This window comes from Amblyomma maculatum, chromosome 6 (genome assembly GCF_055883805.1).
Source record: "Amblyomma maculatum isolate TAMU_Amacu chromosome 6, ASM5588380v1, whole genome shotgun sequence".
Classification (NCBI taxonomy): domain Eukaryota; kingdom Metazoa; phylum Arthropoda; class Arachnida; order Ixodida; family Ixodidae; genus Amblyomma; species Amblyomma maculatum.
The window spans coordinates 39,059,136-39,119,774 of record NC_139349.1 but is presented as its reverse complement, the minus strand read 5'-3'; the positions used below and the strand labels follow the sequence as shown (position 1 = coordinate 39,119,774).

General features: G+C 45.6%; 2 protein-coding genes across 4 annotated transcripts; one reads left to right on the top strand and one right to left on the bottom strand.

The window, feature by feature from the left end:
• The first annotated feature begins 6,622 nt into the window (after positions 1 to 6,622).
• LOC146185579 (uncharacterized) lies at positions 6,623 to 9,761 on the top strand. Its single transcript, XM_084607864.1, has 2 exons — positions 6,623 to 6,945; positions 9,324 to 9,761. The coding sequence occupies exons 1-2, from the start codon at positions 6,623 to 6,625 to the stop codon at positions 9,541 to 9,543; spliced, it is 543 nt and encodes a 180-aa protein (XP_084463990.1). The 3' UTR covers positions 9,544 to 9,761.
• A 9,732-nt stretch (positions 9,762 to 19,493) lies between these two features.
• On the bottom strand, positions 19,494 to 49,079 carry LOC146185578 (uncharacterized). 3 transcript variants are annotated; one of them, XM_084606506.1, is made up of 5 exons: positions 49,001 to 49,079; positions 46,363 to 47,911; positions 42,030 to 42,198; positions 41,345 to 41,543; positions 19,494 to 33,203 (listed from the first exon to the last, which is right to left on the bottom strand). In XM_084606506.1, the coding sequence occupies exons 2-5, from the start codon at positions 47,806 to 47,808 to the stop codon at positions 33,005 to 33,007; spliced, it is 2,013 nt and encodes a 670-aa protein (XP_084462632.1). In that variant the 5' UTR covers positions 47,809 to 47,911; positions 49,001 to 49,079; the 3' UTR covers positions 19,494 to 33,004. The 3 variants fall into 3 exon arrangements, with proteins under 3 accessions (XP_084462632.1, XP_084462634.1, XP_084462633.1); XM_084606508.1 differs by having other exon boundaries at positions 46,363 to 47,907; positions 49,001 to 49,063; XM_084606507.1 differs by having other exon boundaries at positions 48,910 to 49,019.
• Between the last annotated feature and the right edge of the window lie 11,560 nt (positions 49,080 to 60,639).

Below are 60,639 nucleotides of genomic sequence, written 5' to 3'. Positions count from 1 at the left end.
TACGCCGCTCCTAGTGAGACCGTGCACTAATTTGAGTGGAAAATTAGGTGGGATCCTGCTAAGCGCTCATTTGTGCTGTGAACTTGAGATACGAACGTACACAAAAGCAAACTTCTTTCTTGAGTGTGAATCAAGCGCTTACTTTAATATTACTTGCACGTTGTTATAAAGAGGAAGAAGAGCGCAGGCGATGCGTGTACACGCGCACACGCGCACACATAAAAATAAAAGACATACAGTACGTCTTTTTGATGTTACGTCTGCGTTCTACATATCGTTCTTCAGAATAAAACACCGGATGTATTTAAGACACGGGTATCGATGCCACTCTGCCAATAGGTGTCCAAACATCGCATTGAATGACCAATTCGGCGGAGGTTTATCCAGTGATGTCTTGCATAAAGCCAAGTTTCTAGTGTAAAAACGACTTCATCCACTTCGCCTCCGACAATCTGATGCTAATAGTATAGTGGTGCGCAGTACACAGCTGGAGAAAAAGAAACCTTCCTCTACCGGCTAATCAACCGTCGACAACGGACACCAACCATAAGGCATCGAGGCCAGTGGCACTCACCAAACTTTAACAACGAGTGGGTCTGACACTGCAGAGTTCACGCAAGAGTTCGGGGCTATTTTATCCACGACAACTACGGTGAATTTGGAAGCCCCAGTCCATCCCTGAAATAACATAGAAAGCAAAGCAAAATCTAAATTTCTCAACACCCGTCCTGTACCGTGTGCACTCCGTTCAGCAGTTTAAGTAAATACTTATCTTCAAAACGACTGAATCTCGGAGAGATCCCATCAATTTGATTACGCTTCTTTTTTTACTGGTCTTGGTGCGCAAGAAAACGGGAGCGCACATATTTGTGGTGACTATTGCAATACGACAAAAACGGCGAAAAAGAAACAGCTTAACACTGCTCGCCGTAAAAAATGTGTTCTGCTGCCTGCAGGATGAAAGTGTTCGACCCACTGTGACACAAACCTGTTAAGAAAACGGCAGCAGACCTCTTGACAGTGAACACAGTCTAAACGCACCTGAACAAGTTCAAGTATCAGTTTAGAGTATCCGAACAGTATACTTTGGTCACAAGGGACAGCTGAGCCCAAGCAATACTTGAGGCACTCGCACCAACAAATGAGCAAGCCCTAGAGTCATCTCTGGCATGCTGCTTGACTTTTATGGTCGTTTTCTTGAAGAAAGGTTGAAAGTAGAAGTAATGCATAAACTTTCGCAGACTGAATGATGGGAAGCAGAAGTGTGTGTTAAAGCACCAAAAATCTTTACATAAGTTAAAGCAATTTCTTATTGTTAGGCGTACACTACAATGAAACTAAAGAGCTCCTGATGTCATGCGATGCGTCTGTTTCCGGGGCGGGTGCCGGCATCGCACAAGCACACAGTTCCCGGCAGGAACCATTTATCCATTTTTAATCATGCACTTCTGATACAGCAGAGAGTACCAGAAGTGCATGCGTTAACTTGAAGAATTAGTACACAAGACTACCAACTGGACCAGAAAGCAGAGCGAAATTTTGCTCAACTTGATTCGGAAGGACTAGTTGTGGAAGTATGTAGCCGTGGATTCGCTTATGAAGTACACTGCAGGACGCAACCTCTGTTAGGCATCCATGGGCCACAAAGTCCGGCGCCGCCGATACTTTCTACTAACTGAATGGTGTCTGAACTTTTAGCTATGAGCAGTATTTAAATACGAACAAATTGACTGAATGCAGATGCATTCAGTAGATTGGTCCTGTTCAGACAGAATCGAGAAACTGCCCATTCCTGAAGACATCTTCAAGTTCTAGGCAGATACTTCCAAAAACTGCCTCTGATAGCTAGAAGGTTTTGCGTAGCAATCGGACGAGCTATAGTAGAGCATTCAAACTACAACTTCAGTAACTGTTGTAGAAAAACAGCAAGATTTGCTATTCATGAATGACTCAGAATCTATGGTTGGAAATGTTTATGCAGGCAATATAATAGGATCAGGTTAAATCACTATACCACAAGATCACCATGACATTGTGGCCATGAAGCTTGGGCACGAAGTTACCCGTGGCGGCAAGGCATCTATAAAGTCATCGAGGAAACAGATTATGGAGCCATGCCAGCTCTCACGGGATAACCATCGTAGACCCAGCCGTCGACATCGTGACACGCGCTACGTGTGGGCTGTGCTGGCCCTCTAAAAAATGTTTGATTATGGCTGATGGTCACTGATGGTCTTGATGGTTACTGATATGTTACACTCGCTAGTGGCAACTTTTGGCGGGATATCGTTAAAGGTGCGGCACGTTCCTCAGAAAATACGGCGTTGTCGTTGTCGTCGGCGTTGTGAGAGAAAAACCAAGGGTATGACCCTGACATGTGGGTGTTAGTCCGCTGGTGAAATGGTCATCGTGTATTGACTGGCCGTCTGGTTGTGTGGCGTCCCTTGACCACATGAAACGACATCACGTTTTGAGATTGAAGGGTGAGATCGGATGGCAGCCTTCGAGGATCATTGGACGCCGTGTTAGATACGCTACCCCTAGGCCAAGCAGGTACGTTCGATGAAGCAGGAACGGCTTCGTTAAAGCGGGTGTTTCCATCTACGTCGGGTGATCTTTCGCAAACGACTGTACGCTGATAAGAATGTGCGGGATAATAGAGGCACAAATTAGGGATATACGAGTAGCAAAGTGCATGTACTCATGTACTCAAAACAGGACTGGCAAGACAAACCTCCATACGGGAGCCTTTGACACTATCGCGCCATACCCTTCAAGGTAGAGATTAAGTGTCGCCCCAATTTTGGGTTTCCAAACGGGTGATGCGACAACGGGACGGCTCTACGCAATCTAGCAAATAACAGGCGTCAGCCGCCATAGAACGGCCATGTTTGACCTAGAAACGCCGTAACTCTTAGCCGGGTAGAATTTGAACCGCATTCTGTTACTGAGCAAAGCCTACCCAGTAACCACCAGTCAGTTGCAGCGATGATTACAATGGTCTGACAATTTCTTCTTGGGGTCACATCAGTGCCTCGTACCGTAGTGATCAGTGTGCTGTGTACTAGTGCAGTGCACTGGGAAGATCGTGTCGGGTCATTTGAATCAAATAATCGAAGTGCGATCACTTTCAAGAAGCAAAACTACAAGTATTGGCGACGCTTGTGTGGGGCATTGAGCAACCCGAGCAAACTGGCAATGTCCACGCATCACAGAAAGTCAGTAACAAGATATATAAGAGTGTTACGCATACCTGAGCGGATAAGGCGATCGATCGCCGCATAGTAGTACAGAAACCTTGTCAGAAAAGGTGTGGGCGTTGTATCTGAGATCTTTGTGAACGTTAAAATCATCGATAGCAGGAAGATGCCGACTGGTTCACGCCTATAGGTGTACGCAAATAGCAATAATGTTTGAATAAACAGTGAATGCGACGTCCAATACCAGCTTTAATGACTCAAAGATGTTTTCCCTCAACCTGCACACTGAGTTAACGCACCTCTCTTCGGTTAATTGGCAATTTTTCTGCTTGAATCAACTAATTAATCATTTTTCGTCTTTTAAACAAGCCAAAAAGATGCCCATTTCATCGAATTTATTTTTTGCTTTCTTTCAGAAACCCGTAGCAAGTGAACAACGCACCTGGCGAGGAGGCGGAGAAAGACCTCGGCGTAACTCTCAATAGCCAGGACTTACCATGGCCAACTATTGTTATAATTCTTCTATTTGTTTTTTCGGAGTCATCCATTGCCTCGTAAATGCTCTGTAAAGCATTATTTTACTAGTGGCCTAAATACATTGGCTTCTTTTCAAGGCCTATTATTTGTTGGTACTCCCGATCCTTGGTTATCTCAGGCGCCGTATCTAAAGTTCCTTGGCCTACGTTGGCAATATCGTGCTTCTTGAAGAAACTCGAGCACCTGCAACGACGGCCTTCAGCGCTTATAGGTTTACTTCCTCCTAGCCGCGACCCAAGCCACCAGGAAGTTCCATTTTGAAGAAAAGTCGTGAAAAGTTAGCAGTTATTCGTTTCTTGTGCATGTTCGTGTTATTTTTGTCGCATAAAAGTTACTCTGAAGTGACCGCACCAGACGGTTGCTTTCTCCTAATACAAAAGGAAGCGTTGTGCGTCAGCGATAACAGTTTATTCCGAGACAATACCGCTGCTCAGCTCTGGATGTGCCCAGCTCGAAATGCCATAAAAAAATGTTCGTCACGTAGCGGTTGCGTCACTGGACTCAGACGGTGGATACTGGCAAGACCGCAGGAAACAAGGAAAAAACATACGTTCATTTTCAAACCAAACGGAAATACACTGACTGTTATGCACAGTTCTTCAATTGTTCTTAGTTGCGGAATCTTATCATAAATTCAAAGATAGCCGCTTTAACGTTGTTTTCGTGTCATCTTCAGTTGGAAGAGCTAATACTGTTCTAAATGCGGGTCTATCAGGTTCGTGCAGCGCCTACCCAAACTGTTATTTGCGGAAGATCTCTTATAATCGCCAGAAAGTCGATTAAGTGTCTTGCCGCACTATAGAGCAAGCTGGCAATGTATTATGCTAATAGGTGGTCGCTCAGGGTGTGGCAAGGCACCATGTATACCCCAGTCCCTTCCTCCCGAATAGAATGGCACGATGTTGAACTACAACGTAGATTTAATTGGGTCAGTTCGCGAATGTCGATTTCTACATGAATGTGGGTTCCACGTGTTCACTATATAGCGTGTGTGTAGCGTTTTAAGATAAACAAGATGTAAAATTCGGATATCTTTTAACCAAGTTTATTTCTAATATTTTCTTGCGCGAGCATTTCCTTTCCTGTCATTAAATACGGGTAAGAAAAAGCAGAGAAAATGAAGATGCATTATTGCCGTGAATGCAGGTAGGCGAAGGAGGCTTCTGTGAAGCAGGTACAGAATAAAATGTTACATGTTGTTGAAGCTAGCTGTTCTGTTTCATGACATTTAAGCTCTCCCGACACACTTTAGCGTGGATGAAAAGTCGGTGGCCTAAAGTGGAGCTCGAGCTTATCTCTTCCGTCACGGAATGCCGTACTATAATGACGTCATAACATGTCTGCGGTGGCACCCTTGCCGCAGTGTCATATATCCATGTCCTCATATAAGAACTCATCTAATTATACTGGGTTGACACTGATAACTGAGTGCACAAGGGTTTCCCCACGCATTGTTACTGGGCTTTTTTGCGCACAAAGATAATCCTCGGTGTCTCTTAATTACTAAATAGAAATGAACAGCATATATTTCTAGCGAAGTATATAGGACATGGAAACCTCTGCAGTCATAATAGGCAGTTGCGTCATTTGTCCTATTATGTGTGCGTTTGGCGTCCAGCGTGACCTAGTGGTAGCGTCGATTAAACGTTTTTGTACGTAGCTTTAAGTACTGCTTGCCTTTGTTCGAGTAGTGTAACGAAGTTTTCTCAGTTTTCTTTCCACGTCATACGCCGCATATAGACACAGAGGCGACGACGTCATATCGAGCAACGAGCGCCAAACGATGTGTCTGACTTACTCATGTAATGGAAATGTCCTTGCTGCTTCTGTGGCATTGGTGTCATTTCTCGGGCTTATCGGACTCCTGACCTAACGTAAGTGTGACCCGCTGAAATAGGTGATGGGCATTAGATTTCATGATTCCTATTTTTCTGGTTGAACGCTGAGATGTGTTCTGGGAAGCTAGATTCTTGCTGACTGCAGCGGCGATTCATTGCCAGCAAGCATGTCAAACCAGGGGCTGTAGGGTGTACTGCTTGACGCTATAACTTACATCGGACTAAGCCAATCATAGTACGGCGTCAATGTTTTGTTAGCTGCTACTGTTGCCAGAACCACTTGTTGTTGCTGCCCTAAAACAAATGGTGCTTATACCCCAGAGGAGATTGGCCATGACCAGGCGGTGATTACAATTTCTTAGATTGCATACTGCAGAAATGAGATTTTAGAAATTTGAGCAAATCAAGTTCAGTGGCAGGGATGGTTCAGGATGGTACTGGGCATTAGTGAGTTTAATTTGTAAGATTAAGGAGCGAAAAATCAAACATAGCTAGAAGCAACAAGAAGAGAGTGTCGAAAATAACGGACGAAGAATTATAACAATCCTGGTACGTTGCAAAACCTTTTGATTCTAGACCGAAATTTTTCATGGCAAAGCAAACATTTCCATCGGTACGTGCCAGCATAGAAGAGCCAAGAGACAGAATAACCGCAGAAGACAAGCGCAAACTAAGTCTTTGTAAGGGCATTTCTAACAGCCACAGCAGTGTTGCGCATTAAGGTTTTCGTCTTTTTTAGGTGAGAAATAAATCGATGTTTTGGGTCATTCCTGGGCTAGTGAGCTTGAACACGGCAAAAAAAAATAATAATAATATTGCGTTCCAAGAAGGAACCAGGAATACATAACATCGAAACACCTCTTTATTTTATTTTATTTTTTCGATTATAAATGGTTTTCCCAGACAGAATCATGTGCGTCTGCCTAAATGGGACACGAGCTCACACGCGCTGGCAAAGACAAAGATGCATCGAACGCAACGCACAGCGCTTGAGAGATCCGTCAAAGCCTAGCTTCAAGAACCGGCAGTGCGCGGAACAGTGGGTATATGGAGGTCCAGATGAGCCGTTACGTGAGTTGCCAGACCGTCACGGTCAACTGCGATCCAAGGGCCGCCGGCGACTGCATTCCGGAGGAACTGTTAGAGTGCTGCCAGAAGTTGATCCAAACACGCGAATATCACGGAGAAAGCGGTTCCGAGGAAGTGCCCGTGTGCCTGGCACACAGGCGTCGCAACGGTTGCTCGGACGCTGAAGCCAGTGCAGCATCAAACAGCGGCGGCTGCAGGCGTTTCAAGTTCATCAGCTTCCTGAGCCGCCTGCATGGCCAGCCCAAGCCAAAGCAGTCTCCGGAAAAGGCCCGACCATCCCGGTATGTCTCGTGGACTAGATGTGCAGAAATCAACGGCAGTCCAGGAACATATCGCTCAAGCTCACCGAATTTAGAAAGCATGCATGCGTTTTCGTGCTACTGAGCAATAGCTAGAGTATTGAGCACAAGCAGAACAGTTCGAGATGTATACTGCTTTGCGAGACGTTAAACTGTGGAATACGTTAAAATAATCTTTCCGCTATGGAAGGTATTCAAATGGCATCACGGGCGCCCTTTTATGGTGCTGAGCACAACTTCAGCAGTGCAAGCCGGAACAGATACCGATAAGCGAATTAGATATACCTGCAGCCTTTCATTGTGCTTCATGCACCACAAAATGCTCTATGATATGCGCATACTCGATCCTATAGCGTTACTTATAAAGCACAGTGCGGCTTCGATATAAAAAAACCTTACGATCCATCCATCTCAAATCTATAATCTAAAAGCGTATGATGACATAAACGGTCTTGCTAAGCGAAACACGGAATTAACTTTTGAATCGATAGCTTCACTACGCGAGGTAAAGCCAAGTTCACCGTGTGCTTCCGACGACCTTCAAACAGCTTAGAGGTCAAGTTGGAACTTCATACCGCTGTCGCACGGGCACTTCGGATCGTAATCAAGTCGATCGAAATCGAGCTCGATGCGGATCCGGCGTTGCTAAACGGCGAGTTCAGTCGCGATCACCCACGATCCTGCACTACCGCCTCGACCGTGATCGAACTGCCGTTGCCACCCTCGTTCGCAGATATTAATTAAATAGAGCAATTAAAAGTAAAGATTACTCAAAATATTATCTAACAGGTACAATTTTAAAATGAATAGCTTTGTGTTAAAACTTTTGTGATATGCACTGCAAAGCCATGTTCAAACTCCCGACACCACGTGCGTGCCTGCGTGCGCGATGGATGACACAGCTGCTATACACTCGTCCACGAAGCTGTGGTCAGATAAAGGAGACCAAAGTTTTAACCAAGCTTATATATATATATATATATATATATATATATATATATATATATATATCCCAGGCGGCTGTGTGAACCTTGAACCACATGTGAGCGGTTTGTTTAGAACATGTAAACTGATATATATATTACAAACAAATCCTGGTGCTCTTTGCGCGTGCAGCGCCACCTCGTGTAGCGATCTAACTTGTCGATCGGAAATGAGCGCGTTCTTGTAGCATGGTGCATCTCAACCGAGCTTGAAACTCCAATCACGATCGTTAACGATCACGATCCGTAGTGCCCGTATGACAGCAGATAAGTCAAACCACTTTGGCTAGCTATGATCCCACCAAAGGCCAAGGTCAAAAGTAAAAGTAAAAGTCAAGATCAATTTGAAGGTCAAGGTCAAGGTCAAAGGTCAACTGATTTGGGAAGTAGCCTAACGCGTGAGCAGCTGCGTGGCGAGACACATGATCGCTGACATCAATCTCGAGTATATGTAGAGGTGCTCCGCGCGCCTCGGCCGGAGCTATCTCTTCCTACTAGGTTTAACCGAAACTAAACCACAGCAAATGGATTTGCACGGCTTCTGATGGAATTTAAATATAGAAATGACCTTTTGTAGAGACAGTACTAAGACCTCTTAGAAATCGTCTTTTGCTCCATGAGGCTTGGCCCAGGGAAGAGGACCATATAAGAAGTAAAAATAAGAAGCGATGCCAGACCGTGAACTTTGATTTTGTCTTCTACTCGTGCTTATCAGCTCTCAAAATTTGGAGGTAGTTTTCACTTGGAGCACGATTCACTTTACCGCAGCAGTGAGTATAAAGCTCGATGTGAAAAACGGTCTTAGCGCTTCCAATGTTGCCAGGAGTGATTGCGTCCAATCGCGCGATAATGTTCGCTCACAGCAGTTTACATCTCCTTAAAGGTGCACTTCGGTACCACAATTCGTAACTTTTGCCGTGTGAGGCTGCTACCTCAGCGTTTTCTCGCAAGGTGGTTATATGACATTTCTCCTTTTAAACTGTGCTTAAAATTTAGACCAGGGCAGAATTCTATATTTGTTCATAACATCACGTCACTTCATTACTACCCTGGTTGAAGAAATTCACAGCTCGTGAAATAACCGAGGCGCTTCTGCTTATATATTTTTGAAGTATAAATCAGAATGCCTTTAATTCGGCTGGTGAGTAGTGTTCACGAATACTATTTTTGGCGTCTCATATCATACTTCTGTACCCTCTGCCTTTGTGTTCGGATCTCCCTTTGCATCAACCACTGCTTAGACATTGCGGTCGCGGCAGTGAAAGACAAGATGACGAGTCTTCTGCTTCACATTGGGTCGGTGTTTAGATGAGAAATTGAAAGAACGCGATAACAACACTTAGACGTGCATTAGAAATGTCATTGCTGGGCACGCAGGTGGTCCGTCCGCGCTCGACAACGCTTCCACAAGTTGGCGTCATGGGTACATGCGCTTCGACTGGCGCTTCGTCGTCCGGGCGAGGCGACGCCCACACCCAAGGAGGAATACAAAAGTCCCGCTTCTGCTGAGGCCGAGCAGTCGCCCTTTGTGGAGTCTCCGAGCGAGGAAGACTCGGACTCGTGGCCGCAGGACTGCTTCCAGGATGTCCCTCTGTAAAAGGACCGTCGCTGCAATGCCAGCCTCATTGCGCAAGGACGGCCATACCGTCCTTCTCCCCACAAAAGGAACCGACAAAGTGGCAAAGACCGACATCTACCGGGACTGACCTTTGAGGGGACTTGCATGTGAATAGCAGACACAACGATGTTTCGTGTGCGGTCAACTGTTCACTTGGAAACCTTACTGTTCTTGTTAAAGCTGCTCGTTTCACACTGGGTGTTGCATACAAGACTCATACTTCCTTCATGCGTGCTGTGGTGGCCGTCCTCCATTTTCTGAACTCGCCTCACCATGTCTAATCGAACCAAATAAAAGGCTGAAGGATTTTCATTCAGAAGGAAAAGAGTTCACGAAGAGGGTAATAGCGCGATAAGTGGCTGCCTCTGCAAAGAAAGGTTTAGAGATATACACTAAACACGATATAAGGTGCGAATGGTTGAGCCGAATGGCGCATCAATAAACCAGGCCAGAGGTCGTGCGCTGCACCAAATCATACTGTCGCACACTACACAGAACCCTCGTTGGACTCCATGCATTCTAAGTAGAAAAATAATGTCTCGCTCACCTGTGACCTCGCTATAGAATTGAATGTTTAGTTTGGTTTGTTTTATAGGGCTTAACGTCCCAAAGCGACTCAGGCTATGAGAGAGGCGTAGTGGAGGACTCCGCAAATTTCGACCAACTGGGGTTCTTTAACGTGCACTGACATAGCACAGCCTCCATCGAAAAGCGGCCGCCGAGGCCAGGATTCGAACCCGCGTCCTTGGGAACAGTAGTAGAGCGCCGTAACCACTGCGCCACCCCGGCGGGGTAGAATTGCCTGTGAAGACGACAGCAGTCACACTAAATTGCAACAGTGATTGCTCTACTGAAATGGGCAATTCACGTCTGCTGTGACACGACACAGATCGGGAAGCAAACACCGACATGGACTGGGCTTACAACGCGGCATGAACGTGTTTTCCATTCTAGAGTTAAGGTAACCGGGCAGTTATTTTTGGCCTAGCACAGGAATATCGCAACGGTGCGTCAAAGGATGTAGCGAAAGATAGCCGCCGATATGATAAAGCATGAACCCCGTACAACCTACATGTAACGTTGTTCCCTAAATGGTCAAGTCTACCGGGGAAGTGTAGCTAGCGAATGCACGTTTTGCCTCTCTGGTTGACGTCACTTCCTTGGTCGTGTAAAGCGTCGAAATGTTACACCTTGAGAGGCACGCAGACCTGATTTTCGCTCAAGGTTACGTATATGGTTTCAGTAATTCCTGCGTTAAAAACGAAAACCGATAAAAGAAAACAAGAAAAATCGGCAGTTATTGTTTTCCACAGTGATCACACTTCCTCTTAATCGAACTGACATCACATTCACGAAGGAGCACGAACGAATGGTTACGACCCAAATCACTAGCTGAACTATGTCCCGTCTATTGCAAACAAAGTCCTGCAGATGGTGCCGCACTTGTAGAACCGAACGAAACATGGCGGGTCATTTTTCTAAGGACCATCAGGTTTTAGTGTGCCGCTGAGAGGTGATGGCGATAACACAGCGACAAAGTCAAATACATCGACCATCTAGCAAGATAAACTACGTCAAAGCTTGTGTGGCACGTTATACTATACCGAGATAATAAAGCTGAAATTGCATGGAAAGAGGTAAGAAGAGCTAAGGCAGAGTTGCTCATTATCACCGCTGTTATTCAAATCATTTAAAACACAATCATGAATAGAAGGTTACCAGAAAGTAAGCGATTAAGGTTGTGATCACTAATACAAACTAGGCGGAATGGTTGTAGAGCATAAGTTGCCGTGTTAAATGCTTGTGGACGATATTCTACTATTTTCTGATAGCCAGGAAGATTTACAGGCTCTAGGTTAAGCTTGTGCAGGAGGTAAGGTTTGACACCATTTAACGAGCCCACTGATCAGGTGCTTACAATACAAGGCGAAGAGAAACCCAGGCAGGCTGAATATAAATGTTCTGAAGTATGGGCTAATGAAGGACAAATATACATGTAATTGAAGCAACAACATGAAAGAACGTGGACTAGACACGCGCTTGTCATGTGTTGCGCAACACATTACAAGCGCTTGTGTTGTTATGTGTTCCTTCTTCCACATTCTTCTGCGTTGTTGTTTCTTCAATTATCCCAGACAAAAGTCCTGATGCGCATGTAAATGCATGAAAATGTTATTAGGGCGAAGAGATCAGGCAATAATGAAACTTCGAGCATTATAGCGGTACAACAGATATAAGTACTGAGACTGAGAGGTATTTAAAAAAGAATCATTGTGCAAGGGTTTATTTTTGGAAACCCGGTTTTGTGTCTAAGGGCAATAGTTCAGTCGAGGCTAGGAATAAATTAAAAATGCTGTTGGAAGATTAGCGCTAGGGGTCTGCAGCAAACCCACAATATCGAGTCAACGGGACGTGGACATAAGCATCGTCCGAAGCACGGGAAGTTCATAGTAAAATTTAGCGGATATGTCCCGCTGACTTGGAGCCAAAGGCTATAAAATAGGAGGCAGGCGACGGAATAAACAGGATGCGTATTGCTGACACTACATTAACCAAGCCCCACAGACAATTGTTTGTTGTGGAATTAATCGACGGAATAAACAGGATGCGTATTGCTGACACTACATTAACCGAGCCCCACAGACAATTGTTTGTTGTGGAATTAATCGAACAGTTAAGGTTATTTAGGTGATTTTCAATATATACACTTTGGGTAATAAACGGCATATATTTACAAATTTGAAACACACCTTCCGAAATCCTCATTCGCATACATGCGATGAGGAAAGCTTCACATGCATATTTTTTCCCAGCTCCAAATAAATATCGCTATATAGAAAGAGAAACCGTGCGACTAGCGCACTCGGCCACCACGATCGTGCTACCACAGTTCATCAATGACTCTGGTGCTGCTCTCAATTGTGGTTTGAGCGAAAGAAATCAGCTGTGGCTATGACTTAAACGTCCCGTTCAGAGGTAGGCCGGTACATGTTGGCGATGGCTTCTTCGCCCGCTTCAGCCACTCCGTGCGCGTGACGGAACAAGTGCAGCGAGCATGGCGGTGAAGTCTACCAAGCTGGAAGGATAAAAGATACGTCGTTGTAAACGAAACATGCCAACAAAGTGGCGTTTTATGGCTTGGCTGAAACAATGCCCAACATATAGGCCATACGGCCATACCATTTGACTGTGCCCTCATGTTCCGACCGAAACGGATCCGGTTCGCTCATGCAGGCCACGGGTGAGAGCAGCACGATCGTAGTGCGCGAATGAGCTCATCTCGCGGTTCTTTTTGTATTTCTCTAGCTTTCTTTGGAGATGTGAATATTTCTTTATTGCGTATATACAAAAATGCTCTTCAACTTCGAAAATCCCATTTATTGTCTAAATTCAGTATTTTGTAATTTAGGCAAATGACCTTAACTGACTACTCAATAGCAACCCCTTTAAAAAAATTTTTTTTTACATATTTCATTATGCCCTAAGGCAAAAAACAACGTTATTAAAAATGCGATTCATGCAACGTTTCGCTGGAGCGTGTTTGCTATAGCATGCTATATAATTGTGGTACCCCCCCCCCCCCCCCCCCCATCCTCCATGCAAAGAAATGACAGAGACATTATTGCCACTTTCTGAATCACTTATTTTGTAAAAACAAGTTCCTTTTAAGTGACCTAGACCACATGAGATGTCCTGTAGCTGCCGACATTTCCTTGGGGCTCAGTAGGAACATCATAGCCTTGTGGCAAAGAAGTGGACATGTCAGCTCCCAATGGTATCCTCACCCCCCAACCCCATCCTCCATGTAAAAAAATGACAGAGACATTATTGCCACATTCTGAATCACTTATTTTGCAAAAACAAGTTCCTTTGAAGTGACCTAGACCACATGAGATGTCCTGTAGCTGCCGACATTTCCTTGGGGCTCAGTAGGAGCATCATAGCCTTGTGGTAAAGAAGTGGACATGTCGTCTCTCAGTGGTATCCTCGAGACTTTTCGAGGCGGCAAGGCTTCAACCGGATGGTGAAAGGGTCCGCTGTGTTCGATTTTCATCTCACACGTTCATATGAAAGGAGCTCCTCGAGTTGGTAGCTCGATTATGGTGGCTAGCTCGATCCTTCCAACTCGACCATGCCATATCTGGTCTCGTGATGTCTCACATCCCGCCGACCCGTCTCACTTCCGGCGACTTCCACGAACGAAACAGAAATGAGCGCCGGCGCGCCACCATTCCCAATGCATTGAAGAAAGTGTGGCCGAAGTGACGTCAAAATTTAGGGTTAGCCAAGTCAGGCCATTAGCAACGGCATCGCTGTTGCTATGAAAACTCGGGCCACTAGCAACAGCGTTGCTATGGGCCCGAGGTACGTGAGCGTCGCGGAGAAAGAAAATGAAGAGGGTAAAGGAGAAGGAGAGATTGCAGCATCCGGTCGGCTTCAAAAAAGTGACGTCAGGGCCTCTCCTAAGTTGTTTCCACCAAGGAGGTTATATAGAACTCCTTGGTTTCCACGACCTACTGTTGTTTCCTTCCTCCGTGCTATATATGTTCGGCCATATCGCCTGTCAGCTACCACCTGACAAAGGCATGCTCGTGATTATTAAAGGCTGTGTGCTTGAAACAGCGGGTACAAGGGTCCCGGTGTTTGTCACCTGCCAATTACAATATGCCAGAGGCCTTGGCTCGAATTCGAGGGTACGTGAGGCTTGAAACCGTCGACGCCACTGGACAGTTTTTGCCGGAAAGGAGTTTCCGACGCTCTGGCATCGAAAGCTGGCAAGATGCATGGTCATTATTTTTCATGTCTGCAAGTGGTCAAACGGTCGACGCCGCCGAAGTATATATATTTTTTTCGACATGGTGGTACTAACGCTCTCACGTTAAAAAATGACTATGTTGCGCGCAGTGGCTGTCTGTAATATGCAACTGGTTTCCATTGTCTTCCTACAGTATTTTGTATTTTTGTCACTTGTTCAAGTTAATTTGCACACACAGTATATGAAGAACGCCTGAGGAAAGTGGTGAGGTGTGCAAAGGATTTAAATACATGTACAAGAGTGGTGACTCAGAGTGTCAGGAAAAGCTAACCAGCAAATGAAGACGCCAGTGCTCCGACAGTGTTTTTAGGCGGTGGTGATGAAAATGTTTAATTCGAGCCACAACAGTTTATATAAAGGGACGGCTGATCGGTTCCCTAGTCAGGACACTGTTAGTGAAAGCCGCTGTTCGTGTTTTTTCGACAATTTTTTCTCACTGTTCATCGTCCGAGTTGGACATGGACCCCTCCCAGCCCTCCCCCGTTGCTGATTTGTTACGCCAATACTGTTATTTTCTGACAAGCCTATACCATGTGGTATAAGTTTGTCTTCTCGCCACAAAAGTTTCACTGCGCCAAAAAGGAGTCGGGCTCACTGGCATGAAGCTTAGCTGGATTATTAAAAGACATAATTTGTTGCCTTCCAAGGTGGCACTCTTCTGATTTATTAGAACCCTTAGAAGGCATCGGGAATGTCTGCTTTTCAAGATGCAAACGAATAATTATCTTCAAAAATGTCAACGGAGAAGATAAGTCTAAATTAGATGACATAGAAGGATTCCCGGGAAGGAAAGCTCGGACCAAAGCGTCTGCGCGCAGTTTCCTTCAACTCCCTGGTGACCTGACACCTTTATCAGCTCCTCCCGTGCAGCTGACATCCTACATTGATTCAAATTTTTGCAGGTTAGCGGCGTGATTCTGCCGCGCATGAAGTTTTTACAAGCCGCCTGGGAATCTGTCACAATGTATTTCGATGCGGAGTACGTCGCGGCTAGGGCTATCACCTCTTCCATAGCCAGTGTTTCCCCATTGCGAACTGAATTAAAGCCCGTCGAATACCTACATATGGTGCACAACTGAGATTGTTGATATTCCCTCTACAGGACCCGCAGCATCCACGAAGAAGGCTAGCTCCTTCTTCTCTTGAATAGCACTCGTTCATCTTTTTGCTCCTCGCCACTAGTCTAGCATGATGATACTTCGGGTGCATGTTTTGGGAAGCGGAAGCGTAAGGAATATTCTTTCATTTTTTGGGTATATCTTGTCTCCCAGCCACTTGTCGCGGGGAGCCACTTGCCTGCGGTGGTGCAGTGGTAAGGCGTCCGACTACTGTGCCGGAGTTCCCGGGTTCGATCCCGACCGCCGGCGGCTGCGTTTCGATGGAGGCGAAACGAAGAGGCATACGGCTGCTGTGCGATGTTGTTGTTGTAACTGAAGGAAGAGAAAAAGAAATGCACGGGCCTGCTACTGGCTCTGTAGCTGAGCCACCTCCACTGCCTCGTGCAGACAGAAGAGAAAATAGAGAAGAAAAAGAAAAGAGAAAGACATGCGCCTCAACAGACTTCATCCACCACCAAAGCGGTAGCGGGGGAGGTGGTGAGGAAGGCTGTTCCATCATATTTTATCTGTTGTACACCGTCATTGCACCCGCCACCGCTTAGATGGTGGACGACGGCTATTGCGGCGCGCGTCTTTCTCTCTTCTTTTTCTTTCTTATCTGCTTTCTCTCTTCTGTCCGCACGAGGCAGCGGAGGTGGCTCAGCTACAGAGCCAGTAGCAGGCCCGTGCATTTTCTTTTCCTTCTTCCGACAGCCACAACAACAACGGTAGCGGGTGCAATGACGGCTTAGAACAGATAAAAATTCGGTGGCAGGCTAGGCCCCGCCGTAAGCGGCAGTCCCTTACCAGTCCTAGCCCCGTAGGGCCAGGAACAGCCACCATCCACCCCTCCCCCTGTGCGATGTCAGCGCACGTTAAAGATCCCCAGGTGGTCGAAGTTACTCCGAAGCCCTCCACTACGGCTCATCTTTCTCTCTATCCAGTTTTCCTCCCACCTTTCTCCCCTGCCTTGCGGCGCGGTTCAGGTGTTCACAGGTGTTCACAGGTGACAATACTACGTACTTCCAGGTGATAAAGGCCTGTATTAGTGTAAGGGTATCCTCTTCTTGCAACACACGAAAACGCAAATGACTTAACTGGTTTAGGGAACAATTCTCAGTTGATACCAGTTGGATACGATTAAATTTCAGTTAGATATCCAACTAAAATTCAACTGGAATCCATCAACTGGGAACTGTTCCTTAAACCAGTTGGACCGGTTACGATTTTCGCCTTGACAGATGACTTGCTCGCACACTTTTCGGAGCTTGGTGATCGCTGCTGCGTTTCAAGTCCTTGATGTTGGTAAGCAGCCCCGAAACCAGTATCCACCTCGGGGATAGGTGTGTCGTAGACCGATATTTCCAGCGGTGCAGTACTGTCGTCTTCCTTCGCAGGTCGAGGAGCTCTGACTTGTCCTGGGAACAGCGCAGTCCGCACTCTTCCCGCATATCTCTGAATTGTAGTGGCAGCCCTTTGAAGGGCCTTCTCCATCTGTCCCAGGTGCCCTCCGTTGTCCATATGAGTATGTTACCCGCGTAAAGGGAGTGGCGGATTCCTCTTAAGCTCTTCCAGCAGGTGCATGTGGGCTACGTCGAAGAACAGTGGAGGAAGGACCGCTCCCTGAGGCGTCCCCTTTGTGTCCATTGGTAGCGACTGGACCTCGTGTCACCAGTCTTTATGTGTGCTTGCCTATTTTGTAAGAAAGCCTTAATGTAATAAAGTTACACTTTCCACAGTGAGTAGCACAGTAATTTTCTCTATGCTTGGAGTATTTCACCTTGTCGAGTGTCCCCTTAAAGGCCCACTGTCCACCCTCCGGTCGAAAATTTCTTCCCCGGTGACTGAGACTTCGCCCCCAGAACGCAAGACCGCGAAATGTTTTTGAAAAGAGCAACTAATAACGCAGTTACCGCCACCGCAATCACCCGATTCTGTCGCGTTTCTCTCCTCCAGTTCTCTCGCAAAGGTTTTTCACTCTTCTTCCGGTCGTCTAGCCTCCGCAAGACAAATTCCCCTTCCTCCTCCGCGTTTGGCGGGAGGTGGAGCGTGGCACTCCGCGTGCGTGAAAAAAACAAAGAAAAAAAAAACGGGCGAGGGAGCGCGCGCCGCTGAATTCAGTCTGGCCGTGGCGAGGGAAAAGCGCGCAGCGAGCGGTAGACACCCACAGTCCTCCCTCATTTATTTATTTATCATTCCTCAAAGGTCCACGGAGGACATTACATAAGGGGTGAGCTGACAAAATAATATTAATGTGGATACAGATGATCTCCCTCAGACCCTCACAACGTCATCCTTGCGGCTCGTAGAGAACGTGGAAGCTGGTTTCCCGACGAGGAGGATGAGAGAGCTTTGATTAGTATTTTTTCTGCTTTGCGATGCGCGACAGACTATCTCCGGTACCTGATCGAAACGCTTAAAAGGTCCTACCCTGGACAGTGGCCCTTTAAGATCCAGAGCAGTATATGGTCCTAGTTGTTGCGTTTGCACGGGGAATGATGACCTCCATCTTCATCTGTAACAGCACGTCATGGGCTGACAAGTGTGCCCTAATCCCGAACATCGTGTAAGGCATACTTTTATCTTCTATTACGACGAAAGCCGCGTTTGTACCGTCTTCTCTATCAGCTTCCCTGCGCACGCCGGAAGCGAGATTAGCCTCAGGTTATTCGTGTTTACCTCCTTTCAGACTTGGGAATAAAGTTGACATCTTCAAACTCCCTATGAGAGTATACCCACCACCACATAAATCCCCAACAAGACAAGAAATCGTCTAGAGGAAACTACAGACCAACTCCTTCCCCAACCCTGTGGTTTCCGCACACATATTTCTCGACAGCATGAGCTCATCCTGCACCAGGTGTGGGGAAAAAGCCGGTCTTAACCATATCCTAGGGGATTGCTTTTACGAGAGCCTTAAGGCTCTTGTAGAAGCTCCCTCACTACAGTCCAGGGCATAGAAGCGCCCTCACTAGAGTCCAAGGAGTGCTGCTCAACGCGAACACCCGTAAACCGCGCTGAAGAAGTCGCCGCAAGCCACCAGCTGACGGCAACTTTGGCTCTTCCACTATGAAGGCTCGGTAGCTCTACTTCCGACAATAAAGTTCCCTCTCTCTCTCTCTGCCGTCTTCCCCGCTTTGGGTAATTGCTCTTTTCCAGCATTCGTTGATGTAATTTGTGAGATGTTTAAGCACTTGCCGATTAAGATTGATAAATAATACCATTGTCACGTACCTATAGTTCCCTGGTGGCACTGATAACAAATGACACGTGGCAAAGGAATCAAGCAGGGTATTACGTTTCGCGCCAAACAGCAGGTGTAACAAGAAGGCAGCCATTACAGTTGTTTTGAGATAGAAAAACATCTGTGATGAAAACTCAGCAAAAATGATGCAACAAGAACTCACTACTGACGACTACCGGGCAGAATAAGCTTTGTTTTTGTTCGCTTGTCATGCTGCTTCAGTGCTGCTTTTTATGTAGACAATTCTGTTTGGATTGAACAGCCTTACTACCGAGCCAGTGTAGCACACATCACAATATGTTGGACTCTCAGAGAAGCCTCTGCTATATGGAAAAATATCAGATGGTAGAGCACCTGTTTAAAAAAAGATCTGTCCTGCTTCCCAACATGCACCAATCACATTTTAATAAGGTAGTGTCGAAGCTGCATTGCATCTCTGTCATGGTCATCTTCAAAGAAGATGACAACTGTCAGTGAATGAGTGCCTAAATACATGGTGAAACAAGAAAATGTGAATGTTTTGTTTCTGTGGGTAGAGCTGCCATCTAGTGCCGCCAGCTCTTCTAAGGTGCACTCGTCTTTCCTTCACGAGGGGACATCATAGATGCACCATGAAATCATAAAAATTGTTTCTAAATATTTTTCAGATGTATTCCTATAAAGCACCATCTCACTCCGGACACAGAAGTGGCCACTGGAGTGCACGTCGCTCAGGAGTTAGATGTGCATGGAGCCGACTGGTACAATGATGCAACAGAGCTATACACAGTGGTTCGAAGGTATACACGTGGACTTTATTCCATAGAAGCCTACAAATCTGTCGCATCCATCTATGTAAACGTCTGCAAAACATCGCCACAGCACGACACGGAAACACACTACCGCAGAGGCAAACGGGGTAAACACAACTCTGTAAGTTCTCGATCGCCCAAGAAAACAAGGGCACCATCTAGGCTTCACGCATCCAAACAAGAGCTACACACTGACCCCACCGGTCGTAACATTAACGACCACAAACATCTCGTGTAATCTCGCAAACAGAACATTCACAACGGCTGTGAAACACAGCATACACTGCTGATCACTCGGGCAGGAGGAAGCCCCCTGCGTTTTCACGGCAGTCCTCAGTAGAATGCGGTAAACACTGCCTCTTTGAGAAATGCCGCCTCCAGTACAGCCTCAGCGCTTTCATTTTTTGTTCAAATATAAAGTGAAATCCTGTGAATAGGCATAATGGACTATTATGAGTAAACAATGATGAAGAGAACCTTGTTTGTTTTTCACTTACAGGATTGTTTTTTTTCCCGAATCAGCAAGCGACTCCCACATTTTCCACAGCTGTCAGTAGTATTTTTCCCATTTCATGGCTCTAATGCTTAAAATCGTTCTCTGCACTTTCCCAAAAATGTGGGATCGTAGCACATGCTTTTCTGCACAGGCTATAAAATGCCACCCCCTGCTATGAGTAATCAGCAGCGATTTCCTACGAACTTCCGTTTCAGCTCAAATTCATTGGCACGCCCACAAACAACAAACCCTTCTGCATGTTTCCCAAGACCAAAAGCGATGCGTCCAAAACGGCTTCACGACAATGTGTCAAAGGCACCGCTCTCCACTCCTCCTCGCCAACTTTGAGCTTGCAAGAAATTGTAATGCACAAAATATACGCACATATTGCACATGACTCGGCATTGCGACATGACCGCAACACCTCCTGTGGTGAGCAGGGGTGCTCATTTCCTGAAATGTGATAGGTCACATTCTGGCACGATGAAAAAGCCCATGCAATGCCATGTACACTGAACATGACATAATAAAACAGTTAAAATAGTTATAATGCTTGCTGCCTGCTGTTACAGTGCTTTATAACAGCCTTGATGGGCACTGGAAGCAGTGGAAAGGCTCTGCAAGAAAATGATTTACAGTAACTCAGAAGCCATTAAAGTATATTCCAATTTTGGTGCATTTCCTCTCTAACCGTAACTTGCAGTTGGCTAAAGCATAAAAATATGCTATTCCTGTTTCAATCTGAATTGCATGTGTGCTACTGACATGGAACCTTTCTTACAATTATATATATTTGTGTAAAGGTGGAAGAAAAAAAATTACAGCTGTCGGATGTAATTCACTGGTCCATCTAAGCCTTGCAGAATGTTAAGGCTAGGATAATGACCACCCCTCTGAACACACCACTGGCAAGCATCGTCTCACAAAGATGGTGTACACCAGAGCAAAAAACTGCATCGGCATGATTATTCATGGTGACAAGATTAAAATGAGCAAATAAATAGATATACTGTACACAATTGTACAGACAAAAAGCACAAGGACTACAAAGCTAGTCAAGAAGAAGCATGGTAAGAACTTCTCATCACTCATAACACAGACAGAACAAAAAAAAAAGAAAGCCTGAGGCATAAGAAAAATTCTCACTAACTCCATTATTAGCAGTAATGTAGCACTAAGCAGAACGCCCCCTACAAATATGTTGTGCTGCTCATTCTCTTAAGGCGAAAATGTCGAGCAATAACAGCAAACTGCACACAGAGCAAAAAAGGAGACGTGATACCACACAACATCCAAAACTCCCTCCTAATGGTCGTAGCATCAGCATACCTCATTCCTGCTTTTCAGAACCCACAGGCAAGGAATATCCAAAGGCTCTTGCATTCACACAGTCCAAAAATTGCAGAACTAACCCAGTCAAAGCGGAAATGAGCGACGGTAATTTGCTTCGGTGTCTCAGCAGTTACGGAGGATCAGGAAGCAAAGAAAAGTAATGCAAGTAATGCAGGCTTCACCGGCAACTCAGCTACATATGGTTTTACACCAAAGCAGTCACACTCAACACCCTCCTGGCACTGCCGAGACATGCCGAGGTTTGTGTCCACTGACAAGCATGGCAAAAAGATCACGCTAGTTTCAATATGGAGCCACAACCGAGAGCTGGTTAATGCAGTGACAAAACTTCACAAAAACAAATAATATCCTACTCAAGAAAGGCAAGCTTTGCTGCTAAATGACATGCACAATGTTAGAGACACAGCTGCAACATCCAAATAATGCATCACTGAAAGCAGCACACCAATCAGCACACACGCTTTGCCTGCTTCTCCCACAATTATGGAACATCTTAATTTAGATCAATGGCAGCACCTACATTTCTTATAAAGCTGCCATTTCATCATTGTGCCACCTAATGCACTACACCCTGCAAGTGCCTTAAAAGGCTACTCCAGGGCTTTCTGAAGTAAAAGCTTCACTATGCTATGTAAAGTCAAGGTGGGCGAGAGTTTGACCTTCAAGTTCGACCTAGTGTCCCCGATCCCTTGGTGTTCACCGAAAAATATTCAGCACCTTTTTTTCCCCCAATACCTACCTCCCTGCCCTCACCACAATAAAGAAGTCTGACAGATACTGCACCTTTCCTTTCTTATAAACCAGTACAATTTAAAAGAAAAAATATGAAAACCTGACTGTGACCTGCTTACGTGAAGGAGTCCACCATTCCATGGTGCTCACCTAAAAGTATAAGGTGCTTTCTTTTTCCCAAAACCTGTCTTAAAGAAAAATTATTTTTAAAATATGCGGACTGAAAAGGGGGTGTTACAGGGGCTGTCCCTGCAAAGCATACAGCTTCAAGACATGCTTAAGCCCCCTGCATTTTATTTTTTTTTTTGCATCCATATATTCTACTGAACCTTTAAAGGCAGGTTCTCCATAGTTCTCCTTTGTGCCAAGTTTCATAGCCGGAAGTGTTTCCTTTCAGCACAAATTATTTTTAAACTTTTCCTGTTTTGTGGCCTCTACCAAGACAGCTGCTCTGGGGAACCTTGCATGGGTGGTATCGTAAGCTGCATGCCCATCAATATTCACATAAATTTTTTTTTTTTTGGCTCTACAACATGGTTTTCATAAAAACTGCAATGTTGCATGAAAATTAAGCAGAACTGATGTTCTCATATAAACTGAAGACACAAAATGTTTGAATACCCTTTGGAGTTGACCCTTAGCTTTTTATGTGATAGCAGGACACATTTGGCTTGGTCTGATTTGGTTTAGAAGGTCCAACATCCCAGTGTGATAATTCAGGCTATGAGAGGCGCAACAGCGGAGGGCTCCAGAAATGTCAACCACCTGTGCTAGCAATAGAAAAATGTGACACTTTGAATGCTGAATATTACTGAACTATCAAACGAACCTTTAAGTATATTTCTATCCGATAGGTCCGCTTGGTGTTTGCGAGTTCCTAGACGTGCGGGTGTACATTTTGACGCGGGTCTTTTGGTGAGGCAAAAAAATCATTCTACATTTTAGCCTTTCTCGTCCTTTACCTCCTTCATATTACTTCTTCACACAGTTTCCAATTCTAGTGGAAGTTTTCTGATACACCAAAAAACTGAGTTACAAATTCATACTGCGTTTGAGGCCTTTCAACGAAGTTATTGGTACCAATGCGTAACCATTTTCCCTACAAGACCAATGGTTAAAATGGCTTGAAAGTGATGTCATCCACTTTCTAAAGCTATTCAGGGCACAATTTCCCTATTTGTATACAAGTGGGACATATATGCAGCTTTTGACATAGGTTAAAGAAATGTTGGCACCAAATTCTGGTTGTATATTTCCTTTTCTGTAAAGATGCATTAGACATCAATACGCATAAATCACCAGGAGGTATTTGCATTCAACTGCAAAATAATTTGGAATAGAGTTTCTTCACTGGTGCTGTTTCAGTTCTTAAAGAGCAAAATGACGGCTGCGATGCAAAAGGTCAGCATGTCAGCAAAGAGAAGAAACTAAAACAAAACCATTATGCTGCAATCAATACCCAAATAAATAGAGCAGTATTAATCATCTGCAACAGCCTTTCACTTTATCAAAGCAAGCTCACATGCAGATGCAGGTGCGAACTCTTGCTTCATTATGTAGCCATGTTTCAATCCGTAAAAAGTGTTGCGAGCTTAATGCTAACAGCAGACTGGCTAAGTTACAGGACAGGGGACACTTGCAATTACAATCCATGCACCACGAACCACTGCCTAATATTACTACTGTGTTGGCAATGCCCGATCCAACATAGGACCAGTACATTGCCAGCATAGCAGTACCAACATTGAGCCAATGGTTTATGTGGCCTGGGCCCTGCATCTTTCCATAAGGAGGGCAATGCAGCCGACAGGTCGACATACAGGGACGCTACAAATGACACACAATCACCTTCCATTGCACAACTGGCCAGAGTCTGAAAAATGCGGTTGTGTGGATGCACAAAGCGTTCTCCCAGTTGACACAAGGACACATGCTTAGACGCTAGCACGAAAACAACACCACAGTATTGAGCTGCACATGCGTGGCTAGAGCTTCGTCACTCAGCAGTGACGATACACCAGTCATGAAAAGTGTTAGTGGCCTCCCCAAACAACGTGGCTTGTGGTGAACATCCCTGCTGCACAACAGGAAACTGCAGACAAAGGTGCACAGGAGGACAACAGCAAAGCCCCAAACCTTGTTAACGTACTCCAACCAGATCCTGCTCCCTCCTTACAAGCATGAGCTCTTAGTGGCTGCTCTGTATGAGGACCAAAACAAAAATATAAGCAAAACATCTGACCATTAAAAGGCAAGGCAAAAAATACAGCGCTGGAATTCGATAAAACGTCTTGGCACTCTTGTTTGACACCAAGGAATTCCCATAGAAAGGACAATTTTTAATGCCCCAGCTTAATACTGATACAGCTTTTACAAGTACAGTGGAACTTCGTTGAAACGTTCCGGTTCATATGCTCAAAATTACGAGCAGTAAAAAATGTTCCATAGAGTTATGCTATTTTTCTCCTGGTTATTACACTGTTGGATAACCTGATCTCCTGGTTACTACGCTTCAAATTTCGATAACTTGCGGTCCTAAAATATGTTTTATGATCGACCTGCAATGTGATAACAAGCAATCGCAATATGAAAAACAATGTGGCGGCGCTCACCCGGCACAGCTGCCTTCCTGTAGTGGCGAGGTACAAACGGGCGAAGCATCGAAAGAAGTAAACGAGCCAACATACGAGGCCCCCATTCCCACGGAAGCACGACTTCATGAGGAGAAATGAGAAATGCAGTGGCTTCTTTGCGGTGCCTTAGATGCATAGGAGCGAACCATTTATGAATCACAACTATTCGCGTGCATTCGTGCGTGCCAGGTTTGGGGGATGTAGCGTGAGCAAAAATGTGGCATTTTGAATTCTGCGTAAAGAAAAGCTGTTCATACTTGACAGCTATAAATGCTAATCTACACTTTTATGCAATGAAAGCCTCAATTCCAATGCCTTAGTATTTCATTCAACAGATAAATGCCTTTAAAATTCAGGCAGTTGGGATGATACATTTTCTCAGATAATATGTTTTTCCTACATTTTTTTAAAACTTATCAACAAAGTTTTACTGTAATTCATTCAACTGCATTTGCCTGTGTACTGAAGATCACACAGCTTCTTTGGGTGACCAGAGAGTAAATTCGAATGCAGCAAAGTTTGCATCAGTGCTTCTATATGAATTAATAATTGACAGTAACGGAAGCAGTACTGCGTAATGAATGCATATTCAAAAGCAAGAGAGGATTTCGCTTGGGATGAGTGCTCCACTTGGCGTCCATCCCAAGCTCTAACCAATTTCACCTCCACTCAAAAGTCATAAAATCCACCAGCATCAGTAGCGGCAGTTTGTGCGAAATTTCGTGCTCTGCCATCGCTACCACTGGAGGATTCACAGAAATTGTCCAAACTGAGAGGTATCACCACAAAACACAGGGGCCTAATCCCCAAAATAGTTCGCTCTGAGACGCGTTCGCTTTGCCGTGACATTGAATTGACGTAGGCATGGGGGGAGAAGGGGGGAATGCAAATTGTGGGAGGACGACAGGGCAGTTAAGAGCTAACCGGCTTTGATTGGGCGGTTCCATCTCGGTTTCTTGTATTTTTAGGGAACAATATGCTACCTTCAGCATGTTTTAAGCTTTAAACGAATGTATTTGGCTACAGTACTGCTGTGTCAATGTTCCTAGCAGTGTGCAGAGTAGTTTCCGATCCCTTGTGTAGGTGCTTGTCCTCGTTCGGCCATGAGGCGCTTTAAGCTCTTTGAAAGCATGAAGTGCTTCCGGAAAGCATCATCAGGCACGTCGAAAGGATTATCATGTACGCGCGACCGCCGAAGCTGCCGGTCCCATTCACCGAGCACCGCGAACAACAAAAAAGGGGAGATGGGAGGGACTGGCATGTTTCTAACGCTGAAGCAAACGCCAGTTCCGCTGTTCCGCACACAGCAAGCGAACGAGTTCGCTTTCAGTTGACTGACATGCCTTGTGATGTCTACAAAATCCGTGGTCCTGCCTCCGTGATTTGACGTCAACCCAAGCTGTGGCGACTAATTACCAATGGAGCGAAGCAAGAACAGAGAAAGCAAACGCGTTCCGGAGCGAACTCTTTCATGAATTCTGCCCCAGCTCAATAAGTCAATTTAAGGTGTCTTCGATTTGGCTTACACTGGTTCTGAAAAGTCCTGCAGTGGTGCCAAGTGGTCATGCGAGCGTGCAGTGCCATTCATGACAATAGCGAGCGATGGCAGCTGCCAAAATGAGTATGCAAGTGTAGGACTCCGCAACTTAGCAGACGCCAACATACGAGCCGTATATGGCAGCAACATATCGCTTGCCACAACATGGTCACTATGGCGAATTTCAAAGATGCCCCTGATGCACCTGGGTACGAGAGAATTAACATTGTAAGCAGTTTGCACGCATATCGGTTTAAATCTGACTACCTAATGAGACACTTGACTGGTTCAGCGGTAATAAATCCAGGGTTCCGGTCTTCGGTCCAAAAGCGCTGCTGCTGAAAAGATGCACATGCTCTAACATTGACTTGCAAACGTCTATGTATTCCGTCGGCAAAAAGTTTGATGTCGCAGAGTTGCTGTGCACATATAACGCGACTCGGGTCTTGCACATCACTCAGCGGCCAAGCCATGCTGGCACGGCGGAAATGACTTGATCGCAGCTGTTTTCTGTTCGCAGCTACCCATCTTCTTAGGTAAAGGCTAGGGCCACACAACACGACACCAAAAAAAATAAAAATGAAGTCTACATAGGACAATGAGCGCGAAGGTGCCGTATTGCAGCCACGTAACGCTACGTATGTGGCCCCAACTACATATAATACCACTCCTGACAACCAACAAAAGTTACTGACAAGCATGCAGCACAACTACCCTGTATATGCAACCGTTCACGGATCCGTTAGCGACTAACTGTCCTGGTTCTGAAGGAGACGAACTTTACAAAGCTCTGCAGAATGATACGCAGCGTTGTCCGCTCTTAGCCAAGCGACATGTATGCCATGCTGTGCTTTCTTCTGCACCTCCTCCAGAGCGAGTGCATGAGGGGCAAGAACTCGTGCAAACCTAGTCCTGCCCCTTGACAAAACAAGGAGAGAAGTGCAGACGGCAGGCGCAGCACCGGCAAAATGGTAACGGCAGTGTTGCACCCTTTCAACCGGTGCAGCTGGTGCAGCCAAATCGAAGAGACCTTTAATCTCTCATACAGAAAGAACCAGGCATTTTACCACAAATGTCTCAAGAAAGGCAGTTCGCCCCATTTTGACCCATGCCAGCAACAACTAACTCCTGTGCACCTTTCTCCACTGTACAAAACCCTCACAAATACAAATGCACTGTCTTTGTTTTTCTCTCTTTTTTTTTTCCACATCTTAACTAGAAAATCTGAAGCTGATGCGGGTAGCCGGAGGTTTCTAAGTACTAATATGAAGCCAAAAAAACAGTCATCCAAGTAGATGCCACGCTAGCATAGAACCATAGGGTCGCATGTTAGAAAACTCGAAAAGCGAAGTATATGCTCTCTGCTTCTTTTTCTGTTCATCCGTAGTCAATTTTGGTCGATCATAAAGATTGTCTCTATGGAGGGCATTTAGGTCCAGGAGAAACAGTGTCAAAGCCTGAACAAGTGTGATCACGGGACGGCTCGTGGAAGTTCGTGTCTGTGGTTCAGCGCTTCACAACATTTTTTTCTCCCATATAAATTTACAAGTTTGTTGATAACAGAGGAGCAATAAAGAATGACAATGTGTATCATGGCTTCCTTCTTCCTTCAAAAGTACTCTATACAAGACTCGATGACAGAAAACTATATACTCAGGTTGACCTTTCATCGGCCCCCAAAAAATGTCAGGACCAATTCCGTCCTGAATTTGTGGTGAGAACAGCCATGGCCAGAAAGTAAGAAGGAAGAAGTAAGTAATGTAAATAAAAACAACTTCACGAACTAGTTCCAAATTCTGATTAAACTATTAGCTGACTGTCTCACCATGTTTAAAAATGCCACATAAACTACGATAATAACATCAGCCATAGGCTCAGTTACAGACAATCCAAGGTGGAACAATTGGCCCTGGCACAATACAAGCAACTTTGTCCACATACATGAAGGTGGAGCAAAAGGTGAGGAGGTGATAGATCCTGTTAAACAGGCCATGGGAGGAGGGAAAAAAGATGAGAGTTCTATCACTATTCTGTGACATACACACGACAACCGTACAACATAGACGACAGTTTTTTTTTTTTTCTTTTTTTTTTGACCCCCTCATCGTCCCCCACCACAGTACTGAGGGAGGGTCATCAAGGAATCACAGCTTACAATGAAGCGGGAAGCGCTTCCCATCCTACAAGGCAACGGGCGGTCAGGAAGGGATTGAAGATGGGGAGACAAATCTATGTCAGGCTTATGCAATGTCACGCAATGACGAATGCAATGAGCACGAGGCATGCAGGCGCAGGGGCGCAATGCTGGAGATACCGCACCAGAGCGTGCATTCTGAAGCACTAGAGATGGACCACATTAATATTCGCACTCTAGTGCTTCGTAATACAAGCAGTGTCACAAGAGCCTCGTTACAAAGGCCAGTACAGCGGGCACCGCTCGACAGCTCGAAACAGCCACTCTGACCTCGCCCAGTACAAGGGGCACCGCTCGTAACCGTCACTTTGACCTCCAGAACTTCCTTAACCATTGCACACTCAAATGGAAGAAGACCGGGCAACAGGAGCGAGAGGCAGGAAGACGCACAGTAATCGCAGGGCTGTCATGCACTTTCAGCCTGCAACTACTTGTCATGACGCACTGAAACCTCGCCCATTTGGCAGAAATTAGTATCACAAACACACTCAGATCAAGAGGAATACCACCACCACCAACCTACGGAGATCCAACACAGCCTTCAAACCTCTGTGAAGCAAGGCTCCCTTTGCCATGGTTCTCAATGCATATGCTGGCGATGCTACTACAATAGCTGTACAAGAGGAAATTCCAAAGTAAAGGGCATTTCACTCTGGTCATAGGGTTGCGTCCTTTGCAGCATCAACGAAACTCTCTGCATCGATTTGAAAACATCATCTATGGCACCAACCGACTGGATAAAATACCGGAAACGGTTGTCCGTTTTGTTGCAACTTTGAGTGGTGCAATAGGTCAACATGTTGCGATTGCTGCAGCGAAGGAATCAGAGACACATTTTCCTTTTGCCGATAAACAAAATGCGACCAAAAAATAGGTTCGTTATATTTTTAGTTTCATATCAGAGGCCACAGTAAAGAGGCAATACCAAGCTGCTCCGTTCATCCAGCGTGCCTAAATAAATGAGAACATAATTTCAGATTCCCTCTGGCTTGTAGTTGCACTTATAAAAAAAAAGGCCAGACATGTAAAAAAAAATAAAGGCAATTTACACAACTGCGTACAGCCTCGCAGTAACAAATGGCAGCAGCCGAAGCTGCTAGCTAGGTTGTTAACAGAACATGGCATACTTTTATTACTTTTAGCTCCAAGGTATAACCTTTTGCTGTGTTAGCTTTCAGAGGTCCCCCATGGTGTGAATGGCATTCATGCCCATTCATTACAGAAAATTAACTAAGGAGATTAATACAAAATCAAACAATGCCCAAGGAACCTCCTCCGACATGTCAAGTGCATTGGTGAAGGGACATGTCAATCATGATTGACCATCCACATGATGAGAGGGTGCATATGCTGGCAGGCACTGCTAAGTTCTAGAACAGCGCACATGTTTTAGTATGCTAAACACAAGCATTCCGCAAGATGTTATACGCCAAATTAGTCAAAACACTGATGCAACAACTTCTAAGAGAGCTTGACATGGGCCGCCATGTTGGCTATTCATCTCCTTAGGTCCCTAAGCGGACACTACGGGACCTTATATGATCTGTGTCACGCCAAAACCGATGCTTTCAAAAATGACATCAAGTTAGAGAACTGGCCATGGCCTATCCCACAGTTCCTTTTTGAACACGTTCGAACTTGTTCGAGCTGTCCGAGTGCATGACGGTCAGGCTTTGCCAAGCACTAGCACTCCAATTTCCTTCACTTACAGCTAAACAGCATGTTACATAAAAAGAAAAAATTCTGATTTTCTTTGAATGGTGTGTTCAGCAATAACCCTTATGCAAGACTGTAATAGGTGCGAACGCTGCTGCTAACACTGTCATCCTTGTCGGTGTGAGACACAATAAAAGAAAAGAATTATGCTGAAGCACTGAAGTCTAGTTTGCTATATAGCCAAATGGGGTTTGTTTAAAGACAACTGGTCCCTAAAAATTTGTAACTGAACTTTACTGCCTGAGGGCTACATGAGATTCACAAGTGCCATCAGTAATGTTATAGTGCCAGTCTCAAAAGTGCAAAAGTTGAACTGCAGTGAGCTAATCACTAGGGGTGTGCGAATACTTGAAAATCCAAAAACAAATCAAAATTACAAAATTATTTGATTCATAAATTGAATACTTGCAGAACAATCGACATATTTTGCGACAGGCTTGGTGCTGGTGCAGAGAGGATAAGAAGTAAAATCTAGTTAATTCAACCTCCAATTATTCCTAAACTCAAAAAATTTGAACAAACAGCGCAGTACCGGCCAATGCTAATGTAAATCCGCTGCGTCAGATGCTCGTTAATTAGGGCGGGGATGGGAGGGTCACACAGAGTGGTTACTGGCAAAGCACAGTGGTTGTGGTGCACAGTCCGTGCTGTGAAACATCCTCAAAGCACGACGGTGAAATCTGCTACCGCGCCGCATCGTGAAAAATGGGCCACAGATGCACTGACAATTCTGGTCGACATTCCTGGTACTAATGAGTGCAAAGCAAAGCCCTTGACAAGATAGCAAAATATTGTCGTTGTCGCTTAGTTTTCATCTCAAATGTATAGACATACATACTATGAGCATTCATTAGATAAAGTTACCATTCTCAGCAGTTTTTTTGGGCATTCGATAACTCGAACTTTCGAATAATTAGAACGGTTTTCACGGTACTTTGAAGGCTGTGCCCACATTTAGCACTGCTGAGAAGAATTCCATATTTCAATTACTCAATTCGAGGGTTACCTATTCGGCATTCGCACACACCTACTAGTAAATAGCAAGTTACTTCTATGACATGGATGTCTGAGCCAATGTGATCAAACCTCAAAGATAGACGCAAATGTGCAGTGAGTGATTGTGAGACAACAATGTGTTCAGTCAAGTTTGCTTACCAAAACATACGCTGTATGAAACTGGTCAAAGCTTCAAACTAGTCTCTAAATTGTCTAAAAGTTGGACACTAGACTTTCTTTTGTGGTGCGTAAAACATGTGATGAATTATGTCAAATTAATTGTGCTGAAGAAGGAGGTGCATGGATAACAGCAGCGAAAGCGAATTCAATCAACAATAATACTACCGCACCAAATAAGTTTGATCAACGAGGATGGCGGTGCAAGTTTAGACTAATCGTTCCGCCATCATTTTCAGACCCGGATTCGATCAGAAAGATTATTAAGAACCACGCTCCCAAATTACACAACTGCTGTTGATGGCAAAGCAGGTGCTAGTTACTAGGCATACTTGGAGCTGACTCCCGAGCATACACATTTGACACCAAACGTGTTGAAAGAATAGGGAACTTAAATTTACCTTTGAAATTTGTTTTTCTCCCCTACAGAATGGTGCACAAAACAGTAGTAAACATGAACCATCAAGTGGAATTCCCCTTGACCGAGAGAACAACTTAAAATTTGAATTTTTTTGTTTTGTTTTCCCTGTGCACTTCAGTTGAGTGTTCAACAGCCGAGAGGCACCTATCATATCAAAGGTAGAATTCAGGTCATTTGAGACGCAAAACAAAACCTGCAAAACCATTGCGGGTATGCGGGGCTTAACGACCTAAAGCAACTCAAGGCTATTTTCAAAACAAAGGTCAATGGTTGCCAACCCAACTGCCTCGACGAGCTGAAAGGCAGGAAGCACTTGTATGCATTCCTTCTAGCAGATTGCAGCGCACTAAAAACAGTAAATCTCACCCCTGAAATATCACATCACAAAGAAACTGACGAATACAATAGCAAGCAAGTACACTAAGCAATCACACAGTGAGTTATGCGGTATCAAACATTGTTATCGCAATCTGCTCACATATTTCCCCACTCCCAAATGTAATCAGCCACATTTTCTTCTCCTCAAACACCTGAATGCAGGAGTACTCCAAGGTGATAAACGTCCCCCCCAGGCAGCGCAAATCAGTGCCCGCCATTGTAGGCCATATTTTCATACGACAAAATTTTTTTTTCTGTTTGCAAAATAATGAGAGAGTGCAAGAATAAGTACAGCCTCGATACCCTCAGTGGCCTACCTTTAGTATTCGTTACCAAGAAAGGGAGCACAATCAATTTCACAGACTAGGTTGATTGAATGGTTTGTATTAAGACGTGAGCAGCACCTGGATATGTTTGCTGTGCATTGTGGTAGTGTGCAGAACTCCTTGCACTGCGTGTAGGAGTTAAGATAAAGAAAATAGCAAGCAACAATGTGAATGCAAATGTGCTAGCGGAAGAAGACCTCACCCGTGTCGAGCATGCCCCTGCTTTCTGAAATGCAGAGGCCGCCACAAACCTTAAACCCTGCACCCAAAAAGATGGGCCATCTTAGCCTGTCTCTGCTAAGATGCTGCTTAAAATACTTGGTGGGTAGCGCACTTTTCATGCTAATACTGTAGCAGACACAGCAAGAACGGTAAACACAGAGCTTGTATCGACCAAAGAAAGCCTAGACAATGAGCCTGGCGTACCGCATCCAAGAGGAACATCAGAAAGATGTCGGCGAATACCGCACGGAGGGCAGAAGACAAGAGGAATAAACAGATGGAGTAGAATGAACCTTCTCCAACAAGCCCTATCAACTCGGACTAAAAGGTCGGTCATCACGCTGCTCCTCACTGGATTGGACAGCGGCCAGCGGACTGCTGTCATCCAGGGCCCCCGAGTCTGCCAGCTCTTCTGAGTAGTAGTGTGGCGTGTTCAAGTAGGCCTTAAGCCTTGATGGCAATGGCAGCGCATCCACAAAGTCCCTCCGTATAGTCTTCAGTATGGAGAACCTGGGAGGAAATAATAACGGCATTGGGAGAAGAACTCTATCTACGCTCTGCGTGCGACTTGCCACGTGTGTATGAGAGGCAACCTTTTATTTCCGTCTATTAATTAATTTTATGGATCATCACCACTCTGCAAAAGAAACAAACAGAAAAAACCAGTAAGACACCGCTAGAGTAAAGTCTAATACACACATAGTTAAATTAAACTGCAGACCCATTTCACCTTTCGTAGATGAGTATCATTCGCTTACGGTGAAGAAATGTTCAATAAAGAGACTGCTATAGTAAAAAGCATTGTTCAGGCTCAGGGCAACACACATGCAATGGCATAATCGCAACGACAACAGCCGGAAGCTGATCAATATTGAAAAAAACTGAAAACGAAAGTCTTGGGGTCGTGAGGCAAGTACCATTAAAAACCATAAAGATTTTTGCCGGTCAGGGCGAATTTACTAAAGATGGCTACTTTTTGAAGAAAGATGCGGTAAAAACCCTTTAAATGCAATTTTATAAATTCCATTTAACTAAAAAAAGAAAAAAGAAAAGGTTAGTATTCATGACATGCATGCCACAGCTGGCTGGCTATCGATTAGGGACTACAGGAAATTGTAATTACAAAGAGCTGGGGCTAAGAAAGCGGTGAGCTGGTGTATTGTTGTAATTCTGTTATGCCTTTTCAGGCCTTTTTCAAATAGCTTAAGCACCTCTGTGGATTGGAAAACTCCACACTGTGGCCAAACGTTGTATGCTAGTGCAGCACTTTCACTGTCATTGTCCACTTAGGACAGTTGTTTCTCTACTGAATGTAAGGAAGTTTGAAATGTTCAAGAACATGTACACACAAAAAAAGAAAAGTTGTATTCTGGCTGAGGTGACAGTTTTTAATCAGCTTATGTTAACCTGCCCACATGTGATGCACCGGCACTCTTGCTTAACCTAGTGCAGCTGAGCAGCAAAATGGCTCTGGTGCCCTCTTCAGCGGTGCCCTCTTCAGCCGCCCGGTCGGCGTATTCTTGTGATTGCCATTTGCTATCCATTCTGAGTACTGCCTTTGCAATCCAATCTTAAAACGCCGATTGATGTGACATCGAGGGGTTGCAGCATGCGGTGAGGCTGCCCGGAATAACGGCCATGTCTGTGTAGATACTGCGCAGGTGTTCTTTAATCCTATCTGTCAAGTGACCGCAGAAGCTTTCCAAGAGGAGCAGCGATCGTTTGGCCAACATGGCGCCTGGGCAATTCTGCCAAACGCTTTTTATCCAGTTGAGCACAAGCTCATCGTCCATCCAGCCCTTTTCTATTTTTAGTTGCATATCAGAGGCCACAGTAAAGAGGCAATACCAAGCTGCTCCGTTCATGCTGCTGCTGTGTCCTTGGGGAAAGCGTCGCTAGGAATCCTTTTCCTTTTCAAGATGACATTGGGGGGCAGTTTCTGCCTGTCCACTGTGAGACACAGCATAACGGTGCACCGTTGGCACTCTGCGCCAGTTGTCTGCATGGAAACACTCTTCTTCCCTTTCATTTCAACTATGCAGTTCTCAGGGCAGTCGAACCAAACGGGGGTCTGGTCGGCGTTTGCTATCTCGGACAATATATTAGTTGTGCTCATGGCGCAGACCGATGATGTACTTTCGAAAGCTGAGCGCCTTGTCTGTGTAGTTGGGGGGCAGCCGCTGGCACAGCGTGGTCCTTCGCCGAAAAGATAGGCCCTTCCTCTTTAGAAATCTTCATAGCCAGCCGACACTAGCTTTGAAGTCCTCGCGTGGTATGTTTCTTGCACACACCAAGGTTTATGTCTTCACGCGTGGCATGTCCGTTGTCAAAGTGTAGCCATTGTTCTGCACTTCCACTGCATAGTGCATCAGCTCTTCTTCCAGTTCGAGATACTTGCACGGCTTGCCTCGAAAAGCACACCTTTTTGTAACTGGTGTTCTTCAATGCACCCTTCTGGTTGCCCCATCTTCAGATGCACTTCTCGCGCACGTTGAATTTCCTGCCCGCCGCACGCTTGCAGTGTTCGAGGGCAAACTCTACTACTTTCAATTTAAAGCCTGCCGTGTAGCTACCAATATGCTTGCTCGCTGTGCTAGAATGGCAATGCTCGACGGCAATTCCCGAAAAATAAAGCGGAGAGCGAACAACAGTCGCAACTACGGCGTGCGACCACAGCAACCACTCTACCACTACTCACGTGCCTTTGACAGTTGGCGAAACAATGCCTGGGCGGCTAGGGCTGGCGATACTAGTGCTGATATACCGTATTTACTCGAATCTAACGCGCACCTTTTTTCCGATATATCGTGTCCAAAAATTGGGTGCGCGCTAGAATCGAGTACGACCCTAAATCTCCGATATCATATCGCCATCGGCATTTCAAAATGGCCGCCTGGTATGCACTTCGAGCCTACTAGCTGGTCTAGCTGTCTATGCCTAGCTGCAGTAGCGTCCTTCGTGTGCTCTGGTACATGTGCTTTGGTTAGCCTACCCGTTTTCTGCGATTGACCAACCAGTATGGACGTGCCGAAGATTCGTCGAGTTCATCATGATGCCGCATTTAAACGGAAAGTCATCGTGTGTGCAGAGACGGACGGAAATCGGGCCGCATCACGCGCATTCGGAGTTCCGGAAACATGCGTGCGGGACTGGCGCAAGCAGAAGAAAAAGATTTTCGGCAGCAAGGCTACACGAAAAGGTTTCAGTGGACCGAAGCAGGGCCGGTTCACTGAAATAGAAGAGCGGCTCGCAGAATATGTTCTAGAGCAGCGAGCGGCGCAGCGGCCAGTGACGACGGACCTGCTCAAAGTCCGGGCGATGCAGCTAGCCCTACAAACAGGGCTAACGCGGAGCGACTTTAAAGCGAGCAGGTGCTGGCTGTCTAATTTTATGAAGAGAAAAGGCTTTTCTCTTCGAAGGCGGACAGGGATATGCCAGAAGTTGCCTGAAGAGTACGAAGAAAAGCTGCACAGTTTTCAGCGGTTCGTTCTAAGTTTGCGCCGCAAGTACGGCTACCACCTCGGCCAGATTGGAAATGCCGATCAGACACCGCTGTACTTTGACATGCCTGCCACCACAACCGCTGAAAAGAAGGGGGCGAAGCAAGTGCGCGTGTTGTCTTCCGGCCACGAAAAAACACGCGTCACCGCAATGCTTTGTTGCACCGCGGATGGACACAAGCTGCCCCCGTATCTCATATTCAGGCGCAAGACGCTCCCGAAAGGAATCGTGTTTCCGAGTGGCGTGATTGTGCGCGCCAATGAAAAAGGTTGGATGACAACGGACTTGGTCACCGACTGGATCGATAACGTCTGGCGCAAGAGACCCGGCGGCAGTTTGGGCCTGCGTGCGATGCTTGTGCTCGACGCTTTCAAGTGCCATCTCGACCAACGCATCAAGGACAAGCTCGCTGCGTGCAACACCGACCTTGTCGTGATACCAGATGGCATGACATCGCAGCTCCAGCCGCTCGATGTTTGCTTGAACAAGCCAGTGAAAGATAGGATTCGGGCGCTGTACACCGAATGGCTTGTGAGTGGCTGCCATGAATTCACTCCCAGCAACAGAATGAAGCGTGCCTCGCTGCAAGAGTTCACTGGATGGGCGAAAGATGCGTGGTGCACGATACCGTCTGCCATGGTCATCAAGGCCTTTAAAAAATGTGGATATCGAATGCCATGGACGGCACCGAGGATGAGATGCTTTGGTCCGTCAGCAGTGACAAGGAGTTGTCTGACAGCGACGACGAGTGAACCTTGTGCCGGCATAGTGACAATCTTGGCAAGATAAGCCGTTTCCTTTTGTGTGTTTGTTTTTTAGTGCACCGAGATTAAATCTTTGCTTTTCCAAACGAGACAAAGTTGTATTGCTGTATGAAAGCGTTAGGTGCGCGGTACTCTTTTTCGCGGAGAACGGGTGCGCGTTACAATCGGAGCTTTTTTTTTTTTTCGGGGGTGGGGGTCACGAAAAACGGGTGCGCGTTACAATCGAGGGCGCGTTAGATTCGAGTAAATACGGTAGATTGCAGAAGCTTGCGGCAAAAAAAATATGATGATAATGATGACCCGCGACTTCGGGCGCCATCCATGGGTGGCATTTGGAAGCTCCTGTGCGAATGCATTTTGAAAGCTATTCCCGTGTGGATCGTGGAAAGTTTGGGCGCAGACCTTAAACGAATATTTTTTTTTTTTAAATATTTGCTTCGGGAAATAGCGAGTGCAGCCGATACATGGGTACAGCCATTAAACACGTTTATACAGTAATTTCAGCTAAGATACCATAACATCCTGATAAAGTTTGCCAAATCTACAGCAGCGCACAAAGATTTTGTATAGACCTTCAATAAATTCTGTTCTGTGTCAGCGCTCGCCAGCTTTTCCTCACAATTTTTCTAACCTTATCTACACAGCTGACTCTCTGTCACCACCTCTAAGTATTCTTTCTCGAGTTCACTACTGGTTATCCATTCCCCACACCACATGTTCCACATATGCCCACATCCTTCTCTTGATTTCAGTTAGGAAAGTTATCATCAGCTCATCTTTGTTTCTTTATTCACTCTGCTCTCTTCCCGCCTTCTAATGTGATGCCCATAATTTTCTTCTCCTGAAATGGTGTCTGCCAAGGGTAAGGAAAGCAGATGATATCAATAGATAAGGAAGTCTCCTATCAACCTCCAGAAAAAATTTTGACCTATCGTACATAGCACCAGATACAGTTTGAATGATTAAAAACAGCCTCCACACTTTCCCTTTTAAGTCACACACCAGACCGAGCAAGAAAAACAAACAGAACTGAACAGCCCCTACATAACACAATAAAACTAAGCTGATCTGGCTCAGCTGTGAACTTTCTTCCCCTTTTTTTTGCCACATGCTTTTTGCCACTTGAAAAGAAGGGAGCTAGATGCACTTTATTTCCTGCCAAGTGTGCACCCTGCCTTCTTCGCGATGGCCTTTCGTGAGCCAATGAAAAGACTTCCCAATGACTTCACGCGTGCCTCAGGATGTTCAGGATCTATGCTCAAAGGCGTTTGCTTTACGCCATGCAGCCACCTGATAGGCATCTTTTGAATGTCCTTTATTTGTCCCTTTAACTGACTACACAGTTCACAATCTTACTTCAAGAATTTTCATTAGCATCCAGGTTTCTGCCCTACATGTTGGCACTGGCAAGATACAACTATTTGGCACGTTCTCCTTGACAGATATTATTAAACTGCTCATGGTGCCAACCAAGTTGATGTTTCCGAATTCCCTGAGTTTTCCAGGTTTTCCCTGAGTGCATTTATAAAATTCTTTGAGTGATAGAGTACTTTGTTTTATGCTAAAACGGGGTGACACAATGCTGCCTGATGCTATCACTCTCCAGTAATCATGTTAAAAAAATAAAAACAACATAACCTATTTTGAATGTTAAGGAGTAGCATTTATTTCATTTAAAATCAAAACAGAAGGCAGAATTAGTAAAGTGCATAACAAATTATCTATGTTAAAAAAAATGCTACAACCAACTGCAAATCAAATCGAGCATTTTCAAATACATTACCTGACCGATATTTTGGACTCCAATAATGCGGACTTGCGCGATATTTCAGACTTCATTCAGGAACTGTCATACACCCCATAGGAATGCATACATTTCACGGTCGATATTTCGGACTCTATGGTGTCCAAAAGTTCGACTTTTCGAACCAAATTTGGCACCAGCAATACTGTGGAGATCATTTTTTGGCTTAAGTCTCATCTTTGCGACATGACACAGACGCAAGCGGGCATCGCTGTCGCGAACAACCAGTTGAAAGCTAGGTGAAGCAATCATTTGGATGGACTATCTTGGATCTCTGTTCATCGTTGCCATTCGAGGTAGTGGCAATAAGAGAACGCCCGTTGTTGTCATCACGGTAGCTTACGAGCACGAAATCAGACTGAAAACGAAACATGAGCACTGTCACCGCAGCTCGCTCCGATGCTGCCGCTCGTTGGAAAAAACGGGGGAAGGCTCTCGCTCCGCTAGCTTTTTTCCCGTGAGTTTCATCTAGCAGTATTTGTTACTAGCTACCCTCATCAACTATGGAAACTGATTGTTATCGCATCACGCGGTGCGGCATGAACATGATCTGCAGCTGCGTCACCATGAAATGACATGGACATGATGAAAGCATGACTGGCCATGATATTTTAACTAAAGCGTCATAAGGGTTACAGCTTAGCACTTTGGTATGATCCATTTCTGTGGTGCACCATTGCGCATGCGATGACTGCCTCGAGCACGAGTTGCATGCTTCCCGGTGGTATGCACGCCTGCCACGTCAGCACCAATCAGCGCGCACGCATTGGTGGCCGCGCCCGCCATATCGGATCCCGCTAGTGCGTGCGCATTGGTGAAACGCGGAAGCTGATCACAGTAGCAGATCGCGCTATGCTACAACTCCCTTTTATCAACATATAGACGAAACATAGGGAGCGGCAAAGTTCATGATTTGTAATGCTGTTTTTTCGCAGAAAAGTGATTTTTTTCAAGTTCACGATAGGGCCATATTTTACAACCCGTGCAATGCCAGTCCATTTTTATGCGAGTTTAGTTCCCTTTACAAAGAACTGCGACTAATTTTATGTGATACTACAAGCACAAATTCCCTGAGTTTACAATGACTTCTTTCAGATTATCCAAGTTCCAAGAGAATTCCCAGTTTTCCCAGTTGGTAGACACCCTGCTGCTATATTTGCAATATGAGAATATCATCTGACCAGCACACGTCACCCATTCCCGTACTAGCTTTCTACTCTCATGCCCTAGCTGTTTACCTTCTGTCGCTGTCCCCCAGTGCTATGCAATCACTTTGTTTTCAATCGGCAAGCACCATCCTTTAAGCATACAGTTTCTTACTCTTACCTAGAGGGATAGCTGAAGGCGCTGCACTTCAGCCACCATGGGTGCGTTACTACATACCAATGTGCTACTTGATCTGGGACAATCGAATTTTTTCGGGAACAAAGGGTGGCATTACTAAGATATCTTTTCCTTATCGTCATCATCATAATCTTGAGGCGCGAACGTCGAGCACAAATGCCATAGTAGCGAAGGCGCAAAAGCTGACGACGGCAATAAAAGGTTTCTGTTTTCCGAAGTGCCCTAAAAAATTTCCTAAAGTGATTGAGTATATATATATATATATATATTTTTAAAACATTTTTTTTTAAAGCGTGCCTATTAGGGCAAAATAGTGATTTCCATGCTGCTCCATACTTAGCCAATAGGAGAGAGAGCCATCGCTTATTTTGGGCAAATTTTACACTGACATGCTGTTTCACTCGGTTTTTGCAATTTATAGCCACAATATTGAATTTTGTCATGCTTTTCATTGCAGAACAACTTTTGGCCAAAAGTTGTAGTTCTGCACCCGGTAGCTGTCCGCCCCATGATGCCCCATGGAGGCTGAACTGGTTGTCAGGAAGCTCCATGCAAACTCCTAATGATGACACCGCTTTTCCTCTAAAGACAATATACGCCTTTAAGGTTACCAAATATTCTTAAACTAAAAAGCATTCTGTAAAATTTCATCTTTGCTTTTATTTTGGGTTTTGGGTTTACACGAACAAATAGTTTTAGTCGCAGACAATGCAGTCATAAATTAAGCCTGCGGCAATAAAAATATGCCCATACCCTTTGTTTTTACGCGATTCAACCTTATCACTCTGCGATGGCTAACGAAATCATCCTCTAACCTGTGAAGATGCCCAAAGTATGGTTTCTTGCTGTTTTTAGATACGATTAAAATAATATTTTGATAGAACAGCTGTAAACTTGTGGTCCGGAGAGCATGTCACCGGAACAAGTCTGATACAAGCAAACTATATTCACAAGATCAGTCCGCCGATGGCAGAGTGGCGAGCTGCAACACAATTGCCTGAAATGAACTCCGCGTGTTGGTGACTCCTCCTACAATTTCCTACGAGTTAAAAACAAAAAGGCGGGTGCTGGGGTGTTTTATCTGAATTGAAAGGCAAAATCCACCCCAGAGGACAGTAATTTGGAGTTGATAAGAATCCTTAGAGCGTATAGATTGAGTTCCTACAATTAAACACCCTCGAAATTCTCTTTAGTGAGCTCAAGGATGAAATTTGCCCCAACCGTCCAGGGTAACCCACCGGCAGAGGTGCTGGAGTGACTGGACCTGCTTGAAGCGGGACACCGGATGCAGCAGCTGCACCCTCATGGGACCCAGCACGGGCCGCCGGTGCAGAAAGAACAGGTAGCGGCCACTGCGCGAGTGCTCCACCGCATTCTCAATGAAGTCCACAATGGTGTTGCTGTGAAACTTCTGTAGGCACCCAAAGCTGAAGTTGCCTGCAGTTACAGAGTGGAAGGGACAAGGCATTCACTACTAACGAGAAGACTCTAGCCAGAGAGTTGTTTTAGGCAAGCACACATGTTTCAGAGTTTAGACTGAGAATCAAATGCACGGAAAATCACAGAAAAGGAAGACCAGTAAAAAGCAGGCACAGAAAGAGCTAAAGAGATGGATTTCAAAACTGTTTTTAAGTCCTGCAAAATGCATAGAGCCACTGGAAAGAGCAAAGTGAATAGTAAATTAGGCGAGAACCACTACCTTGAAGGTATGGAAGCAAGAACGAGACTCGTTGTCATCCTGACATTGTCACGGGCCTAAACTTTGACAGCACTAGTGGTGTTTGAAAGCAGACAGTAAGATCGCGTTTATGAAAGTAGTACCTCTCTTCAACATTTCAAGAAACAATGCAGAAAGTCCGATAAAACACGCTCTATGGCACAACGAAAAACTGCAGTGCTCGGTGCTTGCACAAGAGAACACACCTTGGTCGTGCTCAATGCGGACGTGCCGCACGAAGCCGTTGAGCTTGAAAGTCAAACTGAAGATGTAGTGCTCATCAGAGCTGTCGCGCACCACGAAGGAACCGTCTGGCTCGTGTGCTAGCAGTCGTTCGGCAGTCTCTCCGCTGATGGGACCCCAGTACCAGCCACACTGCACAGCACACAGTCATAACACTTAGAAACATCTCTTCAGAAATTTCCCTACCAAAGTGCACGCAACTTTGGGTAACTAATTTTTCATGGCAGGCCATTACTGGCAAACAAATTTCCCAGTGGATGCATATGAATATACAAAATCATACAAAATTACAAACTTTCGCATTTAATGTTTAAAAAAGACCTCTACTGCAGTGACTGTTGGAACCTGTTGACACAGTCGAGTTATCACACCCTAGTATGAGCAGCGATAAATTTTGCAAGCTCTGTAAGTGCTGGAGCATGTGTTCTGGTAGCCAGTAATTTTCTTGTCTGAATCACCGATGTGCACGCAAAGAAGCGCTGTGTCCATTAAGTGGCCTAAGTATACTACAATACAGTACAAGCGAACATTGCAAGTTGGTCTGAACCAAGAGGAAGTGCTCGGTACCCACATCGCAGTTACTAAAAACCGCAGTAATAAACACCATGTGTAGTTACAGTGCTTTTGTGCACGTTTTGCATGCTCTTAAAAGCCACTAAATAAATCTCCCAACAAGCTCTCTGCTCCTAACTAATCTAGCTGCACTTTACAGTTTGGCCCAACTGACTCCAAACAAGTAGTCCTAACCGCCAATGCCAACAGCATCAGATAAGATGTCAACTGAAAGTTGCAACCAACAAAACCTTCACCTAAAGCAGCCCTAAAATTTTGACAGGGCAAAGGTATTACAGTGCTGCCTCTTTAAAGCAGACAACTGAAGCTATGGACAATCATTCTGGAGACCAAACTTTGCCCATGCATTCACGCTTCACTAAAATGAAAAATCATGGACTGGACAATGGACAGGGTGAAATTCACTCCCCTCATTGTGAACTACGTAATTTTTTGACATGTTAATATGGTCAGCCATAAGAAAAAAGCCTCAGTTGTCCAACCAGACATTTTTTCACCTATGTTCCGAGTTGGGTCACCAGCCAAAGGCAAAATACTGTGAGGCTGAAAGAAAGGACCTCTACCTCTCCTACATCGCTGCAGGTTATTGTCGTTAAATAAAGAGGGAATAATCACATGAGGTTTTTTAAAGCGCACTAACATCACACAGTACGCAAGGGCCTTGCTTTGCGCCCCCATCGAAAAGTAGCCATCACGGCCGGGATCGAACCTGCCTCTTTAGAATCAACAGTTAAGCATATCACCACTGAGCCCCAATGTGTGGCACCCAGGATAACAGAGCTGGGAAAGTATTATCGATTTCCACTGAACTATGCACGGTTACGCACAAGTACACCTTGATCATCAAGTGTAATATTGAAATATTCATTTTAATTCTTCGCAGTTCATTATTGTGGACTATTGACTTTACAGGCATTTTTGCTTGAAAACCAAAGTGCCCTTATTAGCAATGGTTTTCTGGTTTATGAGGACTTGAGCATTAAAACATAAGAGCAGGGTCCATACCAACAAGACATACTAATAAAACACAACTGTACCTGACTTACCATTTGTCACTGTGACGCAAGAAGAGCTAGTGTGTGACGGAGTGATCTTTTTCTGAGATACTCGTGCATCTTTCTCACATCACAGCAGTAGTAAAATAGCCAAAGACAGAACAGTAGTTTACGCAGTAGATACTCATTAATTTAAACCTGAGATCAGGTCCTGTCAACATAAAGTATATTAAAAAGGCTTCCCTAAATTCCTACTCTCCATAACTGAAAGAAATTGACTGCCACCTACAGTTCAACATGTTCAGGACATAATGTAATAAACAGCAGAGCTTTAGACCAGAAGCTGCCTTATGCAAACCAACTGGCAGGCTTCCAAATGAAAAAGCTGTATGGGTACCACATTAAATCGCCGCTATCCCAAGCACTAGGGGCTCACCGAATCAGAACCGTACGTGGTAAGACAATTAATACAGTTGCCCCCGTGACAATTTACGCAATTTATCATGAATGAAATGTGTCGTCAATGTCATTTGCTTGCTGCAATATGAATAAAAATGGCAAGTGATTCAGCGTGCTTAAGCCAAATACGAATCTGGAGTGCTAGCGCTTTTTTTTTTTTGGTTGTGCATATTCATTAATCATTAGCATGTAGTCACAACCTACCACGTTGTGCGAAAGACAACCCAACATAGTTTACGCATAAAGTATGCTTTAGTCAGGCTGTAATAGCACTAATTAATAGTGACACAAGTGTGACGTACACAAAAGCTGAATGCCCTTACGGAACTAATTTAGATATGTTTATAACATCAAATAGATCGTCTCTACAGCAGAAGCCCAGCTCAGCAGAAAAAAGAGCAATTACACCAAAATTCAAACAAGCAAATGTTGCACTTCTGCCAATTTTATCGAATAAACAAAAATTATATTATAACCCAAGAATAAACACCATGACATTAAGCAACCTTAAACGTTATACGATGCTTTGAAAACTGTCATTCGAATCCAGTTTTGGTTCATATCAGCTTGTGTTTGTCCAAGTTCATGACAGCATTTCCAAACTACTTTTATATACCTGTCATCACCTTATGTTGCAAAATATGTTATCAATCTTTGAAAGCATTATTATGTGAAGAGAGTAAGTCACTATAATGTGCTTATTTCATTTTCAAAGTACCATTCACAGCATCAGTGCTATATCTCTCTACAATTACGGAATTTTCTGCTCTTTATACTTTGCAGGGGAAGACCTTTGGTTGGGCGAATGCCACTTGATGTCACAGTACGCCGTGAAAATGATTGCTATCCCTATCGTGACAGTTTCATATCACCATAAGAAGCTTCCCATTACGATACAAACAGACAATTTTCTCTGCACTAGCATGAAATGCTCATACAAAATAGAAGAGATGCAGTTTCGGACTGGTTGGTAGGACATGAACAAGATGTATGTAACCCAAAATAACACAGATGAGAGCAAAGACATGGCCGGAACAAGATCAACATTTGTTCTATCTTATGGAGACTGCCAGCCACTTTCAGAATGCCAGCTTGTCACTGCGCTCGAATAAGAAGGCTTCAAAAGCATCATGAGTGCCCTGTTCAGAAATGAAAATTTGGCATTCTTTAATGTGCACTACCATCACACAGAACTCAGGCGGCGTTTTTTTTTTAACTCTATCAAAACACAGCCACTATGACCAGGACTAAACAAAAGCTGTCTGGCTCAGTAGCCGAGCCACCAAAGCTCGCAAAAGCAAATAAAATATATTGAATCAGGGGCATACAGCTTTTGCCAAAAGTGTACAGCCCAAGGGGTCTGCTTCTGAGCCATGTCATGGCTCAGAAGCAGTGGAGGCACTTCCCACTGGAGACGGTAGGACAAAAAAATCTTTTCACCATCAAGAGATTCAGAACACTGGAAATGCTATACAAGCCACACGAAGTGGCTCAGAAGCAGACTCCCTAGGTTCTAAACCTGACAAAAACTGTACCTATGAGGGGTGTTTTGGTATCGCAACCCCCTGAAACTTTCTGCGCACTACATCCCGCCTCTGTTCGACCTTTCTTCTTTTTTTTGCCCATTTTTAAATAGTATTTCTGTCTACGCCACAGACCTTAATAGATAGATGAATCATGTGACCTACCACGAACTTATTAAAAAAATTAATGCGCACACCAATCGTGGCAAAACGACAAATCCTATTCTATCCATCACAGTAGGAAGCTCAGCTTTGCATGTTCCCTGCCTTTCAAATAAATAAAAACTTAATGTTGATAGAAAAGCAGCACATTTGTTTAGATTTAGTGTAGCACAGGCAAGGTGCTATGACAAAGTAGCAAATTAATACTAAGTGGCATAGACACAGCATTCTGGTCCGTTATCTTTCACGTCATACAGTCCTAGCTAGTGCTACCGCATTATATGCAAGACCCCCGGCATAAGAACCCCCCCTTCGATCTAGCCGTCCGAATGTGCCTGCGTGGCTTAGGATCCAGTACTCTACCGACGCTCCATGCCTTCAATCCGACTCAGCTACGAACATCTTGGTATGTGAAAAGACTGTGAAAAGAAGAAAAAAGTGATTTATCGCATTTTCATAAACTACAAACTAAAAGGGGTTTCAACTAATCAACGAGAATTCGACTTGCATCAGTTGAGGGATACTACCCACCTCAACTGCATTCCACAAATCAACCATAGCCAACAAGTCAAAGAAGCACTCACATCCTTGACTTTCTCTATGCTGGACGCATAGTCAAGACTTTTTCGGTCGGAGTCATCCGAGGCACAGCTGACTGCATCAGCCCCTCCGAAGTGGTCACAAAGGGCTACGGCTGCATTCCCTGGAAGTGGAGGTAGTGCCCGCACAGCGTAGGGACTGGTCGCCTTCTCACTGCAGTGAACCACCTCCTCTGGGAATGGATCAGTCTGGCTGGAATTGTTTCGTACAGAGGGCGGGGCACCTTTACGGAAAACGTTCAGCAGGGCATTGGGCAATGTGAATGAAAACCGCCGCTTAGATGACGACGCTTTCTCAGAAGACCTTGATGCACTCTGACCTCTGGTCCCCAGGCATGATCCCAGCGAATAACGCAATGAAGCCTTTTCAATGGGTCCAGAGGAGTCCTCAATGCCTTCACATGTACTGTGCATGCCTATCTCTTCCGAGCAGCACCGTTCAGCACGAGAGTTCTCTTTTCTCTTCTTGCTTCTAAGCTGCTTCTTCGTCTCCACTGTCGTGGAGCGCGACCTCCGACAGTTGCTGCACGTAGCTGCCAGTGTCTTAACTTCCTTTTTGCAATCATCAACCTCGCCTGATGCTGCCAAAAAAGGAACGGGACTGTTGGGACTGCTGTAGGGCATGTGTGGAAGCGATTCACGGCCCTCATCGCTAGCGCTGAGTACTTGTGACGGAGTGCTTCCTGGACGGCTCACGACTTCAGGCCTTTCAAACGAGGCACCACCGACTGAACACGCCGAATGGGCAGAATGCACAGAGTGGACGGAGCCCCGTGCAGGGCATGGTTTTAATGCTTTGGGCTTGAGGACAAGTGTGTAGTTGGAAGGCTCATCATCCAGAGAGCAGCGTGACCTCGATGATCTTGAAGTGGAGCTGTCGGCATGAGCTGATGCAGGCGCTCGGTAGCTGTCAGTGTTGGAAGGTGAAGATGACTTCGCTGTGGCACCATGTGACTCGCAGCAGCAAGCAGGTTCAAGGCGGCAGTGCTGAGTGGACATTTGGCAGGAGTCCAGTGATAGACAGGCCATGTAAACACTCAGAGGTAGTGCCCCCGTGCCTTCTTTGGGTGGCCACTCTGCAACCCCAGATGAAGCGCCACCTCTTGCTGTTCCTCCATTTTCCTCGCCCGTTGAAGACGGCCGAGCCACTGGAACCCTTGCTTCCCACACTCCAACATTCTGGCCAGAAGACGGTGGGTGCAGGTCAACTTGAAAGATGAGAGGGTGGTGGCCAGAATGAAGCGGTTGTTCACGGCGGCCCTCCCGAGCGTGGTTGGTGAGGTCATCCCGAGCGGGTGCCTCACGGGAGTCGAGGCTTCCTGAGGAAGCCTGTCTGTCCATGTCAGGCCGTGAGCTGTACACAAGGCATCCAGTCAGGGCAGGCCATAGGTGGAGGGACACTCGGCTCTCCTGAGGTTCACAGCAAGGCATCCTTGATGCAGAAACAATGGCCCGCAGGCGCAGTGGCCACCACCAACGGTGCTGCCATTGATGGGTTCTCAATGAAGGCACCTAAATCAGCAAGGATTCCTTTCTAGGAAAAAGAAAAGAAGGTAGCAATGCTTACAAAGATAGCAGTTTGAAGCAGAAAGCAAAATGCAGTTTTCAATGACTCAGAACAGCCTTCTAAAAATTCAAAGTTAGAGCCCACGGCTGCACCAGCCTAGTCTTTCTAGCGAGCATGGCACAGGGCTCGTGCAGTAAAATTCCAGACCACCTGCTTATTTTCGAACTTATTTTGGTCGCCTCCCAACTAAGCAAATCTGCAGGCACGTTTGGACGTCTGGTCCACTCAGTGACACGCATTAGCAGTCAATCAATACTGAGCTGTGCCGCCATACAGGAAATAAAATTCATTCTTTTTTCTCAGGCTATGTTGAGGGCGGCTCTACAGAAGGAGAGGTAAAGATGGAACAGCATCTTGAAACAACACGAAAACAATAAGGAGTTGAATGACGTCCTCGTACCTGTCTCAAATTATATCGGGATCTAACTACCGTAGTTTCAAAAGGCCCGCAGCAACAAACGCAACTAAACGGCAAGTTGCAATTAAATCTTCAGTCGGACGCCACGAGGTTTCACAATGAAAATGCAAACCCGAGGCACAACAATTTCGACATGTTCTGCTCAAGCTTCCCCAAAGCAAAAAGTAAAGTGGAGTCCCCTTAATTTCGAAATTAAAAGCCCTACAGACTATATTCAAATTCGAATGTCGCAAAAGTGCCACAGATTCCGTCATGAATGAGAAGAAAGCGAGTCGCATAAGAAAGACTGAAACAATGACACTAGCCAAGTTACGACACAGGTAAACACACACATGCAAAAAAAAAAAAAAAAAAATAGAAAACTGCCGCTTTAGTTAAGCACAACAAAGCTTGCTTTGCTTCTCCAGAGTTATTTAACGGTGCGAATTTTCAGTTTTCAAACAAAGGAAGCAGAAGCGCTCCACTTCAACAAGGAAGTGTAACGCTCGAGTTTACAAACAAATGAAAATGAATTGCGACACTGAAGGAATGCAATTAAAAGCCATACTTGGTTGCATCTGCAGAAAAGTGACATGTCACGTTAAAATAGCTCAGCTGCGTGGAGATTATGCGATATGGAATGATATAAAACGGCTGACCTGATTACTGCTATTCGACGTCGCAACGAAGACGGGGAAATTTACCAACCGCACAAGAGGCAGCCATTATGAGCTGAGCTCAGCGTTGCTTGCCTGCCTCGTAGTTCGGCTAAACACGGAGAGCAGCTTTGTAAACGATTGTGTTACGGCGCCGAAATTTGAATCTAGTGAGAACAAGTCTGCAGATCAAACACTGACAATTGTTCCGTGAAGTATAATTTTATCTCCACAGTACTCACAAGCATAGACCATGAGTCAAACATTAAAGGTTAATTACTATTTCAGGCATTTCCCTTCTTATGCTGACTGCACACAACACAAGGTGATGGGCATTGCCTAAAACCGCAGCGCATATCTCTGACGCCACCTTTGCTCAAAACTGCAAACTAGGTAAGCTGTGCCACCCAGAGAGAGAGAGAGAGAGAGAGAGTAAACTTTAATTGGTTAACGGAATAGTGTGGGTGCTTTCATCAGTCCAGGATATCAGTGCGCTGTTCAGAGACACCCGTGTGGGCCAGCTCTGCCTCCCACTCTGCTTGGCTGAGTGCTCGAGCTTTATATTTCTCTAATTGCTCTTTGCAGTTCCATATCATGTGAAGGATGTACTAGACTTCACCGCATGCAGTGCATGACAAAAATTTGTGAAATTGCACCAAACTGCTTCAAACGCGACGCTGTGCTCTGGCTTCTCACTGCAGTCTCAAAATGTTAAGGTGCGCTAAGCACTTATAACGAACACGACTAGCATTCGTTTTTACTTATAACGTAAACATTATACGGTGGTATATGACTCACACGAGTAGTTAGGATGGTTTCTGTTTGCCGGCGCATTGCATCTGTCAGGAAACAGTCGTGTCTTAGTGATAAGTACATCTTGGTTCCAGACCAAAACTCGCCATAACTGAACGAGACGTCCGCAGCACCAGATTCCGTTCCTCAGGCCTGCGTGCCAGGAGCGGGGAGTAGGGGGCCTCCTAACTCGGTTGAAAATAAAGTTTAATTATGATTGAAGAACAGTGATTAACGGTCTGCTTTTTTGCGTAGTGGTGGGCAGTGAAGTTGAAACCAGAAATAAGTTTTGCAGCTACAAGACCATTCAATTGGTCACCCTTAAACTAGGAATAATGCAGTGTAACCTGAAACATCAGTAGCGAGCAAACAAGGATATCTTACGAATAAATTACAGCTTCTAAAACAACTAACCTCATTCCATGAACAGCTGCTACAGGTTGGTAGCAGCTGAAGCATATAACTGATCTCTGATACGCAGCAAGCTGCTAAACTTGCTGCGTATCAGAGATCAGTTATATACTTCATGGCAAGGTTTATTCACAGTCTGAAGTTGTTTTGCAAGGCCGGAGTGAGAGAAAGAATTAATTTCATTATACAGAGTTTCGCCATCGAGGGTTGCCTTGTTTCAGCTTCTGGCGCTAGCTGGAGTGTCCCGGGAGCTGCTGAATGGGCAAAGTGAGGGAGTGCCAGTGTTTCCACGAAGGCGGTGGATGGGCCCGGGTGGAGGCAATCGCCTTCCAGTTTGACTGGTTTAATAGAGTCACTCAGGTTTATCACCACTTGAGTGTTGTTTCACGGGCTTCGTGGGCAGTCGGCAAAGTACGACTCCCGTACATGATCACACTTTTGATGCATTATTTCACAATTGTTTATCGTTACACCGAGTTCATTACTTGTGCAAGTAAGTCGTAGACGAGATATTTCTAGGGAGTTTTATTATGCGCTTTACGGTACTTTACAAGCACTTTATGGTGTGCAAGACTTGCACTGAATGCGCGTTAGCACAACTTGTAATTTACCATATTTTTCATGGCCCTCGAGGGAACTTTATACGGTCGCGTGATCAGCTTGCGCGCCTTTTATTTTACGCAAAACTTCCATAGGGGACTGAGGCGCCCCTTCCCACGTGACCCGGCAGACCACGCCCGTGGTTTGAATTTGAATGCAGAGGTGGCTCTGAAAGATGACTTTTTCAGAGTCATGTGCACGGTGGAGTCATGTGCGAACAGCTCTGCCCTACTGTCTACGATGTTGGCGTATAAGCGGTGAATACTTGCCTGCTTCTGCACGTCCACAACAAAGCTAAGCGAGCTGTCGTACATGTTTGCTCCTATTTCACTTGTGTTCCTAACTCACTCTTGTACTCTGTTTACTTGACCGTGTCGGTCTTTCAACTCGAAAGAACCTCTCAATCAGTGTATGTACAATCGACATATCCCAAAAAAGCCCGTGATGCGGCAAGAAGGAAATTTAACTTATAAACATGCTCAGTCGCCAGCCTGTACACTAAGCAAGCCCTGCTTCTCCACAACCTTATCAATAATCGCGTCGGAGGCGCCACACCACAGGGGTGAAGTCCCTCATATCCATTGCACCTGTATGTGCAAACGCTTTCCGGCAATGTACCTGTTCTATACAATCCGGAGACGCAGATTATTTGCTCTTCGACTTCGAGCGTATGAGGCCTGCCATTTAACCTTAGATTAGTCCTCGTCTATAGCTTATCGCACAAGCATTTTCGACAGGCTAAAATGGTGCCTAAACTCTACGTTGGTCACATTAAAATTCCGAATCGAACTCGGGAGCTTTCAAAATTAGCAAATTTCGTCCGAGTTTGGGTGTCAGTCAGAACTAACTCGCGCCCCGGGTGTGAGTTAAACATTCCGACTGTTAAAAGGAGGCGTTTTCATAACACAGCTACCAGAGCCGCCGCCTTCTGCTACGAACTCGCCTCGAGCGGCACGTGGGTGACGTAGGCGCGTTTCACTTTTACGAAAACCTATCTTAGTGCGGATAATTTGCACATTACGTAAGCTCCTCCTTTAAAGGCAGGAGAGGATGTGACTGCGGATCGCATATGCTGCTCCCCTTTTCGGGTTGCGCCTTCTTTCATGCACTTTTCAACTAGCTTACACATCACACGTCATGCCAAACACAGCTCAAAGAGTCGTATGCTGCCACATTATTTGAAAGACCATGCAAAGTAGACATAAATCCCTGTTTTAGCTAAGCCACCCGAATGTCCCTGCATCGCCTAGGGGTTTCACGTCTGACTGGGGATCCAAGGGTCCCAGGATCGATTCCCATGTCACCGTTCCATCTAGCAGCTTGTTGCAATCTATGTGACCTGCCAACTCCAATATGTCAGAGGCAGGCACATCAATTTTCGTTTATTACGACCACCGCCACTGCTTGCCCTACTACTCCGCTTTCCACCTTACACTTCCACCTTCCCCTCCTATGCCGCTGTCCACCTGAAAATCTAGATACCACTATAGTACCGTATAGTGCTTGTAATAGCTTACAACGCTTGCAATAGATGGCGACGCGGGGCCCTCAGTCCCACATACACTCAAGCTTCCACCTTTAGTGTAGGACACGAGAGCGACTTATAAGGGTCCCTCGGACTCCCAACGATACCATTCACCACACCGTCGGAGGCGTCTGTGTTCCCGATAGCCACGACGGGTTCAAAGAGGCCGAGCAGAAACTTGTGCCCCTGGTTTGCCAGTGCCAAGTGTGATAGGGTGCCCCCTGGGCCACCTGCCCACTCTTTTTTTAGCTCATCCCTATAGCAGACAGATTGAGTGCTGAGTTTCTACTTCCAAACAAACAGACGAAGCGACCTACACTGTACAGCTGCTTCCAAAGCAATTCGCACAGGTGGCTGACCTGACCCGCGGCATTTCCAACAGGTGCGGAAGACTCGGAGAACCAACACCACGTGAACCGTACAGGCCTTTCTAATAACCCATGTACCATATCAAGAATCTTATCATCGAATGAACCGAAGAGAAATGAGTCGCCCGAACGTCCTCGTGCGACCTGCTGTCAAGATGGAGAAGGCCCTCGGACTGCGTCTGTACGCATTGGCCTATCGGTTGCTCCACCTGGGCCTTCACAACGCCGGAAAGGGGCTGGTGGAAGTGCTGAAGGCTTCCATCAGGCCCTTTCTCGCGTTGTGAAGGCCTAGGTGGAAGTCCTCAAGACTTCCACCAGCTTTCCTTAGGGTGGCGGCTCAATCTCAGAGGAATACCATCGCGCAGTCGTACGTTCTCCTGCCACAGGACGGCGTTACGAGTCCACAAAGCAACGTTTTCGTAACAAGAGAATTGAATTGTCTTCCTGAGCCGACAAGGCTAACCAGTACCAGCTATCAAGCTGCCGCTTAACATATTACGTCCACGTAGCTACTATGCGTCTACTACTCGGAAGTGCAAGGGTGCCATACGTGCACGTCGCTCTGTTTCGGATGGTGTCTGTCAGTTTACACCGTCGGTGCTCTCTGGCGCGATGTGTAGTGGGGGGAAGGGTCTACGTGCACCTTCTTTTCTTTTCGTTTTAATTTTTCTGACTTGCAAGGCGACCTCCGACAGGACTGAAGTTGCGGCGCGCGTGTCTATTTCTTTTCATCCACTCAACATGGCGGCCATGCAGTGTCTGACGAGAAGCGTGTCTATAGCGTGTCTACCGTTACTAGGGTGTCTACAGTGTCTGCTTGACGAAGTATCGAAGTACAACGTATCTGCATACCTCCATCTTCTTTTTGTGCGGTACTGCTTGCAGTGCAAGAGGCGCTTCGCTCTGTGACCGCCATTCCCATGTTTCCCACGTCCCGTATTGTCATGCGTACTGATGTCCTCCAGGTGACAAAGCTACTTAGACGCATTAGTAGTAGTCCGGAAATATGCCAAGACATACACAGACATACACCAAATCAAATTCGTATTGAATGGACTCCACGGTACCTTTTAAGGGCTCAAAGCCTAACGGATTCTGCGACCCGCCTTTCAAACTCAACTTCGACATCGCCAAACCCCATAAAATTGGACAATGCTACCCTGCTTTTAACAAGAAAGGAGCACCTCCGGCGCCGTACACGTGCTCTTATAACTCCGTGTACGGTAAGCCCCCCCGCGGTCTAACCCGTGCAGAGGAGGTGGCGTTTCGGAGAAATAGAGTTGGGGAGGCCCTAACACCAGCAGTCAGTGGCGTCGCGAGGGGGTTGTGGGGGGTGCGGTCCGCACAGGGTGCAACACTCAGGGGGGAGGGGGGGGGGGGGTGCAGCAGTTAGATGGGGGGGGGGGGGAATTAAATTTTGTGTAAAGACACGAAAAGGCGAGCATTGGTGGAGACATTGAATGACAAGTGTGATCTCCTCGTAAAACCAATTATTCTTTTGTGAGGAGCACTTGAAAACACATTCCTTAGTTTATGCTAGAGACTCCACGCCATTTTAACGTTGGACCGGGCCTATGTACTGCGTGTACCCTGAAAAGACCAGCATTAACCCGATACCCATCGGGATCGAACCCCTGCGCGGGAGCGTGTTATACGACACCCGTCGGCGGCTGCGCCGCCGCATCGCCTCTTCTTGTTTATATGCGCCTCACTCTCCTTTCCCAAGTTAGGACCGCTGGCAGCGTCTCTCCAGCAGTCTTTTGTATTTTGTTTTGTTCATTTATCTCCTGTACCTTTCTCGCTCCTCGGCTCAGTCACCCATCCGCCTCACACTTTCAAAACGCCGAAAGGCACGGAATGTCTCAGGGGATGGCAAGTCTGATCACTACGCGCTGACTAGAACAAAAAAAAAAAAAAAAAAAAAGAGAGAGAAAAATGGTACCTGTTATTTGCACTTGTGGTGTTCAGTACTTGAGGAAGTCAATGCTGCGCAACTGTATTTGCAGATAAAATGACTATCCCTTGACAAAGTAGTAGCAAAGTTGGAGGCCCTAAAGTTTTTTCTCGAAAAGGAACGTGGTCGCCTAGTGGAAAATGCCGTTGAACAGGCGCTCATACAATGCAATTAACTTGGAATTGCAGTTGAGAGGCGTGTCATGTCAAGGAAGAGGATGGCAGGTGAACAAGCCAGAGATTCGGGACTTCCGTTGCAGGAAGAAAATAAGAGGGCGATGCTGGAGTGCATTGATAGATTTTATGCCGAGCTCTGCACAAAATCCAAAAGCGATGCGAGATGTGGCAACTCTGTTTGGACCTGTTGAAGCAAACCTTCTTTATTCATCTGAGGAAGAGCTGAAAGTCTCTATTCCGAAACTTACCGGATTCTATGACGGACTGTCTGACACCGCTCTACTTATCGAAATTCCTAGGATGAGGAGACACCTGAAAGCAGCCGGAATTGCCCTCGAATTCGTCAACAGTTGGGCAGCATTGGAATTCTTGACATTCACTACGGAGTGGGATTTTGTAGACCACCTTCCCAACCGTGTCATTAGGGCTGTAGCTATTTCTCACGGTATGAGTGTCTGTGGCATATCGTGTGAGGGAAGTTTTTCTAAGCTGAAACTAATAAAAAACTATTTGAGATCTACAATGAGTCAGTTAGGCTATCAGATCTGGCATTATTATCGATTGAAAGTGAGCTGGCAAAAAGCACCGATTTTGATCAAGTGATCAGCAGCTTCGCAGTCCTGGAATCCATGCAGGAAAGCAAAATTTTGATTTGAGTTTCGATTTTCCTTACACTCCGTGAATATCTGCTTTTTACGTCTGAAAAGGGTAAACAGTTGCGCAGAGCTGTTTACGTCTAAAAAGGGTTATTACGGTCGCGGGGTCACAGCCCGCCACTTGCGGTGCACACAGCGGGACAGGCAATCGCGACGTCTCGTCGTGCAGAGAAGCGCGCACTTTTCGAGACCTAGTATGCGTACATACAGCGCGGCTGGCGATCGCGTAGTGCTCAAGGTTGCGGTCGCAGTTCGCGCGTTCGACTTCGTAGTGGCGCGGGAGAGTGACCGGAACATCCGAAATTTTTCACATTGTACACAATGCATTCCGGACGGGGAATTTCGGGAATTCGTATCATCCCAAAATTCGTATCAACCAGATTCGTATCACCAAAAGTTTACTTATATAGGTCAGTTCTTGATTGTACTTTCGCCTTGCACTCTTTGCGTGAATGTTCGCTTTTAAAATAACCGTGATAACTTGTTATAATTTACATGATAAAAACCGGCCTTAGTGTTCAAATTTTTTGTATATCGATCGGTTCTTGATTGTTTAACGAATGCGTTCGAGGGATACGTGTAAGCCTTTTAAATTTTGTATATGCGGCAGACATAATTATTTGCTTCTTGTAACTTTTGTAAGTGCCGTGCTTTCTGGCATGTCAATTAAATGTCCTGATTAACGGCTCGTCTGTTTCAAGACTTCAGTTATTTTCGGTATGTTCCAGATGTCTTTGAGTTATAGATTTGCCTCTCTAGTTCTGACTTGTCAGTCCTATGCATATTCCTGCGCGCGTGATAACGTGCATAGTCTAGCATTGTTTGTGTTAACCATTTCTTTCCTCTGAGCCATTATTACCGCCATAAGTGCAGTTGTTTATTGCACGTTTGAAACTTATTCTTGCGCCGAGTTCCTGTAACCAGTGCAATAAACAGGAACGCGCTTCTATACGGTTTATCACGTTTGTTTCGCTGATTCTTTTTGATAGTCTCTAAATATGTATGCGAAGTTGCATTGCTACTCCGTTATAGTCATTGTAGCATTTACCACTTCACATCCTTGTTATATTTGTGCGCATACGGCTACAGCGATTCACACGCTTAATGTTTACACATTGAGTAGTTCAGAGGCCACTTTGTTCTTATGTTCTGGTACTGGGCAATCCCCCGTCTTAAGCCTCTTGCTCAGTGAATTTTCTCGCAACTTACACGTGCTAATGTTTCTGCTTTTTTCGGATATATGTGCTTTTGATGTGATTTTTTACTGAATTATCAGTCGTGGGACACGATTACTGCGTATAAGTATTAAACAGAAAAAAAAATGCCACTCGCACTGCGCGTGATTGGGTGCATAGCGAACTTCAACGCAAACAATGAGCACAGAGGAGGTAGAAAGGAAGTTTCGATGCGGTGCTTAAATCGCGCGGGGGGGGGGGGGGGGGGGGGGGGTGCTGCGCCGCGCCTCCGCACCGGGTGCGGGTGACCCTAGCGACGCCACTGCCAGCAGTGATCCGAAGGTGGCCACAATTTCGGTGTTTATATTGCCCCGTATGCAAGTCTAGAAATATAGAAGCTGACATCCCTCACCTGCTGTGGGAATGTCCAGCGTTGAAGCCGACGCGGATCCGGCACCTGGCAGCAGCTGGCCTCTCCCCCCCATAATCCGCAGTCATATGCCGTTTGAACGCTGGGACCGCATCATTGTTCACTCCTCGATTTCACTGCATCAGCCACCTTTTTTCCTTTATTTGACCACACCCTTCATCCATCATAACATACCTTTTATGACTTGAGACAATAAACTTCGCAAAAAAAAAAAAAAAAAAAAAAAAAAACCTAATTGGGCACGCGTGTGCTCTTGCTTAAGTGCGAATGCACGGTCGTATGGACCTTCGGATATACTGGCGTCAACACTTTATACTTCTAATTTTGCACAAATATAAAGTTATGCACTCTACAGTGTGCCTTCCGAAAGTTATTGATCAGTGTGTAGAAGAAATATACGCAACCTCAAGCGTTTGCACGACGATCCGTTTCAAGGAGAACGGCTTCCGAACATTAAAAAAATAATTCTCAGTTCTCAGCAGCTTTCGTTTTCGTATAGTGCAAAGTCGAGAATTCATGGCGTTCCACACGTCAAGAGTGAAAACTAAAGTTCTATGCACTGTTTAAATTCTAATTGTCCATCGCAATGCACTGTTTAACTTGAAATATTTCATGTTCAGAATATATCGCTGGGTAAAAAAAGACTGCATGTTAGTAGTCTCGCAAACAGCGCACATGTATGACACATTTAGTCGGTTTAATGCGTGAATAAGCAACAGCTCTGGGCCAAAAAATCGGGCAAGAACAACTCTGCAAAAGTGAGGAGAGCGGTAAACAACAAGAAAAAGTATCCTGCTGTACATTCGAGCAGAAGACCTTTAAAACCCCACCGACTCTCCCACGCAAGTACAGCCTGCGCAGGGAGGTCAAACACTGCGAGGAGGGGGAGGCGGCTTTCTGTCGGGAACACATCAACTGCCATTAATTATACTGCGTTGAAAAAGTAGGTCATCTGCTATGAGTCTCATCGGTAAGTGCATGTCTGCGCTGCCAAATGTGCGTAACGGTCTTTTTATAGAACTTCAAACGTTAAAAGACATCCGGTGGCCGGCAGAGGCCGCTGAATTTTCGATTTTTAAGCAGAATAGCGCACCGATCTAAGGAGAAATTTATCACCAAATTCTAAATCGCTATTTCTTCATCTCATTTGCACAAGAAATTCTGCGTGTGCTATGAAACTCGCCAAAAAACAAAAACAAAAACATATAATCATCAACATAAGGTGAAAGTAGGATGTCCACCAAAATTACAAATTTTGACAGGAACTGCCAGCGCGCTTGTAATGAATATATAGTATTAGTTAAAATTCCTATTTGATCGAGCCCTCCACTCGGCATCGTCAGATATTTTGAGATTTTAAACGCTGTAAACTGAAGCGAATGGTACTTGAGTGATTAGTCCTTTTGCTGGCTCTACAGCGAAATCTGGTTATTAAGACTTCGCTCAAGTGTAAAATATGGTGGCGACCTGTAACTAAAGCCTTCTGTTTCCTTTTTCTTTTTTCATTGATGCTGCACGCGTCACGAAACACGTGGTGGACTGCGCGAGACTAAACGAATATCATCCGCAGCTGCAGCTACATATATATTACAGAAATGCGCTTAGGCCTGCTCACGTACAGAAATACGCGCACTACGAGTTCCGTGCTTAGTGCCTTTATGAGTTCTGCTTTTTGTTGCGTTACTCAGTTCGCGCCCCTATTGATGGAATTCAAGCGGAGTCGAATATGGGGATCCAAGGACCAAGTTTGGGAGAGGCTCACCCAAATTCTGAAGTCTCCATTCAGTTAGTAATACTAAAAATTCGGTTAGACACAAATTCTGGTCAAGTCTGGACGAAGTCAAATTTCTGGGGTTCAGGGAGGCCAAATTTTGGGTTTGGACCATCCCAATTTGCAGGTCACCACTGAATTGGCAATACTCGATATATCAGTTTATCATCAATTTTGGCCCAATTCTGACGTAGTAAAATATTCAAGATATCTAGGTGGGGGTCAAATTTGGAGGTGGTCTATGCAAATTTGAACGTGGATACTGAATTTAGCTTAGAAGGAGGAGGAAGATGAGGAGGAAAGGCAGGGAGGTTAACCGGTTGAGGAACTGGTTTGCTACCCTGCACTGGGGGAGAGGGGTAGGTGGGTATAAAAGTTGTGGGTGAGAGAGGGATGGGTGAATACAGTACAGTCACATCACAGACATGTCACATCACATCACGTCACAGTCATATCACGTAACATAAAAAAATCATAGCCTTTCGATCAGTCCTGTGCTTTTCATAAAGCGGAGCAGTGGCTGGGAGGCCTTCACCGCAGACGATCGCCGTGGCCAGGGACCTAGGATCTTAATTTCAGTCAGTGGGCGTCCGTCTAAACGCTCCAGCGCACGGCATAGACACTGTCTTTCCTCGCTGTATATGGGGAACTCACAAAGAATGTGGCCTATAGACTCGTCGCACCCGCAGTTTGTACATGCAGGGCTATTTGCCATACCTATCACAAAAGAATAAGAGTTCGTAAATGCTACACCAACTCACAGGCGGCACGGCAAAGTTTCTTCACATCGGGGTAGGCCAGGTGGAAGCCGGGGCTTCAGGTCAGGGTCCAGGGATTTTAAGCGGCAGTTCGCAAACTGGCCAGAATCCCACAAGGAGAGCGTGTGTTCCCGCGCAAGTGCGCGAAGCCTGCCCGCTGCGTCTGCCCTGGAAAAGGGATCAACACACATTCGCTGTCTTGGTGGGCTGTTCGTGCGACCTCGTCCGCACGGAGATTGCCCGCTATGCCGCTGTGTCCTGGAAGCCATTGGTTTAATCACCAGGTTATTCAGGCGGACACGCTTTGTCCACCGCTCCCGTCTAGTCAATTATTTATTTAAGCGTTTCACGTGCCCAATTATTCCTTCTATGTGCGTATGTCCTTAATCAGCTTGTTATATTAATTCCCTATGCCTGATGGTTCGTGCGGAGACTTTCCGATGACACGGTCGTCTACAGGCTGTCCACAAAACCCATGAGCCAAGAAATGTGTTCCAGTATAAAACAAACCGTAACAACGAACGACTGCTTCACTCGACGCCCGCCGTGCCTTCTATTGATGCGTTTACCAATGCATCAACTGCGGCGCCAGCGTTCAATTGCGGTAGGACGGTAGCCTGACGCATAGGGTTACGCTCGTTATCTTGGAGGGTTTCAATTTCAGTCGTCGCTCTCCGCTTCTTTCCTCCTACCTTCCTTCTCGCTCCCTTGGGAGGAAGGGAGAAGACATGCCCTTGAAAACACTGACTCTTTCCCTCTCAACGCTGGCGCCAGCGAGACGCCAGGAGCATCAGCGAGGCGGCTGACTGGCGCCGCACGTAGACCCGAAGGCGCCACCATGTCTACCTCTCTTGCTCCGGTTGGAAAGGAGGACATATGAGCCGGCTGTCCTCTCTGCTTCTGCGGAAAGGAAGAGTAAAAATAAAAATAACAAAAAGAAATTAGAAGAGGAGGAGGCCGAAACGTCTCGACGGGATCGCGCACTGAAGTGTGAGTGCGCGTTGCGCGTATTCAGTGGCAGATGAC

Coding starts and splice junctions, on each gene's coding strand:
- LOC146185579 (XM_084607864.1), top strand. CDS start 6,623: ATGGAGGTCCAGATGAGCCGTTACGTGAGTTGCCAGACCGTCACGGTC. Junction 6,946..9,323: donor GAAAAGGCCCGACCATCCCG/GTATGTCTCGTG, acceptor CTGGGCACGCAG/GTGGTCCGTCCGCGCTCGAC.
- LOC146185578 (XM_084606506.1), bottom strand. CDS start 47,808: ATGCCTTGCTGTGAACCTCAGGAGAGCCGAGTGTCCCTCCACCTATGG. Junction 42,199..46,362: donor GCATAGAGAAAGTCAAGGAT/GTGAGTGCTTCT, acceptor TGTGCTGTGCAG/TGTGGCTGGTACTGGGGTCC. Junction 33,204..41,344: donor TCACTCCAGCACCTCTGCCG/GTGGGTTACCCT, acceptor ATTTCCTCCCAG/GTTCTCCATACTGAAGACTA.